Here is a 72,089-nt window from a genome sequence, read left to right as displayed (position 1 = left end):
CCTTTGCTGACTAAGACTGTATTACTGCACCAAGACTGTCCGCCTAATGCTGTCTTCCCTTAGACTGAGGTGTATTTTCTTATGCAAACCCTTACTATTATCTTGCCCACTCTAGGCATGCCTGGATGTCAGTGATGAATGTGGCTCAGAGTTCAGTTGGAGCCCCTGAAATCTTAGGTGGCAGTATTTTGTATTATCTCGTGTCCTTAGAGCCCAAATCATCTGAAATAGGCTTATCACACAGCGTCAATCCAGACAGAGGTTGGCTTAAGTGTTCCTCTGGGTGCTTGGGTATGCAGTTTCACTGTCCTCTTTCCTAAAGAAGAAATCCTCATGACTCAAAGGAGATTTGGGGTTTGGACTCCCGCACTGTGTGGGCTGAGTAAAAGGGCTACAGGGCCCCTGTTGCTGCTGTAGTAGGTGGGACCCCTTGTTCGAGCTGAGGTGACACAGAGGACGTGGACATGGAACCCAAGGACAGGGTCAGAGCGGGGCCTTAGGAGGGGACTGGGGCAGGAGACCCTCTCACTACCACCTTCCTCTGCAGGCTGGTTTCACCCTCTCTCTATCCACAGACAGTCATCATCCTCAGCTCACAGGAAGGAGTACTGCCATCCCAGAGCTCTCCCATTTACATGTAATAGTTCTAGAAATAAGCAAAACTTGTCATGTCTTTCCCAATCCCACTTTCAAATTTCCAGAGAGGAGAGCCTGACTCTTTCCACTTAGATCAGTGTTCATCTCTGATCTAACCAGCTCTGTTCAACCCATGTGTTTGTGTCTCTGTGTCAAAGGCAGTCCACCGAGAAGGTCAGTGTGAGCTGGACAGCTATAAACACATCCATTCTACTTGATCATATTTTTTCCATCTCTTACATTCACTTGTAGCTTCCTGGAATGGCATGAAGGAGGGGAGGGATGGTACTTAAGAGAAGCAGTGAGGTCTAGCAAATAATCTTGGTAGCTAGTAGTTACAGAACATTTCCTATACACCAGATACCATATTGAGTGTGTCAGAGGAATTATCTCACCTAATACATAAAATGAGATCTTATTGGTAGTTACTATCAGCCTCATTGTGTAATGAAGATACCAGGCTTAGGGAGCGAGCTGGACCAAGATCCCTGTGGAGAGCTGGGCTCATACCAAAACTTATGCTTCTAGTCATTTTATTTACTGTCAGGCACACCTTCGTTCAAATTTTGACGTTGCCACTAGCTATGTGATTTTGGACTAATTTCTCCGAGTCTTAGTTTCCTCATCTGTAAATGGACATAAAAATACCTTTCCAATTTAAAATATTTAAGCAACTAAAGACCATCATTCTTTTCCTCCATGTACCTGGGCTTCCCGGCCTCATCCAAGCACACCTGTTCTCTCTTATTCAACCTGATGTTAACCAAAACCTCCAGAGCTTTCCAGCCACCTCCCCGTTCTCCATGAAACCTCAGATAAAAAACAGTGACAAGACTATTTACAATAGCCAAGACATGGAAACAATGTAAATGTCCATTGACAGATGAATGGATAAAGAAGATGTGGTATATATACATATATTATATATATATATAAATTATATGTGTTATATACAATGGAATATTACTCAGCCATCAAAAAGAATGAGATAATGTCATTTTCAAGCAACATGGATGGACCTAGAGATTATCATACTAAGTGAAGTAAGTCAGAAAGAGAAAGACAAATACCATATGATATCACTTATATGTGGAATCCAAAATACAACACAAATCAACATATCTACAAAACAAAAACAGACTCATAGATATAGGGAACAGACTTGTGGTTGCCAAGGAGGAGGGGAGGTAGGAGAGGTAAGGACTGGAGTATGGGATTAGCAGAGGTAAACTATTATATATAGGATGGACAAACAATAAAGTCCTACTGTATAGCACAGGGAAATATATTTAATATCCTGTGACAAACCATAATGGAAAAAAATATGAAAATATATATATATAACTGAGTCACTTTGCTGTACAGAAGAAATTAACACAACACTGTAAATCAACTATACTTCAATAAAAGTAAAAAAAGAAAGTGACAAGAAAGCAGTATTTGGAGTCAGAAGATATGGATTTGAATCTTGTGTCAGCATTATACTAATTTCTTGACTTAAGGCAGGTCTTTTTACAGTGCTGAATCACAGTTTCCCCATCTGTTAAATTAGGAGAATAGAATTCTACACAGATATGGAAGTGGTGGCAGTGATGGTGTGTGTGTCTCTTCTAAGAATTAAATGAAGAAATGCATGTGAAATGTTCTGGAAACTCTAAGCACCACACACTTGGAAGAGATGATTATTAAGGCAGAAAAATCCTAGAATGACCTTTTGGCCTGTTGCCTGGTTGCTGGGATGTTTTAGGCAGGCCATTGTTTGCCCAATACTTTCATGCTCTTAATTTGTAGCTGGATGTGTTTGCACGTCTTACCTCTTAGGTAGCACAAGGCTTGAGTTTAGGGTATGTCTTTCAAGTTTCTTTACAGAACTTAGAAATGATGGATGCCTAATAAGTGCTAGCTATACAGATGGAATTCAGGCTTTCTATGCATCTGTCTTTCATGTTTTTGTTGCAGTGTTTTTCAATAGTCTGGAGACTTAACAATGAGGGTGAAAGCCTTTGAAAAATCTCAAAAAGCCCTGTTCAAATGCAAAGGTATTAAATTTGCAGGAGGTGCTATTATTACTAATACCATGCAAATTTATGAATAGTAATGGACATAATAACTCTACAAGCAAAAAATGCTTTTATTTCTGTTTTGTTCTTTGCATTTGGCAAAAACATCCTATATAGGTCAAATTTATACATTTTTATATCCCCTTAAAGCACACATTGAGACATCAAAAGAAGACAGAAATGTATAACAACACAGAATAGAGCTTAAAATCATTATGTTCAGCCCCAACAATTTACACATGAGAAGACTACATCTAAGAGACATGAAATGACTTACCTAAGGTCACACAGTGAAAGGTAACCTTGGTATGTCATTATTCTTCCTTGGATGTCCTTGGAAGACATCCTTTGGATGTCTCCAGTATATTGACATTTCCTTGGAAAGAAAACAATTTTTAAAGTGAAATCTTTTCTTCCAAGGGCCAATGCCATGTATCTTAGATTCACCAATGGAGATGGTAGAAATGAGGCAGTGGAGGGAACCCAGAAAAGCCTGTAGGCTCACCACTTGTTTCTCATTTCACCACAAATACACCATTCAAATAGCCAATCACATTCTAGCCAACAGGCATCTAACCAGGTAACTTTCTTCAAATTAAATATTGAGTCACTTCATTCAAATAATGATTTCTTGAGTATCTACTTCATGCCAACAGTGTGCTAGGCTCTTTAAGGAAATAAATTTCACAGACAAAAATTGGGAACATTTCTAGAACAGAGGCAATACAGCACAATGGCTGAGAGCATGGGCCATGGAGCTGAATGAGCTGCTTACTAGCTATGTGTCCCAGAGCAGGATCCTTAAGCTCTTTGCATCTCAGGTTCCTCATGTGCAAAGCGGGGCTTAGCTGCTATGAGGTCCCTGAGTTTAATACATAGTAAGTGCTTACAGTGCCTGACATACAGTTAGTGCTATATTAAGCGTTATTTCACATATACTATCTCATTGAGTCTCCTGGCAACTCTATGAAGTAGGTACCATCCACCTTTTACAGAGTAGTAAACTGAAGCTTAGAGGTCAAGTAACCCCTCCAAGGTCAAGTAACCCAGAAACTGGGGGCAGAGCCAGGATTCAAACCCAAGTCTGTCTAACAGCTGGGCCTAATCTCATACCCACTGTGCTGTGTGCTGCCCTGAGAAGCAAAGCTTGCTCTCAAGAAAGCTGTATTCAGCTCATACAACTCAACAACAAAAAAACCAAATAACCCAATTGAAAAATGGGCAGAGGGTCTAAATAGATATTTCTCCAAAGAAGACATACAGATGGCCAACAGACACATGAGAAGATGTTCAACATTGCTAATAATATATTAGAGAAATGCAAACCAAAACTACAATGAGGTACTACCTCACAGCAGGTACCATCATCAAAAAGTCTACAAATAACAGATGCTGAAGAGGGTGTGGAGAAAAGGGAACCCTCCTACACTGTTGGTAGAAATGTAAATTGGTGCAGCCACTATGGAAAACAGTATGGAGGCTCCTCAAAAAACTAAAAATAGAGTTGCCATATGATCCAGCAATCCCTCTCCTGGGCATATATCCAGGCAAAACTCTAATTCAAAAAGATACATGCACCCCTATGTTCATAGCAGCACCATTTACAATAGCCAAAACGTGGAAGCAACCTAAATGTTCATCAACAGATGAATGGATAAAGAAGATGGGCTATGTGTATATATATGTGGAATACTACTCAGCCATAAAAAAGAATGAAGTAATGCCATTTGTAGCAACATGGATGCAACTAGAGATTATCATACTAAGTGAAGTAAGTCAGACAAAGAAAGACAAATACCATATGATATCACTTATATGTGGAATTTAAAATATGACACAAATGAACTTATCTACAAAACAGAAATAGACTCACAATCATAGTGAACAAAACTGTGGTTTCCAAGGGGGAGGAGAGGTGGGGATAGGATGGAGTGGGAGTTTGGGATTAGCAGATGCAAACTATTATATATAGAATGGATAAACAATAAGGTCTTACTGTATAGCACAGGGAACTTTATTCAATATCCTGTAATAAACCATAATGGAAAAGAATATGGAAAAGGATGTATATATATATATATATATGTATGACTGTATCACTTTGTTGTACAGTAGGAATTAACATAACATTATAAATCAATTATATCTCAATAAAATAATTTTTTTAAAGAAGAAAGAAAGCTGTGTTCTAGGAGTATAATGGCATGACTGAAAACGCTAAGGGTCCATTGAGGGCTAGAATTAAAGTGGGATGGAGATTTCAGGACAGGGCCTGTGGGAGATGGTTTCTAGCTTGGGAAATCAGGAGCAGCGTCAAGGAGGACGTGGCATTGGAGTTGAGTCTTGAAGGATATATTTTTCCAGAGACAGGAGTGAGAAAGGACAAGCAAAGGGCCAGGGGTGGGAAGGGCAATATATTGATGGGAAACAGGCAGCGGGTGTTTCAGGAAAAGTGTATCCTGAGGGCTGTGCAGGAGAGCAGGGAGGCATGGGACCTGAAACCCCAGGTGAGGCCAGATCACCAGGAGCCTCAAGTGTGAAGCTAAAAAGTGTGCTTCTAAAATTGGAGGTCCCTAAAATGGCTCTTAAAAGGACCAAATGAAAAAAAGAACAAAAACAAAAAAATAAGACCCAAGACTTTGAGACACAGTTATTATTTATCAGTAAGAATTGGCAAAATATGGGCTTATTTATCTAGTTAGCTCTCTTCTGAAAAAAATCACATCAGTTTACAGGAAAAAAAAAGCTTTTTTTAACCACAGAGGGAGCTGATTTTGCTAACAAATACTTGTTCATGTGAAGAGCTTTCTGTCTGAAACGTGGTACAATTTCCATATTTAAATGAAGATGCTATCACTGGTATTTTCCCTTGACTGGATAAAATATAACTAGAACTTAAATTTTATTTGTGAATTCTTTCCCTTCCTCCTTTCCTCCTTTTCTCCCCCCCTTCCTTCTGCTTGCACTGGAGCTTGGCTCACTCCTTTGTCCTGGACAACTGGTATCTTCTCCATCTTTGATTTTGATCTCTCCTTCATGTTTTGAATGTTGTCTTATGTTTAAATTTCACATTCTTTGTGACATGAACTCTCAGCCACTAGCACACCCTGGCATGACCAAGCTGAAAGGGACAGTCAAGAGGATGTAGTCTAACATCAGATTACAGCTGAGAAGACTAAGGCCCAGAGACAGAGCATGTCTTTCTCAAGAACATGGTGCCAGTTCAAGGCGGAGCTGGTCCCTGAGCTTGTCCTCTGTTTCACATCCAGCGCTCATTTCAGTGCATCATGTGAGCACATGTGTAAGCAGGACTCAGGGGGAGAATTCAGTTTCCTAGAAGTGGTTATTTCACAGAGTTTCAACAGGTTTCTCATGTACCTTTTCAAGACTTAGAAGCCATGGAGTATTTAGAGCTGGAGGGAACTTTAAGATCATCAAATCCAGCATCCTCCTTTTGCAGAGGAAATGACCAAGGCTGAGAGAAGTGAAGGGGGGACTTGCCCAGATCATGCAGCTGGAGAGGGGCAGAGCAAGGTCAGGGATTCCAATCTGCTGACTCTCAGGCCCATGTTTTCTCTCTGTACATGCTCATCCTTATTTTTCAGAGTCTCCACTTCAAGAATCCATCTCTTTACACTCACATACACTGGAAGGAATTCTGCGGCACAAAGCCTGGAAGAGCTTCAAGTGGAATGTATCCAAACCAGGAGGAAGCCGTTCCTTTGGTTTTCCTCTGATGGTCAGTTCAGGTTGATGTGTGGTGGGGATGGAGGTGTGGAAAGCTGGCCAATTCTGCTTTAGCAAGTTCTTCATCCTTTCCTACCCGAAAATGTATCACAGTTATGGACGTCTTCGTGAAACCAGAACCCAAACAAGAGAAAGTGGAATTGGGAACTGGTGAATTAATGCCCAACCCAGTCAAAGCCAAGATTTCATATTTGCATAGCACATCTGCAGCCACCTGGTCCTCACACTCATGAAGGGAACATGTGGCGAAGGCTCAATGGCTAGACTGAGTTATGGGTATGGTATGCACATATGTTTCCACACGTGTGTGAAAGCACTGTGTAAACTATAAAACACATTGTATGAAAAAATGAAAAGAAATCCATAACTCTCCCTCATACCCCATTCTCACTCCTTTGTTATGGATTAGACCCAAAGAAGAATGTCAGTCCAAACCTCTAGCAACCACCCATCGTTTTCAACCTTGCCTGCCCAGTAAAATCACCTGGGAGCTTTGAAAACAATATAGATGCCTGAGCTCCACCCCCAAAGATTCTGATTCACTTGATCTGGGATGGTGTCTAGGCTTCATGGGTTTTTTTTTTTTTTTTTTTTTTTTTTTTTTTTTTTTTTGCGGTATGTGGGCCTCTCACTGTTGTGGCCTCTCCCGTTGCGGAGCACAGGCTCCGGATGCGCAGGCCCAGCGGCCATGGCTCACGGGCCCAGCCGCTCCGCGGCATATGGGATCCTCCCAGACCGGGGCACGAACCCGTATCCCCTGCATCGGCAGGCGGACTCTCAACCACTTGCGCCACCAGGGAGGCCCCTTCATGGGGTTTTTTTGTTTGTTTTTTTTAAAGATGTTGGGGTTAGGAGTTTATTAATTTATTTATTTTTGCTGTGCTGGGTCTTCGTTTCTGTGAGAGGGCTTTCTGTAGTTGTGGCAAGCGGGGGCCACTCTTCATCGCGGTGCGCAGGATTCTCACTATCGCGGCCTCTCTTGTTGCGGAGCACAGGCTCCAGATGCGCAGGCTCAGTAGTTGTGGCTCACGGGCCTAGTTGCTCCGCGGCATGTGGGATTCTCCCAGACCAGGGCTCGAACCCATGTCCCCTGCATTAGCAGGCAGATTCTCAACCACTGCGCCACCAGGGAAGCCCAAGACTTCATGGGTTTTTACAAAACTCCCTAGATGTCTAACCTTCAACCAGGATGGAGAATCACTCAGTTGAACTATCCAATAGCTTTCCCTGACTGCTGGGACCCACTCCTTGTTTTGCTGTTAATCTTTCTGTAGTCACTTGGGGCTAAATGCACTTAAAATGTGGTGTTATACTGCGTCATCCAATTTCATAGACACTTGTTGAGTGCTTGATGGCTATATGGACTGCAGTGGGTGCATAGATGAATGAAAATGCCCATGGCCCTAGAAGAGCATAGGGTAAAACAAGGTGCTCAGTCACCTAGACACATAACTACTGCCTGGGGAGGTAGCAATTACTTTTTTCTGGGAAAATCCCGAAGGCCTCATAAAATTGAACCTTGAAGATTCTGTAACATGTGGGAACAATTTTTATTTTCTTAGTAGATGATTCCTTTGTAGGAAGAGGCCTGATTAATGGAAAGGTTGTTTTGATAAGTCCACCATCATGTTCAAAAGTGCCTTGGGCCAGTGCCTGGGTTTGGAAGATGGAAGCTTCCCTGTGTAACAGAGAGTGGGAGCTGGGGAGCAGGGCTGAATGCCATGTAGGGAAGAGGTCAAAGGAACACTTGGCAACTTTTTCACCAAAAACAGAGGCTCAGGAGGCCATTTTTAATAAGATTTTTTAAAGATGAAATGATAGGTATTATGGAACGTAAACCCCACCTTTCACATTTACTAAGAAACATTCAGTAAAATACACATTGTTCACCAATAATTTGGTAAGAATGAGTTCTGTATGGAAAATACAAAGAAGTGCTGAATCCGACTTTGAGATGGGCTGAGTAAAATCAGAGTATGCATATGGGTAGAGCAACATCTTATGGGTAGGGCTGCTGGATTTAGCAAATGAAATTCCAAGACACACCGAGTTCAATTTGAATTTAAATAAACACAAATAATATTTTAAGTGTGTCCCATGCAGTATTTCTACATACTTATATTAAACATTATTCATTGTTTATTTGAAATTCAAATTTAACTGGGAATCCTGTATTTTTTCTGGCAGTGGGTTATGCTTGGGTGGGGTTTTTACAATCAGGGAATCAGGAAGTGAACAAAGCCATGGCGGAGAGAGAGTGTAAAGTGTACTCGGAGAATAGGGAGGGGTAGGTTGGGAGTGGTCTGAGAAATACAGCAGGAAAATAATCTACAACCACATCCTAGAAGGCTATGATGGCAGTCTGATTGATTTATGTTCTGTCAACAATGGAAATCCCTTCAATATGTCAAAGGAAGGAAAATCATATTGTCTGTTCATCCATCCATCCATCCATCCATCCATCCATCCATCATTCTACATCAATGTATCTGTATTAATAGCACGTTGGAAAGCACATGTCCTCTGAATTTATATAAGGTTCTGCTATGTGCTCACTGAGAGATGTTTGGCAAATCACCCAGCCTCTCTTAGCCTCCGTTCCTTGAGAAATGGGCATAATTAGGTCTTCATCCTGCACTTCTCATCAGGATTACACACTGTCATACAATTGCTGAGCGGACAAGGCCATCTTGAATGACTTCTTGAGAACTTTTTTAAAGGTGCCAATACTGAGTGTACCAACTGATACCCTTGTTACCCTAAAACATTCCACTCAGTCTGTCTGTTTCATCCTTTTGCAAAAGCACTGGACTTTATCCCTGTGTCCTTACCAGTGAGTAAGGACAGCATCCCTGTCTCCTGCCAAGTCAGTTGATGGGCGGTGCCATTTGTATACTGTGTTACAAAGCATTTTCACATGATTTCTATCGAATCTTCAGGGAGATCCTTCTGCTATCATGAGAGGATAGACTGTGGTGGGGGTAACAGATTGGAGGTAGAGAACCCACCAGAAGACTATCATGAGAGTCCAGGCAAGAAGTAACGAAGACCTGAACTAGAGTAGTGGAAAGAGTGAGCTGAAAATGGAAGGAATGGATGAGAAAAAATGCCACACAAATAAAAACAAAGGGATGTTCTGACACAGGTATTTGCTCTCTAACATTGCTTCCATTTCCTCTAGGGACATGTCCCGGATAAGGGTGAAACCGGATATTCTTTGGCAGTTTCAGATGACACCACCCCTAACTTTCCACTGGATGAGAGAAGGCTCAAAATAGCTTCTGGTCCCACAGGCTAGTGATTCCAGGGACTCAGATTCCTGTTCTCAAAAACACGGGGAAGAAGCCAGGCACTTGCCCACTTTTACCCTCTCATCAGCTGACCCTGCTGCCTGCTGACACACAGCATTCGCCAGTTCCAATGAGCCCTGTGGCCTGGCTAAGCTGGGCATCTCCTGCACTGCTGCTCAAAGAAGCCCTCCAGGAAGGGGTCAAGAGACATAGAGATATTTTTCCTACTAAGTGTCAATCCAACTGACTGCTTGGCAGTTTGAGGTAGGGGTGGGGGGAGACAGAAAAATTAGAAGGGGCAAAAGGCAAAGCCAAATGTTAACCTAATGGTCACTCTGAAAACAGAGAAGACATTCCAAACAATCAAATCTTCTTTTTGCTTGAACTTTATAAAGTCCTTTGGAGTCCAGCAGAATAAGACAAGCTTTAGTGAAATGACGTGTGCAGGTTTGTCTCTGGCTCAGAGCAGCCTGCTCAGAGGTGGGACAGATGATGACCTGCCTGCCTTCTGGCCGGTGGAGCTTTTTTCTCTGCACTGCTGCCACTTGACCCTCACCTACAGGCTCAGCCCTCCTGTAGAGTTTGTGCCTCTCCTGTTCTTGATCACAGTGAATCTGAAGGAGTTTGAGGACCCTAGTTCAGGATTCAGTGTTTAACTGAGCTATCAGGTCATCCCATCCTGACTCTGAATGTTGATTTTCATACCTAGAATTGTTTTTTTTCCATGGTAAATCTTCTACTCTATTTGATTTCCCCTAGGTCTAGGGTCTAGTTGGTTAATCCCCAGACATTAAACTACAATGCCCAAGTCCTAGCCACTGGGTTAGGACCAGAATTCTCTGATATTTCTGACTCATGCTTATCCAGAGGAAGAGGAGTCTAGGGTAGTGGTTCTACCCTGGATGGTCAACAGAACCACTGGTGAATTTTAATACAGATGCCTGGGTCCTGCTCCCAGAGATTCTGATTTAACTCATCTGGGGTGGGGCCTGGGCATATGTATTTTTAAAACATTCCCTAAGTGATTCAGATATATAGATCATGGTCAAGAGCCACTGGTCTGGTGATTAAGATTGGGGGCCTTGGCATTTGCAACAATGTGGATGGACCATGAGGGTATTATGCTAAGTGAAATAAGTCAGAGAAAGACAAATGCTGTATGATCTCATTTATATGTAGAATCTAAAAAAGCTGAACCTTAAGTTATACCAATGTTTTCTTACATCAGTCTCCCAAGGCAATAGAAACAAAAACAAAAATAAACAAATGGGACCTAATCAAACTTACAAGCTTTTGCACAGCAAAAGAAACCATAAACCAAACAAAAAGACAACCTATAGAATGGGAGAAAATATTTGCAAATGATGCAACCCACAAGGGCTTAATTTCCAAAATATACAAACAGCTTGTACAACTCAACAACAAAAAAACAAACAACAATGGAAAAATGGGCAGAAAACCTAAAGAGACATTTCTCCAAAGAAGACATACAGATGGCCAACAGGCACATGAAAAGTTGCTCAACAGCTCTAATTATTAGAGAAATGAAAACCAAAACTACAATGAGGTACCACCTCACACCAGTCAGAATGGCCTTCATTAAACAGTCTACAAATAACAAATGCTGGAGAGGGTGAGAAAAGAGAACCCTCCTACACTGTTGGTGGGAATGTAAGTTGATGCAGCCACTATGGAAACAGTATGGAGGTTCCTCAGAAAACTAAAAATAGAATTACCATATGATCCAGCAATCCCACTCCTCGGCATAAATCCAGACGAAATTATAATTCAAAAAGATACATGCATCCCTATGTTCACAGCAGCACCATTTACAATAGCCAAGACATGGAAGCAACCTAAATGTCCATCGACAGATGAATGGATAAAGAAGGTGTGGTACATATACACAATGGAATACTACTTAGCCATAAAAAAGAATGAAATAATGCCATTTGCAGCAACATGGATGCAGGTAGAGATTATCATACTAAGTGATGTAAGTCAGAAAGAGAAAGACAAATACCATATGATATCTCTTATATGTGGAATCCAAAATATGACAGAAATGAACCTATCTAGGAAACAGAAACAGACTCTGTTTCGGACATAGAGAACAGACTTGTGGTTGCCAAGGGGGAGGGGGTTGGGGGAGGGATGGAGTGGGAGGTTGGGATTAGCAGATGTAAGCCTTTATATATAGAATGGATAAAAAACAAGGTCCTACTGTATAGCACGGGGAACTATATTCAATATCCTATGATAAACCATAATAGAAAAGAATATTAAAAAAATATATATATATCTTTCTATATATATAACTGAATCACTTTTCTGTACAGCAGAAATTAGCACAACATTGTAAATCAACTATACTTCAATAAAAAAATAAAAATAAAAAAAGTGAACTTATAGAAATAGAGACTAGAATGATGGCTATCAGGGGCTGGGGGTGGGGCAAATGGGGAGATTTTGGTCAAAGGATACAAACTTCAGCTATAAGACGAATACGTTCTGGGAACTCTAATGTACAGCATGGTGCTTATAGTTAACAATACTGTATTGTACACTTGAAAGTTACTAAGAGAATAGATCTTTAATGGTCTCACCACAAAAAAGAACAGTAATTATGTGATGTGATGCAGGTGTTAGTTAGCATTATGGTGGTAATCATTTTGCAATATATAAGTGTATCAAATCAACACATTGTACTTAAACTTACACAACGTTATATGTCAATTATATCTTAATAAAGCTGCGGTGGGGGGGAGAAAATGCCAGGGTTATAGTGAGCATGCCAAGAGATTATTAACAGAGGCAACAGCAAACTTATGAAGAATTGTAGGTAACATATGAACAATGAAAGGAAATGAAACAATGCTGATTTGAAAACAGTTGGGGGTCTTGAGATTTTATAGATGTGGCTTCAAATCTGACTTTTTCATTTATTAACTGTGTGACCTTGGGGCAAGATATTTAGGCTGTCTGTTGTCAGTTTCCTTGTCTCTAAAGTTATATGTATCACAGAGTTGACATGTATTTTAAGTAGCACGCAAAGGATCTAGCATGGCATATGGTACGTGGCATCTGGTACAAAATAGGTACAATAGCGTGGCATCTGGTACTAATATTATTGCCTATGTCAAACTCTTCCCATGTTCAATCAGGTCCTAGGGTAATCATTCCTTACTGGGCTTCTCACAGTGGATCATCTGTCTGAAGCCCATGGAATTCACTCTCATGTTCACATGTCTGTAAAACATACTTTGCCCTTTCACACCCAAATTCTGCTCCAACCTGATGGGCATATCCAGTCCTCAGCACCTTGACTTTGCTGCCAGATCGATCCCATCACCTATAGGATCTGTTCTTGAGAAACTGGGGGAATCAGGACAGCAAACTGAGTTCGTCTCCTCGGTCAGTCCTATTCCACTGGCAGTTACTACACAGAGCACAGCCTTAAAGATGGTTCTGAGACTGCAACTAAGTTCAGCTAGGACTTGTTAGCAATGTCTGCCCTACATGGAAGAGTAGGGGAGAGATGGCACATGTGCTGCTGTGCTCCTGATGCCAACCCAGCAGGGCCAGGATCACTGCACTTTCTCTCTTCCACCAAGCCCAAACACAAAACAACTGTACGTTTTTGACCTAGGGAGGATTGGGCATTCCTGAGTTTAGCAAGTGGTTCCAGAACACTCTGCCTGTCTACCCAATCCTGGCTGCTCACAGGAAGCCCTTCCGAGCTGCTATGAGGTAGACTGGGTGACAGCTGCCTCCTTTCCAGGTGTTGGAGACAAAGCTCTAGAAACCCTGCCCTCAGATTGCCCAGCACAGAGCAGAGTTGCGTCCACTTTGGGAAGGGCCCACACACAAGATGAGCCTCTTGGCACGTTAACCCTTAAAAGAGCAAGCCAGCGTTCTCTCGAAAGCTAAAAACTATAAGCACCCCTAGTGCTCTACCTTCTTGATGGAGGCCCAACTCTTCTTAGATACGTAGCTCCCTTCATTTTTTTGTTTCCATATTTTCCCAATGCTCTTACACTGTTTCTATTTTGCAGGGGTTGAGTGGCCCCAGATCCAGGCTGCCTGGACTCCAGGTCGTGCTCTGCTACTCACTAGTGATCTTTGGCAACTTAATTGAACTCTCTGTGCCCTAGTGTCCTCATCTCTAAAATGGGAGTCCTAATCCTACCACCTAGTCTATGGACTCTTGTGAGAATTAAGTGAGCATGTCTGCACGATGTGCCTCGAACACTGCCTGCTCACAGTAAGCACTCGTCTTCTTACTGTGTGAAGGGCTGGATGGCATGCAGCTCGGTGGTGAGGTGGGATCTTCCTGACGGGCCACAGCTATTTTTAGAAGTATGGCTGTGGCGCCTTGTTTTTCTTTCTGACTCTGTGAGTTCATCCACTTCACCCTGGCTTCAGTCTTTTCCATTCAGCTGGGATGGACACTTAAAGGATAATGGGCTTCATTTGGATTGTACAATCTAGAAAGATGCCTTTGATTGTAGTGTATCTCCTTCTCCATTTGCCTAAGTGTGTGTATTGGCCAGAGTTTAACTGTCAAGGAGTATATTGCTAGGGGATACACAAGAGTTGACTCCCTGAGTCTTCCAGAAAAGACAAGTGGCCTTGGATGCTTAATGAAACCCAGATGAAATAGGATCCTCTCTAGGAGTCAAGAGAATATTAGAGAACAGTCTCTGATATCTGCTCTAGGTGAGCCCAGCTCATCCACAGTCAACAGAGTAAGAGTTTGACACTTCCATGGGACCATAGTTTTTCTAAGTGCTTTATGTGTATTGACCCATTTGCTTTTCACAAAATCCTATGAGGTAAGTGGTAGTATTTTTACCTGTCCTTTACAAGCGAGGAAATTGGAGCACAGAGAAGTTAAGTAACTTGCCCACAGACACATAGCTCTAGTGTCAGAGCTGAAATTCAGACCCCCAACCCTCAGGCTCCAAAATCTACGGTCCTGTACTCTGAGGGGTGAGAAGTTGGATCGCAGAATAAATAGTCTTGAGGTCGCCAGGAAGGGAAGATCAGCATGAACGAGAAGCAGACATAGATGGCACTAGAAAGAAAATATAGGTTTTCAGAGATTCAGGCCCAAAGGATTCTGGCCCAGGAATAAGCCAAAGTTGGGTAGCTGGAACAAGGGACTGCAGACTCTGCCTAACCAGTGAGGTTTGTCTCCTAAGCGAGCCAAAGTTCTACTCAGAATGACCTTCCCTGAAGGTTTGCTGTGAAGAAGTCTATTGGGTGTGGTGTTGCCATGATTCATCATGTGACACCATTGTCTTCAAGGCCACTGTCTCCAGAAAGAGGCTACACCTAGAGTGCTGGGGGTAGCAGAGAAGCAGGTTGAGAGCTGCATGACCCTGGTGAAGCTATAAACCCAAAGGAACTGAGAGGCAAGTCCCTTCTGTTTTGGAGGGTTCTATAAACAGTGACTTTACAGGATGCAAATCCTGCAGTTTGATCCAGGGTTTCCTGACCTCACCTCAGCAAAACATACCAGATCTCTCTTTGTTGGGCACCATTTCTGTCACGGAGTGACATAAAACATAGGCAAATATCATTGTCTGGCTTTGAAAGCAAGTGTAGAGCCAGGCAGAAAATGTTTGCACCTTGAAGAATATTTGGGCTCCTCTTCCAAGGCATTTTCTGCCTGATTGTCAAAGAGTTGGTAACATTTTCATTTTATATATGAAGTGAAAACCTTCCTTGGGGCATTTCCCCCCTTCCTCAACTCCCATTTTGACACAAGTACCTCCTGATTTCAATCTTGTGATAAGTGCCAAGCAGTAAGCGTGCAGGGACCCAGGAGATGGACAGTGAACTCTCATAATGTTCCCCAACCTTTAAGAGCTTCAGAAACCTCTTTAACCTTCACAGGCCTCTCACTGCCGTGGCCTCTCCCGTTGCAGAGCACAGGCTCCGGACGCGCAGGCTCAGCGGCCATGGCTCACGGGCCCAGCCGCTCCGCGGCATGTGGGATTTTCCCGGACCGGGGCATGAACCCGTGTCCCCTGCATCGGCAGGTGGACTCTCAACCACTGCGCCACCAGGGAAGCCCCTCTTTAACCTCTTTTACCACAAATGATGCAGTAGGAAAACTGGAATGATAGACTCTTAGGGCTGGAATTTACCTCCAAGACCATCCAGTTCAGTCTTTTCCTACAGTAGATGAGGGCTTGGAGGTCCAGAGACCAGAAATGGCTTTGGCCATCCTAGTTAAAGACTGAACTACCAGGACTCCTGGTTCCTAAGGTAGGCTTGTCAGAATTCAGGTTTCCATGTGGTCCAGTAGATGGGTAACATATTTGGACACCCTCCACCCCAGCTCCTAAACAGAGAATCTTCAAATGCAGTTTGCAGTGTCTAACATGTGCAGGAATATGCACACACAGATACACACACACTCACACAGATGCGGTGGAGGTGCAAATAGATTATTCTCCGGTCCTCCCTTCCAGAAATAGTTCCTATGATCAGGAAGAGGTTTGCCACCGAGGCTGGAGAAGCCCTTTGCATTTGCAATCTGGTCTTTCTGGAGGGGTGAACCTAGGACTCCTCAGCTGGACGTTAATAGCTGATTAATTCAGGAAGCTTATTTAATTTGTGACTAATATAGCTGTTTCACAAAGAGGGGGCCATGTTGGCAGATGCAGAGACCAGCTCCCCAGATGGAATAATCTTTTTCTCATTAATTTGCTGCATGTTGCTTCTCATTTCTTGCAGTCATTCCAAATGTGTTACAAACAACTACATGCTCTGGGTCCTGAATCCACTACTGCTATAGCTTTGAAAAAAAAAAAGAAAAAAAATATTGGCTATCAACTGCAGTGAGCTTTCCCAGCACACATTTTCATGGTTGCTTTTTAAATCATTGCAGTCTCCCGTCACTGAGCATTGCTCCACCTGGGAGTACCCATTGCTCTTGTGTTTTTTAGGAAATGAAAATCTGGATGGTTTGAATGATGTTTTCAGGGTCCTGGAAAGAGGTGGTGGCATGGCTGGGATTGGAACTCACAGATCCAATTTCTTGGGCTGTGCTGTCTTCCTACTGTCTAGAAGAATACGTGGCAGACTGTCTACTCCCCCTAGTCCAGGGATTCATGAGCATCACCTGGAGGGCTTGTTAAAAACACTGATTGAGGGCCCCTCCCCCAGAGCATCTGATTCAGTAGGTCTAGGGTGGGGCCTGAGGATGTACATTTCTAACAAGTTCCTGGAGACGCTGTTGCCGCTGACTGGAGAGCACACCTTGAGGACCACTGCTTAGTCCAATCAGAGGCGTGTACAGATAGTACAATCTCCAAGTAAACGCTATTGGTACCTTTTGGAGAAGGTCTCTGATGTTTGGAGCGTTTCTATTTTGTTTTGTGTCTTTTTCCTCTTCCCCCTTGATATGCACCAAATTCGAGTTTGGAAACTATTATGATTATTTTTTAATGTTAAGGCTCAATGGAGAATGTAGACTAAATTAATTTGAATGTGTACCTCAGTACTTGATATGGATTTTTCCAAAATGTGAGCACTTAAGCTAGACGAAAATATTTCCCCTGGGTTCAGCCATTCTACGCAGACCAGCTCCTGGTTTCTAAGGAACCATTTGAACAGCATACAGTACCAAAGTGCAGTGCTGCAGAAGCATCCTTGTGATGATTTCTAAATGCAGAACATACACCCCAAGCTCAGTCTTTCAACCAACACTTTTTCTTGTCACTTACAGGCTTATGATTATTAATACCCTGTCATTAACTACAGTGTTCTATGTCGGGTATTTTAGGGCAGAAGGGCTTATTTTTGCAAAGGAAAAGTACTTTTGTTTTGCCACATATAAAAAATTAGCAGCTCGCACTTAAATATACAATGAATGCACAGGTCCTATTTGTTTATTTTGCATGTGTGTTAGGGGTGGGATAAGATTTAATGAATTGGAAGACTAGCTTTTACGAGTCCATGCTACTGACATCACCAAGCATACAGGGTTGTTGTTTTTCAGAAAAGCGAATGTCAGGTCGGGGAGCTCCTGATCTAGTATTTTGTGCCTAGCAACTAATTCAAGGGATTGAGGTAAAGGCCTATGGAAATCCTGTAGAGTGCGACATAAATGGCTCTTTTTCTTAATGAGGAATATCATGGGTAAGGCCACAATATTTTTCTACTATTTAAATATATTCTTCAGGCAACTTACTGCATCTACTCATATATCAAAACGCAAGGAGGTTGCCTTTTTTTTCCCTACAAAGAATTAAAGGGTGGCTAGAATGAAAGGAATAGGGGATAGAGGTGTGGGCCGGGTACTTATTAGCTGGAATGTACATAAAGCCTGGCTGGTTTGGAGTGGCTGCACCTACTCTAGCCACTGAATTTGGCTCTTAGGTGGGGAGTTCACAGCACCAACCACCAGTTAGCTTATTGTAACCAACAACAGTCAGATTCCCAATTAATTTCTCCCCGCAAACCAACCACCCAACCTTTAAAACAAGTTAAAACAACCCGCAGCTAAAAAAAGGAAAAAAAAGCCCAGATTCCATCACTAATTTTGCTGTTCAACATTTTAAGGTTGGATCAAATCTGTGGGTCACTCTTTCCAAGCTTATAGAACAGGCTTAATGTGAGAACATGGAAGAGACATGTATGTTTTAATTAGGCCTAAGCCCTAATGCTGCTAGGGTGCTGGCTGAGCTGAGGCCAGGCATGAAGGTTTCTGTTGCAGTTCATAAGGTGTCTGACATTTTATCCAGAGTCTAGTAACCTCTTAAATGAATCAGGGAAAATTTAACACTGCTCCATTCTATGAATTAGTTTAGATTCTCACTCAGAACTGTGACCCTATTCACAGAATTAGTATAGCTAATAAAAAGACTTCATAGCCACTGCTAATGACCACAGAGGCTTATGAATAAGGTGAAAAACAATAGCAATGATCTGGCTTATTTCCAGGCATCTTCATAATGAAAGAGCTTTAACTGCTTACCCAATGACTAGAGTACAAATTGACTACTCCTGTTAAGTTCAAGTTGGTTAATTTAGGAGATGTCTCCACCTTTTGTTTGCTTGTTTCTCTGACCTCATCTTCTGATGAAAACTTCCTGTCATGTTTACCAAACTCCTTTAACTTTAAGGAGATTGAATGTCACATTGAATTCTCACTTCTTTTTACTCAAGATTCAAAAACGTTTTAGTCTTCCTCGACTGTGAAAATTGGTTAAGCCCGAAGTTTCCTGAAGTTCTAATTCATTGCCGGGCTCATTGTCTTCACTGGCCGTCGGGACTTCTCCTAGGATTTAGAGCACTTTGCAAACTCACTGGACAGATTAGGATGGAGGAATTCCTCTCATTCGATCTGCCTTTCCTTCCATACCCACACATCTATGTTTGTTATGACTTTCTTGATCCTTATTTATAAGACAATACAAGAGGAAACCATGTGTGTGTATGTTTGAAATAGAAATGATACATTGCACAGATATAGTTCACCACGCTCTGGGATGGGTTGTCAGTGTTCAAATGGGGAGTCTAAAGAGTAGGAACAGATGCTTTTTTTCCTTAATGGCCCTTTCTCTCATTTAAAATCCTTCCATTTATTTCCCTAAGATTTAGCGATAACTTCAAACACTTTAACTAAATTACCCAGCAGCTTGGCAGCCATGAAAGAGGCAAATCTTTTTAGAAATCCTAGCAATCTGTTAGTTCGTGGGTACTGTGATATAAAATCTGCGTGTTCCACGTACAAAAATTAGATCTGTGCAACGGATACGAGCACATAATGCAAATGGCACCATTTCCAAACGGAGGGTACATGACCTGCCTCTAAATATCGAATTTCTATGTTTTTTTTCAGTCATTGACTTTCTAAATTTGGGCCAATTTATCCTCATTATCCCTAAGTAAACCTACTTTGATTTTTTTTAACAGTTATTTTATAATCAAATAGAGCCAGCCAGCCCTAATTCATGGATCCTGATGTTGCTAGGATACATGGCTTGGTATTTGATGAAAGTATATCACTTCAAAGGGGAAAACTCTCAAGTGTCCTAGAAAATGACACTCCCGTTTTCCACTGTGGAAGACAGGCCCAATCCTAGAGCTTCTTGAAAGCTCACAGACTGCAGGATTGGTCTCCCATGCTCTGAAATAAGCATCTTCTCTGGAGGGCTGTGCAATTGCTAAAACTAGTCAGGTTGGTCTTAAAGCAAGGAACACACGTATTTATAACAAAACACGTTGTCATGTTTGTTTTACAGTGAAGAGAAAAAAACCCAGAACCCCCAGATTTTATGTACTTTGAAAATATATTTAAAAACATTAAAAATTCTATATTTAAAACATATATTATATGTTAATTAGTACACTTAAATAGAACTTGTATTTACAATAGGCTTCTGATGCGATTAAGTTTTAATGCCAATTTTTTCAAGAACATAATTATATAAATATACTAAAATACAATAAATATTTTTTGTTTGTTTGTTTTACATGGTGAATAATATCTTTACCATAGAGAGAACAAGGCCACGGACATTTACATTGTCAATGGGAATCACCATAAAAAAGCAACAGACCTGCTGCCATGCATGAAACACTTCTGCCACAAAGAGACCACAGCAAGACTTTAAAAAAACAAAACCAAACAAAACGGAACAAATATGAACAGCAACAGAGAAAGATTTTAACAAAATCAACCTTGAGTCAACGTAAACCACCAAGCATGTGACTGTGATGTAGCTTATTGAATAAGAGACTGCCACTGACCACATGATTGCTGAATGCCTCCTACTTGGCCACTTAAGAGATCCGGCCTTTGCAGTACACTTTGAGACTGTGATGGGGACCTTTTTGTTTTGTTTTAGAACTTTGTCCCTCGAAAGGAGGCTGTGAAAATTGATCAGACAGCAGATATTCTGAGTATTCATTACATGTTAAAGATAATTACAACGATAGTCGTTTCAAACAGCACAAAACAAACCTATACTACATAAGTTATTCCTTCTTTTAAAGACAGGTATTCAGGATGGTACCGTAAAAGATAGCCTCGTTCTAAATGAAAGACTGAACAAGTAGACATTATTTGCTGATGGTATCTTCATTCCCTGGGTCATGGTGGACAGCCTCTTTTGCTTATCCTTCACCCTACTAAGATGCAGCAAATTTCTTGAGGCTTTCTGATACTCAAGGACCCGGTCCAGGACATTTTCAGGTTTACACAATGGGCTAAATGGGCACTAATTTCCACTGGGATCCATTTTACCTAGGACCACTATTTCAGGCTCCCAACTTGACTTCTCCTAACCCAAGATGGCAGAGGTAAGGCAGGGACCCTCTCCATGAACAGACAGGATGGTCAGGAGGTGGCTGCCACCTTTACCGGGGAGCAAAACTTTGTCAGCTCTGTCCTGGCCTCTTCCAACGAGCAAGGCGCCTTCAAGCCTTTGGTGTCCTGGATGGGCAGACACCATCCCAAAGTCTTGTCTCTGGACAAGATTTTCTATTGGTAGCCATGGTCATCCAACCTGAGTTTTGGGGCCTCTTCCTGTTCCCTTCCCCTTTACCAAAAGTTCTCAAAAGACAAAACCCTGGTTTCCTCAAGTCTAATTTCAAAGCAATAAGTGCTCATGTAGCAAACATCTCCCATCTCATCGAATCCATTTAATGATCACAATGTCACCGTGTAGTTCCAAGCTAATCCAGCTTTATGCGAAATTACTCAGAGGTGGAGGGTGTAAATAGGCTTGAGTGTGGTCCTCCAGCGAGAACCTCTTAGCACGGTTAGATAATGTAGGCACTTAAAGCGTGAGGTCCAAGCAACTTGACACGTGTCATTCCAGAGCCACCCCTAAAGGGCCCTTCAGAGGCCTCCCTTCTGGAATGTCTCAAGTACCCTTCCCCACCCCACCTAGACCTCAGCGTGGCCACTCATCCTTCTGCACCACCTGGAAATGATAGGTCAGCTCCACACAGCCTCCAGATGGCTGTTCAGTCTCATTTCACTGGCAGTGTGGACTTCTGCTCTGATCTAGGTGTTTCTGGGTCTGTACAGAACTCTACCTTTTGCTTTCAAGACAGTTATATGCCTTACCATGATTTTTTTTTAAGCCTTACAATGATTGCCCCAAATGTTTACCCCTCATCTAAAAGAATTTTTATTTTTGAATTATATTTTGTTTTTCTCTCATCTAAGAAAAAAAGAAAGAAAGAAAGAAAGAAATCACTGTTCTCCATGCTTATATGAGTGCCACGATGTTACAAAACATGTCTACTCATTTGCAGCAGTTGTAAAGTATTTCAGAGCGCGCAACTGATTTTTCTCCCTTAGAGAAAACAAAACAAGGAGGGGACCAGAGGGGGTGGGGGGGAAAGAATGTGCTCAGAGTAAATGGAGATGTTTCCAACCAAAGAATCTTCCCCCGACCAAGGCCCAGAGGGTGAGCAGGTGCCTAAGAGGTGCGTCATGGGAAGTGGAGTGAGCACATCATTCGTTTGCCTTAATTTTTATTCACTTTCCAGTCATCTGATTGATACTGCCGACATCTCTGCAACATACAAATGAATCTTTTATCAACCAGACTCTAGATGGAAGGAATTCTTTCCCCATTCCTACACCCTGTGGAAACTAAAAAAACAAAACAAAACAAAACAAAACAAAAAAAAAACACAAAACAAACAAAAATATACCCCTCCCATCCCCCATCCCCTAAGCCAGTAAAGCGATGACAACAGCACCTTGACATTGTTTTAATTCCAACGCTATCAGAAGTTAAAAGCAGTAAAACAGATAGAGTACTAACAAGAACGAAGATACTTACTGTCTAAAATGTAAACGGAATGTTTTGGTTCAAATTTTTGTTAGGCTTTTTTTTTCTTTCTTTCTTTTTTTGTTTGTTTTCTGAAAGAGGACAGTTTGTTATCAATTCACAATTAAAGCAGCATGCAATTTATTAGTAGTATTTTTTAAACTTTTTTTTTTTTTAACGTTTTTCAATTCTTGGCAACGGCAACAAACCACAACATTATCGAGGAATGTAATGCAGACTTTTTTAAAGTTGTGCGCAAAAAATGACTGTTTCCCTTCTGGTCATGGAAATGTCCAATAAATAGATCATAGAACCACTGTACTGTATAAACTTCATTTATACATGCAGTTCATAAAATTATTTTTTTCTTAACTGAATAATTTACCCTGTTATGTATATATACAAATAGATCATTTTTGTCTCAATATAATCTATACAACATAAAGCCACTATCTTCCCCTCTTAATGGTCAATGTACATACACAGGAAGTGTCTATCCGTATGAACCGCCAGCCAATGCGCTTTTTGCTATCCATGGTGAGGGCCCGAACGTACGACTGGGTAGTTCGGCACTGGGAGTTCCAATGCCTCTTGTCTATGCCCCTGCAGCCCTCCTTTGTATAACCCATGGGATTGCACTTGGTCTCGTAGAAGTACTGCTTCAGTTGGCCTTTCGAGACGGGGACTTTTTCGAGGACCGTGACTGTCCCGCCTGACATGTCCACTGCAGTCTTTTTATCTGCCGCCGTCACCCACTCGCTGATGCTGTCGCACACGCTCAGCTCCCCGCGGCGGGCAGGGTCCGAGTGGCGCCGGACCCTCATGGACATGTTCGCAGCATCCAGGTAATTTTTGTATTCCTCGAGCAGGAAGAGGAGAGGAGGCTCCAAAGGCACTTGACTGCTGAGCATCACCCGGGACGTGTACATGTCCGCGTCCTTATTGTTTTCCTCACTGGGCCGAACTTTCTGGTCCTCGTCCAAGAGCTCTTCGATCACGTGTTCAACAGTGTCAGCCAACGACGACGTCAGGCCTCTTGAACCCGCCTTGGGCCCATTCACGCTCTCCAGAGTCCCATGGGTCCGCATACCTGGGTAGGCCAAGCTGCCTTGTCCTCGGATGTTGGCTTCTTTCATGGGTGCAGCCTTCATGCAACTGAAGTATGAAATAACCATAGTAAGGAAAAGGATGGTCATCACTCTTCTCACCTGGTGGAACTGTAGGGAGAAAGCAGAAACAGGACACAAGACTGTTTAGGGCTTTCTTCTGCTGGGATTCAAAGCAGCCATCTGATTGTAATTCCAGGCCATTCTGCAGGGTCAAGGTTTCTGCTGTATTGGTGATAAACTCCAGCTGCACCAGACACAGGTTAATGTCAGTAGTGTGCTCGATGGGCTTTAATATAAACCAGAGCTGTGCAGCCTTGGCCCCAAGGTTTAGCATGTAAACCCGAGATTAGATGGCTCCTGAGCAAGTGAAAAAAAACTGTGGCTTCGAGTTTGCCTCTTTCCTCCCACTTGAGCAGCTTTGTAAGTTTAATTTTTAATGATCTCTGCTCAGGCTGTCACAGGAAACACAACAGCAGAAATGTTACCAAGCAACAACTGTGAGGGTAATAGTAATCTTTTTTTCCCTCAAGTCAGCAACGTGGCCCTACGGCAGGAACGTGTGACAGGACCAGTAGTGGCTTGTGGGGTCTGAGGGGGCCTTTCTAGCTATGGGCTATCCAGGCATGAACAACAAAACAAGTCAGGGAGCTACAAGGAGGCTCCCCATTGACTCTCTTTCCTCCCATGTAGATAATCCATTAGAAGAAAGGAGGGAGTTCCTTGGTGGTCTAGCGGTTAGGATTCAGCACTTTCACCGCTCTGGCCTGTGTGTGATCCCTGGTCAGGGAACTGAGATCCAGCAAGCCATGCGGTGTGGCCAAAAACAAACAAAGAAAAACAAAGGAGAAAGATCATTTCATCAGATCATCCAGTTCTACCGATAAGAAAACCAAAGGCCATAGAGGACTTTCCTCCCGTCACGAAGAAAGTTTCTATTAGAACTCGGGGCTCCCAAGTCCAGCTTCAATGTTTTTCTACTACACCTTTGGTGATCGTAACAAAAGTAAGTTTTGCTCGTTCCCAAACAGAAATCATTTTCTACACGTTGATTTTAATGACGTGTCTCTGCCTGGGGCTGATATCATGAAAGCAACGTGTCTGCTTAAGAGAGAACTGAAGAAGGTGGCATCAAAATGCTCGAAGGCAATTTCAAGTGCCTGCCACATGCGCATCCACGTGTATCTCCACTAACTCCCTAAGCCCCTCACCCCTCGGCTTTTCTGGCACTTGTGCAGACCCATCTAAGAGAGCTCAGCCTCTCTTTTTTTTGGAATGTGACCTGTGTGCACATGTGTGCACGAGCTCTGAGTCGATCGTACCTTTAACAAGCCAGGTGGCATTGTGCACATTTTGGTACAGGCAGCTGAGCTGGCGCTTCTTTCTGGGCTTTTGAAGTTTTCTGGGAAGTCCCTTAACAGCACACTACAAAATTAATCTTTTCCTGTTTGCCAGAGAGTAGCTATACTCTAAGTTTGGCTCTCCATCTACAAGCATGCTCTGGGAAGCCAATTAGAATGAGTGAAGAGCGAGGTGAAAACATACCTACAGACACAAGGTTCCCGTCGGACGGTGAAGGACTTCAGGATCACTTACCTGAGGCATCACGTCCCTGAGTAGCAATGAGAAGCATTCCCCAGCCCGAGCCCAACACTCTAACTTTATCCCTATTTCTGAGTTCTGGAGCAAAGACTTACAAAAAGACACGCACGTGCCACAGCTGTTACGCTGTGCCAGTCGGTAGGAAAGGGGACTGCTTTTCTGTCCATGAAGTGTCACTTGCCAGGAAGGTGACCTACCTCCTCCAGTCAGTAGGTCATACTGCAGAAAGAGCTGAAACTCTGGGAGCGAGAACCCAATGTTTCCGTCCTCGACTTTTATCAGAGATCACATTTTCTAGTACTACAAGACGTCACTACCGTCCCCAAACACCAACCAACTTCCTTGCAGATTCACTCTTGCTTCTGCATGAGTAGCAAGCATGCTCAGAACTGCTTGGAGAACACAGCCTCAGATTAGGAGGACACACTGGTTTGAATAAAACACAGATATCCAGTCTGCTAATACCTGAACTTTTGTGAAGGTTCTGGATTCCACACCATCAAAGAAATGGATCCTCCAAGGAGATTTCTATTCCTGGCAGCTGTATTTACACCACTGAATGAAGATCCTTTCTCCTAGTGTTTCCGGTCCAAATTAAAACAACCCAAGGGGCACCTCAAATGCAGGCTGATGAAAAAAGGCAAATTTAGAATATTTTACTCCTCCCCTCTGTCACACTGGTAGACATTTGCTGTGATTAGCTATCTTTTAATACCATACTTCATGAAATCTAAGATACTATCCTTCTAAAGTACACCATTTTAGGTACCACTAGGATATTAAAATGCAGCCAGTTAAACTATTGCTTTCTTTATCACTTAGAATGGAAAAGAGCTCTTTTAGACTTATCTGGACATATTTTATCATAGATAACTTCTGTGCATATGTAAAAAAGAAAATTAAGCAAAATAAATTGGTTAAGGCAATGACAACTATGGTGCAACTGCTACACAGCCAATGACAATAAAATGACATCAACTGTAAGACACAACCCAATTTCAGAGATGTTAAAAAAATGAATAAGGGGCTTCCCTGGTGGCGCAGTGGTTGAGAGTCCGCCTGCCGATGCAGGGGACACAGGTTCGTGCCCTGGTCCGGGAAGATCCCACATGCCGTGGAGCGGCTGGGCCCATGAGCCATGGCCGCTGAGCCTGCGCGTCTGGAGCCTGTGCTCCGCAACGGGAGAGGCCACAACAGTGAGAGGCCCGCGTACCACAAAAAAAAAGTATAAGAAAATGTGCATCTTAGAATGAAAAAGTTTAGTAAGTATTTACTAAGTGCCCACACTCACTGCTTAAAATGGCCCAAGGTACTGAGGCATCTTAAACTACAGAGTTGGAAAATTATTTTATTATCACTATCATAGTAATGAGTCATTTAATGATCCTTTTTTCTATACTTGGCTTAAAGAAGTTGACCCTGTAAAGTTACTGCTTTTCACTTGTCGCATTTATCTTTTTATTAATAACTTTTCGGTTATAAAAGTAGTTAGCACTTTAAGTATCATTTTCTCATCAGTTCCACAAGCAAATTTTTCAAAGGAACAAATGGCATCTGAGTAAATATTACTTGGCTTTCATCCTGAAGCCCAAACATGGGCATCCCTCAAAGCAGGACATCTGCAGACATTCAGTAATTAAACTACCTGGTGATAAAGCCCAACCCCAAGCCACGGCCCCGCCCAGCTGAGTGACTTTCTACAGTGTTAACTGCCTACTGGCTTATAAGGCCAATACTTTTTGTTGGAACAATGTCACTTCCTAACTTTTCTGTTTCTGACAATGGTTTCTTGATACTTCGGACCACCCAGGCTGCAGGATAGAAATCTTGGAATCAATTCTGCCAATGTATTTCTTGTAGAGCTTTTAAATCCAGTCAGTGAAGAAGTCCTGCTCATTTTTCCTTTAAAATATTTCTCCTGTCCATCCTGTTTCTCCATTCCACTGCCAGTGTCTCAGCTCAGCCCTTGACATCTCATTTTGACTATAATGCCCCCAGCGATGCCCACCTCCCCGCGCCCCCCCCCCCCAATGTACATGACATCCTTTCTGCTCCATTTAACTCTGATGACCTGACTAACCTCTCATCTTAGGCGCCTATAAAAAGACTTGCAATGACTTTTTTATTCCACCAGATCAAATCTAACCTCTTTTACCCACTATTCAACACCCTCCAAAATCTGGCGTCACCTTACTTAGCTAACTTTCTCATGTTAACTCAGTCCTTCATCACCTCTCCTCTGATCAGGCCAGAGTCCTTGGAGCCCCATATATATCAGTGCCTGTAAGTGACATGTTCCTTTCTTCTGGAAAATTCTTTTTTCTCTATCTGACTAAATCTTGCTTATCCTTCATGACCCAGTTCAACCATCAAATCACACATGCCACCTTCTCTAAACTACTCCAGCACACACTGCCCTCCTTCACCTCTAAAATTCCACATGACATCTCATTTAGTACTTCATTCCCTACTCACTGGTTAATTGGTAACAGTGCTTACTAATTATGGTCAGTCTTCAACTGGATGATAAGCTCTCTGGATCATGGGTGATTCCCCCATAATGCTTAACACAGAATAATGTAGTAGTAGATAGACTCAGTCAAAACTTACTGATGGGTTTATTAAACCATCAGAAAACAGTGCTGATATCATTTTCACAGGAAGCCTTTCCATATGGCAAGCACCAGTGAACTCACTGAAATTATTAGGTCAACTACAGGCTGTACTAAACCCAAATTATAAGCTCTAAAGTATTTGATAGATGGTAATTATCAGCCATGAGGAATCTCTTGAGTTTCTCTAATAGGGTATAACTTACCTTGAGTAATAATTTTTTTAAAAGCAAATAACACTACAACACACTAACTGCCCCTACTACTTCCTTTGTTGCTCTGTTTCTAATAGAAGACTTGGAAAGGGGGCAGTAATAATAATTATAGCAAAATTTGGAACTTTTAGTCTTTTAATGTTCTTTGTCCTATTTACCTCTTCAATGAGTAATTTTATATACTGTATTAGGAAATCATAAAAGGTTAAGAACCTCCATGACAATTTTCTTATATGACAGTTTCTTCAGGTGAGTATTACAGGAGAGATAAAGAGGCTATGCAAAATTGCTAAGTAGCTTGTTAGTCTATATATCTATTTAGACATTACAAAATTCACTGCTGTTAATTCTGTTCCAAGCCTTACAACAATCAACTCAACCACATGTATAAAATGCTAGGAAGGTTGTTTTTAGCCCCATTCTCAAAAAATTAAATATAGTGCACAGAGCTAAAAAGAAAATCAACGAAATAGAAATAAGGTTTACTTTTAAGCATGACTCACAAGTCTTAAACATTCAACCAAATGAATATCCATGACAGCAGGCTGTAGTAATAACTTATATTTGTCTAAAAGACTACAGAACATTCACAAGCATCATCTAATTTGATTGCCACAAGGAGATAGGACAGGTATTATTATCCACATTATACAGATGAGACAATTACTGCTCAGATATCATAAAGCTAAAAGGTTCCCCGTCTCACTGTCCACATTTTTAGCATCAGGACATGTTCTAAATATATATTTTCTTAATTTAAAATATTTAACCACAGGAAGGAGAGAAGTGATGCTATGAACAGTGGTCAAAGAAGAAGCTTATAAAGTACGGACACAGTTTTCTGCAGTTGTGTGTATCTTAGAGCCCAACTTTCTAAAGGCAGCACCATTAAGATGATATTCTGACCTTCAAGACCCTTCAACTTTATGGCTTGATTGCTTCAGCAGATGGAATTTCAGACAATTCAGTCCTCCTCTAAAAGGAAGCTTTGCAAAAATTTAGGCATGTTAGAGCCAAGTTTCCATGTCCACAGCTAAGAAGGGGAACCAAACAATAATATGGATAATTTGGGCATACAGGGGGAAAAATACAAAGCTTTGTTTGTTCCCAGTCACTTTGGGTTTTGTCTATGAGCATGTAGTCAAAGGAAACACAGTTTAAAGACATAGTTGCTCATGTTAGACAGCCCTATAAGCAACAAGGATAATGGTAATGTTGGCAAAATTATCAATTAATACTTAATTCCTAACATACATGATGCAAAAATCTATTAAGAGCCCAATTTAATGAAATCCTGCGAGTCTAGGCTTATTTTTGTTTGTTCATTCATCAGACATGGATCTGTTTTCAAGCTTTACAGTCTAGGAGGGAGGTAGGACATATATGTAAAGTAACTAAAATATAAAGGTAGAAATGACCCAGAAAAGTATAGGTACAATTCTATAAAGAGAAAGAGGTTACTTCCACTTAGAGAAAGAAGAACGCTTTGTGAAGAAGATAGCAAGGATAGAAAGGATTTTAATGTATCTAGAAAGGACCCCAGTGGATGGATGGCAGCTTGGTTAAAGGCACGGAGTACATTTCTGGACAGAAGAGTTCTCGAGTAGTGAGGAATAAGAGTGAATGGTTGTTAGGTTTTGAAAGGCTCTGAGCGTGATGGTAAAGGGTCTGGACCCTGCTGTACAGGCACAGAAGAATCAACTGAGAGTTTCTGAGTGGGAGGAATGCTTCAAGAAGCCCAGTTTATCACAATGTGTAGGAGAACCTGAAAGAATGATACATTGGAAGAGACAAGTCAATTAATTGATTTTATTCTTAGCGGCTGTTGAGGTTTGAAAGTAAATACTAAGGAGTTAACGTAAGTGTGGAGTTGGGGTTAAGGGGGCTGGACATGATTTTTAACTTATTCTATGTATGTATGTATGTATGTGCGTATATATGTATTTTTAGGCTTAATTAAGTTGCCAAAAGCAAAGGGTTTAGAGAGAAGTGTGCAGAGCTGGATGGTAACCATGAGCCATGTCTGTCTGGGCCAAAGGAAGAGAATGGAGGGAGGTGGAGGGAAGGCGGGCATATAAACTCTCATTTCAATTATGATTACACTGAACTTGGATTATACTGCTCAGCACTTTTAATTCAAAGATCTCCAAACGCTTTGCAAATATTAAGTAATTAAGACTCATAGGACCCTAGAGGTTCAGGTAACTATAATTATCCCCATTTCATACAGGAGGAAAGAGGACCAAAGTTTTTAATCAACTCATCCACTTCCCCTGGTTCCCCTGAAAGAACAAGGTCAGAACCACAGATTCCAAAGGAAAACTATGCCTTCACCTACAGGGACTAGTTTCTTCCATCCCTCTGCATCATTTATGTATTGTTTTCCCATTAGGTATATATTGTTTAGCCAAGAAGACTTAAAAGAGAAACACCTCACATCCCTCAAGGAAAATAATGGGTAGTTGGAATCCACAAATACAACGGAGGGAAAAAAAGCTCATGATCATTACAGATACTCACCTACTTACTTGAATGACCAGTCAACTGAAACTAATAAATATTTTAGCAAATGATATCTGATAATGCATACGTTCCAAAGCTTTGAAGGAAGTTCCTTTAAAAATGTTGTTTTTAACGAAGAACCTAGGGTTAAGACGGGAATAAAGACACAGACCTACTAGAGAATGGACTTGAGGATACGGGGAGAGGGAAGGGTAAGCTGGGACAAAGTGAGAGAGTGGCATGGACTTACATACACTACCAAATGTAAAATAGATAGCTAGTGGGAAGCAGCTGCATAGCACAGGGAGATCAGCTCGGTGCTTTGTGACCACCTGGAGGGGTGGGATAGGGAGGTTGGGAGGGAGGGAGACGCAAGAGGGAAGAGATATGGGAACATATGTATATGTATAGCTGACTCACTTTGTTATACAGTGGAAACTAACACACCATTGTAAAGCAATTATACTCCAATAAAGATGTAAAAAAAAATGTAGTTTTAAACCATAACATAGTTTATGTCCAAGAGTACCTGATTACACTTCTTATAAAACACAGTCCTTCACACTACTCTCTGACCCGAGTACACTCATGGTGTCGAATGAGATCTGGAGACATTACTTAGCCTCACTAAGAACGCCAGAGGAATTGCTGGTTCTTAGTTCAAACCTGGAGTGACACATACGTGTGAGTACCATGAGAAAAAGGTGTATTTCCCTGAATCATAAATTTGATATACAAAATTACATACATCTTTGATAGAAAGCCCTATAGCTCTGGCCCTCTATTCACTCCTTCTATTCCCCACCGCATTTCTGAAAAAGGATTTTTTCTACTGGTTGGAGACTTACCTTATCCAGGAGTAAAACCAGACCGTAATCTCCATTAGGAGAGGGATTGGGCATTCTCTGAATTACCACAATTTGTACGGTACCTTGCACAAACTGAGTTCCCACACACATTAAATGACTCAGTTCCCCTCTGTACTGGTAATATTTGCCTAGTATTTAGGGAGGTGCAATTAAAGTAAGAGCAGTAAAGTCTTAAAGTGAGCTATAATGATGGAATGAATTTCGGAATAAGAGATAGGAAATGCCTGGCACAAGGACGAGGCCTGGGCAAAGAATACACTCCACCTGGATTCCAACCCCAGGCACAGCTGCCACCATGCAAAGGTCGACAAGTGCTTCCATCATTACTGCTCTGGGAAACCTGCTGTGCTACCGGAACCAAGGCAGCATCCCAGAAAGCCAGAGGCACCCAGAGCTGGCAGTCTTATCCATTTATCCATGCTCTGCCCCCTTCCTCCACCTCCTCTACCCAGAGAAATGCTGCCCCAACAGTGTACATCTCTAGTCCCTCTTAAAGAAGTCTCAAGCATACACAGGTCACTTGTCCATCAAAGAAGGAGACTGTCTAAAAATGCTTTTTAAAGTATTGTTTTCAACTGCCAGTTGTTAGATTACAAGAACGAAATGGCAGTTAACATTCAATTAAAAAGCCTAACCTCTTGGGCTTCCCTGGTGGCGAAGAGGTTGAGAGTCCGCCTCCCCCCGATGCGGGGGACACGGGTTCGTGCCCCGGTCCGGGAAGATCCCACGTGCCGCGGAGCGGCTGGGCCCGTGAGCCATGGCCGCTGAGCCTGCGTGTCCGGAGCCTGTGCTCCGCAACGGGAGAGGCCTCAACAGTGAGAGGCCCACGTACCGCACACACACACACACACACACAAAAGCCTAACCTCTTTAATTAGGATTCTGTTTTCTTTAGAATTTCGGGTGGAATTTGTCATACTGAGCTAAAGTTCATATTTAACAATACACTGACTATTAAAATGCCAAAAGGCAAGGTATTATTTATTAAATTTCCACACAGGGTAGACAGTAACATTAATTAAGAAGACACTGTCTACCTGGTTCTGTGAAGTTTCAGTGACCCACTGTGTAAGGAAGGGCCTGAAAAAAGTATCAAGGATCCATCACATTTAATGCTAGGTGTTGATCTCTACAAGTCCTGTGAAATCATGGGGAAAATTTTCCTGTAAAGGGAAAATGACTCTGGAAATAGTAAATAAGGAGATATAAACATCATTGTAACACAGGCATTTAAGTTTCATTTAAACATATGGACTTTGAACTTATAGAAAAAATTTAAGTACAAAATTCATTTCATGCAACCTAAATCCCCGACTTCAGATAATTTTTTGAGTGTTACATCTATAAATTAAGTGTATTAATGCAATTCCAATTTGTTACTAAGAATACTACAACAGAAGGAGAAACTTGTGGAGACTGAAATAAGTTTTAGGAAATGTAGGTATGGTATAAATGTCCATGGGTGGAAATTAAATGAAGCCTTGCTTCTCAAAGTGGGATCCATGGGCCAGTAGCATTAGCAAAACCTGGGAGCTAATAAGAAAAGCAGAATCTCAGCTTCCCCTCCTCCAAACCATCACAGCATCCACTCAGTCAGAATCTGCATTTCAACAAGACTCATAAACTTCAAGGTGATTCATATACTTATTAAAGTTGAGAAGCACTGGACTAAGTGAAAACCAAATGGCGGTTAACATTCAATTAAAAAGTGGTGTCTACTTAAGACACGGAAACGGCAGGGTTAACATCAACTTAAGTAACCTCCTTGGTTCAACTTGTTTTATTGGGACATTTATTATGTGGCAAAATAGTTCTGCTTTTGTAATGTTAAGTAAAATCTGGGTTCCCTTTATGTCAGCTGGCTTTTCCACTGTTGTGTTCATACCATAAAGTGCAGGATACCTATAAACGTGACAGGCTGAATGAGAATTTATAGAGTACTACTGATCTAAATCTGGACTTCCACTCAATCACTAAATTTTATCTCAGTGCTACAAGGCAAGTACAAGCATAACTGGCCTCCCTGATCATTAGAACCCTAACATCACTCACTTGATCAGAATGATACTGGAAATGATGTGATCAGTTAGAGCAGCTAGTAGATTTCCAGGCACATTAATATTACTTTCAGCCGGATGTCTCTGATCCTCCCGAGTTCTTTCTGTTGTGAAATGGTGAAACAGAGGCAGAAAGAACTGACTCACCCGCTCAATGGAGATTTCTTATTTCTACACTTGTCCTAAAACTAACAGATCCAGCTACCTCCTACCAAGTACTATGAAATTAAAACAGAAAACAAAAAACTCACAAAATAAAACAACAATGGGGAATTCCCTGGTGGTCCAGCGGTTAGGACTCCACACTTTCACTGCCGAGGACCCGGATTCAGTCCCTGGTCGGGGAACTAAGATCCTGTAAGCCCCACGGCACGGCCAAAAGAAACAAGAACAAAAACAAGACAAAACAAACAAAAAACAACAGCAGCAAACAACCAAACCCTAAAGTATATTAGCGTACGTATCGAGCATAAAAATCCCCTCTCCAACCCAAATCTGTCTCTATTTCAATAAGGTACCCAGCAGCAACCCGATTTCTCAGTTGAGTTCCAACATGTGGGATCATTTGCTTCAAGACTGAAGCACCCAAAATGGTTTTTAAAAAATGTTAGATTTCCAAAGAAAAGTAAAAACTTTGAGTTGAACAGCATTATCAGGGAGTCGATAGGGGTAGGGTAATTTCATAAACAGAACTGCTAGAGACTGGTCCACTCTTTAGGCTTTTTACAAAGGACTAAAAAAGATGGCTAGTTTCCAAACCCCAAGAAGTCACCAAGTTCACCAGTACAAATGCAAGTGACTCAGACTGGGAACCCTGATATCGTGGCCGTTACCTCATTGGCAGATGGGTGGGTGAGATGAGGCTGAGATGCCACAAAACCCTATTTTCCCAGGCAGTATCCACCTTGAGCCCCACACAGTACAGATGTGAACAAAGCTAAGGGACTGCCTCTCCAAATCACAAACAAGGTGCACCTACTAACAGAGGCTGTTGTGAAAACACAGGAGAACGTGGTCTTCCAAGTTCCTGGATCCAGGAAGGAGCGTGCTCTGTCTAAAAAAAATGCAAGGGTGACACAACTGCAGTCTTTGTCCCTAAGGGGAGAACATGCACTAATTCAAACCAGAGGATAAAGAAAATCCACCTTTAAAAAGTCTGCCACAATGTGAAGACTGGGAATATGCCAGAACAATTACAATCGGGAAAAAAAAAAAAAAAGGCAAAGGAAGAAAGTTAAGACCCGTCTGTCCTATTTCAGTCTCTTTTTTCAGAACCGGCAATGTCAAATCGACAGGTTGCTTTCAGAGTGTTGCTGGACACTCTTCAGTTCCTGCCAGGAGGTGCCGTGGGGATTCTGACAGCTGTGAGCCGACACCCACCAGACACCGTCCCCATACAAACACACTCTTAATGGACCCCAGAGCTGTGGTAGATGCATGCCTTTCTCAGTGTTTCCACAGATGGTGCTCCTGAAAATTTCCATAGCCAATGTATGCCTGTGGTTAATTAGTTATCTGAGCAATTTCCATAAAGAAAGAATATCTGTACATAAGTAGACCCATCTTAGGTCCAAACTGGAAGACTTCAATGTCATTAAGTCAGAAGGGGTAAAGAGAGAATGGGATGGATAATTCTCAACTGGTGAAGAGACCTCTCTCTAGATTAGACCCTATCCTCGGAAGGAACACAGAACTTTATAATTTTTTAAAAAGCAAGAGGTGAAAACAGGTGGGGGAAGAACCTGAACGGAAGATAACTTGCCTCTAGAATCAAAAGAGTAACATTCCTTTAAAAGCTACTACCAAGAAATCCTAGGGGAAAGATAAAATTAGCAAGATAAGGCTAGCAGCTCTGTTGCTCACCTTTATGAGACCATTTTCAGGAATCGGTTTGTTAAATTCCACTGAAGCACAAATGCACACACCACAGCCCTTCTTCTGGGATGCACAGTCATACCATACAGAAGCGTGTGGGTAGAGGCCAAACATGTGTGGACACGCAACCCTTTCTGTAGCAACGCAGTGTTCTGTGCGTTCTCTAGGATTAACCTTCTCCACACATGGAGAAAACTGGTGGTTCCACACATCGAGTTGTCCTTCAGGTTATTTTTGCATCCAACTCTATAATTTCTTTTAATTGCTTATTGTAAAACACAGGAAAGTGCTCATTATTTGTAGCTTAATGCAGGAGCAAAACTAATTGCATTCCCCCGCCCACTGCCCTACCCCAGCCCCCAACTCATGTGTGTCACCATTCATCTGAACAGCACAAGGAAGCCAGTTCCTGGGTCCTGTACATAATGAGCCAGGCGGACCCTATTCCAGAAACTGGCTGTGCTCCAGAGCTACTATAAAATACAAGGAAAATATTAACATCTCAGATGACAAAAGATCCATATGGCTGGTCAGAAAATATCCACATCATAGAATGTAACTATATGAAAATATTCAATTCTGTGGTTTCGTGAGTATCAGGACTGTGAGAACGTCTGTTTGTCTCCAACCCTTTTCACTCAACATTGATTCCTACAGAAGTCATGCAAACTCTAACATCAATACATTTAATCGAAACAAGGGGATGAGGGCTGTGTTTCTACATAGTATCATAAATAAATACAGTATTGGTAGTGGTGTATATGGGGGGGTTTGGAAGATGCTCTAGGGAGCTGGTTAAATAAGTAATATCAAACTTCTCTTCATATTAAGAAGTGATTTAAAATAACAGCTAACATTTACTAGCTATGAGGTAAATAATCTAATTATTGACTGTTTACAGCTGAGAAAACTGGGGCTCAGAGAGATTTTGTAAATTGCCTGAGACCATATGACTGGCATGTGGTGGAAATGGAATTTGAACCTGGGCTAGCTTGCATGCTTCTTTCCATATGGGGTCAGATGTGAATGTGGTGTCATATTTTGAGGGAGGTCTATTCCACCAACTTCTTATTTATTTAAGCAAAGCCCCATGTGATCATTCCTGATAAGTAGTTTGTTTACACGCTAATTCCACAGAGGCTGAACATAATCTTAATGTTTCTTCTTCACTACCCTCTTCCCAATATTGAATTATTCCCTCAAGGTACCAACCATACATGCATACTTAATAGGGCAGAGTGTCAAAACTTTGCAGGGAGGTAATTTGTTTGAAATGGCAGGACATTTTCCCCTGAGAAGATTTCTTTGGGCACTGGAACAAAGCCACATGCTTTTCAGACCAGGAACTACAACTGCCAAATATATGTGTCAACTCCACTTGAGTAAGAATACAGTAAGTCCCCTACATATGAACCTTCAAGTTGTGAACTTTCAAAGATGCAAACGTGCATTCACATGTCCAATCACATAAGTTAGTTGATGTGTCTGGTGTACATTGTCACGTGCATGCACCCTCTACAAGTGGTTGTGCTTTTGTGTACTTTACAGGACTGTTGCTGTGCAACACGAGGCACTTACTAATGAAGACCTGATGGAATTGGAGGCCCAGAGAAAGGACGAAGAGAGACTAGAGGAAGAAGTAACTGAAGAACCGAAGAGATTCATGCCTCGGGAAATGGCAAGGGGGTTTTCTTTATCTGAGGAGGCACTGTTAGTTTTTGAGGCACAGGACCCGAACGCAGAACAGTACACGGAGATTGCAGCAACCATTCAGAATGCAATCCAGTGCTACCGTGTCGTCTATGATGAGAAAAAAAGGGCTACTACCCAGACATCACTGGATCGTTTTTTCAAGAGGGTCGATAGAATTGAATCCAGCGAGGAACCAGAACCTGTGCCATCAACGTCAGGCGTGAGTGAAACTGCAGCTTGCCCTCTGTCTCCTATTGCTGACGACCCCTCAGCTCTACCATCTCCCACCTCCTCTCCCTCCCCCAGTCAGTAACTCTCTTCTTGCCTGTTCACTCGATGCCAGCCCCTGTATGCCAGCTGTTGTACTGGACTACTGTACTTTTCAAGGTACTGTGCTGTAAGATTAAAAATGTTTTCTATATTTTTTGTGTTTGTTTTCTATGTATTATTTGTGTAAAAATTATTAAAACCTATTACAGTACAGTACTAGATAGCCGATTGTGTTTGTTGGGTACCTAGGCTAAATTTGTTAGACTTACGAACAAATTGGACTTATGAATGTGCTCTCAGAACAGAACTCTTCAGTACGTAGGGGACTTACTGTAATTTCAATCAAGACCCAAGTGCCCATGTGTCTTAAAAAACAAACAAACAAACAAACAAACAAACAAAAAACTTCTGACATAAAAACCTTTCTTTTCAGTTATCTCAACCTAATCCCCTCCAAGTCTGGTAGCCTAGGTTACCCCACTTCTGACCCATGAGGTTTGTCCTGTTACTCAAGAAAAGAGCTGAGGGGGTGAGATGGGAGTGAAAGTATGGCAAGACAGTGTCAAATATATTCCTGGGGAGTGGTTCAGACACCTAGTTAGGACCACAAAGACAGGAGGACAGCTGGCCCAGCACAGACAGAGCAGCGGACTCAGACTGTGCAAATAGAAGCTACTGAGTCAAAAAAGCCAAAGGAACAAGGGTGATGGAGCGCAGGTCTCACGCACGTTCTCTGCCACCAAACTGATACCCAGAGGCCCTCCGCGTGAATGACTAAGGCAAAACGGACCCCACAGCTACATGGAGTGGATGCAGAACATATCCCTGGGATGACATCCTGAATGTGTGTGGTGGGTTAGATGATAGCGTAAAAGAACACCACGCTTCTGGCCTTGGTCAGCCCTCGGCAGAGAGCAGCCTTCAAGAAGCAGCTGCGAGGAGACTGAGAACAAAACTGGAAATGCCTGTTGTGAAGCCTTGACAGGTGTTAACAAAAGAAAATGTGTATCTGCATTTGTCAGTGGTGTGTCAGCTAGCTTCTGGCAGTCCACCCTTATGCCCAGGAATTGTTTTGTGTTTCTTGTGTAGGGCAGACACAGTCATCAGTTAACTCCCCAAGTGCAACTAGTCCACATAGGAGAGAGGAGTGGCTTTCCCTTTTTAAGTGGCCCCTTCAAAAATTCTGTGAAAGAGAAGAATGTTCGTTTGGATTGAATGACCATTCTGCCAGGCTCATTTAGCACATTTCTCTGTGCAGTGGAATTAAAGTGAATTTTTTCTGAACGGAGCACACTGTCCTCAGAGAAGAATAAGATGGAGAATCAATCTTACCAGTGGGAATGGCAGAGTCGTGCAAGGATGATGTGTAATATATGGTCTTCAACATGTGGAGATGTTATCTAGGCTATAAATCTTATGTTCTCACAGGATGCCCTATTTGTAACATGCAGGAAACTACCGGACAACTTTAATGGGGAAGTCTAGCAATACTGCAACATTGTATCCCATAGTTTTACTTTACCTTATAAAGCACTAATTATTTAATTACAAATCTTAGGGTAAGTGCAAAATTATTTCTCAAAAGAGCACCCCCTTGGGTATGAAAGCTCCAAATGTAGCAAGACTTCCTCTGTGATTTGGGATCTCTCTCTGGAATTCAATCCCTAGAAATAAGGTTAGCAGCTGGGAAACAAGCATTGAAAGCCTGGTACGCAGGGCATTGCAGTGGAACAATTTCCTTTTCTATTCCAGTAAACACTGTTGTGCTCTTTAGACCCAGTATTGCTAGCTGAGTGAATAATGAATGCATGCTCAACTTTCCACTGCAGGAAATTCTGCAAGTGGCAATGTGGGTCCATTCCATGTGTGTCACTAGAGCTGGCGTAAGCCCACGCCATGGTGAGGCATTATTTCCATTGGAACTGATGCCTGCACCAGCTCTCGGAACTGGGCAGTATTCCCACTGCAAACCAGGGGACACGGAAGAGACTGAGACCTCACTTAGAAGGTCGCCTCCCGTTTCTCATCTTTCAGACTGACATGCACTCTGTTGGTGAGGCTGTAGTGAAACAGACATTCTCATTTACTGATGGTGGGTGTACAAACAGTTCAAGACCTTTTTGCAGGACAATAAGGCAATACCTATCAAAATTTTAAATGAATTTTCCTGCTAATCCAGCAATTCCGCTTCTGAGAATAAATGTACAGTAATAGGTAGGTGCATACGTACAAAATGATGCATACACAAGGTTATTAATTGCAACAAGGCATAGAATAGCAAAAATACTAGAAGGAGTCCCATTTCTAGCTAAAGGAAAGTATATAAACTATAGTGCATATTTACAATGAATTCGTGCAACTGTAAACAAGTTAGCTCCCATATACTGAAATGGAAAGCTCTCTGAAATATATTGGTAAGTGATAAAAGCAAGATACAAATCAGCAGATGTATACATATACATACTATCTTTTGTTTTAAAACTGGGGGAATATAATAATATTCATATTTACCTGTATTTCCATAAAACACACTGTATTCACATGAGACGAATACAAACGACCACCCACAGATGGTATGTGTCAGGTGGGGATACAGGTGGGCATGGCACAGGTGGGGCAGGAATTCTCAATGTAGCCTTTTTTTTTTTTAATATATATCTTTGTTGGAGTATAATTGCTTTACAATGGTGTGTTAGTTTCTGCTGTACAACAAAGTGAATCAGCTATATGTATGCATGTATCCCCATATCTCCTCCCTCTTGCATCTCCCTCCCTCCCACCCTCCCTATCCCACCCCTCTAGGTGGTCACAAAGCATAAAGCTGATCTCCCTGTGCTATGCGGTTGCTTCCCACTAGCTATCTATTTTACATTTGCTAGTGTATATATGTCAATGCTACTCTCTCACTTCGTCCCAGCTTTCCCTTCCCCCTGTGTCCTCAAGTCTGTTCTCTATGCCTGCATCTTTATTCCTGCCCTGCCACTAGGTTCATCAGTACCATTTTTTTTTTAGATTCCATATATGTGCATTAGCATATGGTATTAGTTTTTCTCTTTCTGACTTACTTCACTCTGTATGACAGACCCTAGGTCTATCCACCTCATTACAAATAACTCAATTTTGTTCCTTTTTATGGCTGAGTAATATTCCATTGTATATATGTGCCACATCTTCTTTACCTATTCATCTGTCGATGGACATTTAGGTTGCTTCCATGTCCTGGCTATTGTAAATAGAGCTGCAATGAACACTGTGGTACATGTCTCTTTTTGAATTATGGTTTTCTCAGGGTATATGCCCTGTAGTGGGATTTCTGGGTCATATGGAAGTTCTATTTTTAGTTTTTTAAGGAACCTCCATACTGTTCTCCATAGTGGCTGTATCAATTTACATTCCCACCAACAGTGCAGGAGGGTCCCAGTTTCTCCACACCCTCTCCAGCATTTATTGTTTGTAGATTTTTTGATGATGGCCATTCTGACTGGTGTGAGGTGATACCTAATTGTGGTTTTGATTTGCATTTCTCTAATGATTAGTGGTGTTGAGCTCAACGTAGACTTTCTAATACTATTTTGATTTTTGAATCATGTAAATAAATTATCAAAAACTTAAATTAAAAATAACCAATTAAAAAAATGTTTAACCTAGTGGCTTTGCTTTTGGCACCAAAGAATCTCCCACAGTGCTCTGATGCAACAGACACTCAAGAGATTTAACCAGTTCTAGGTCCTGGTGGTGACTAAAACCAAAAGTCTTTGGGGGAACCATCTCAATTTCTGGGACATCTCTGGAAACCAATCTAATGTGGGATACTTGGATATAAAGGACTGTCTCTGGGGCTGGGGACTGAAGACCCGAGTTCTGGTCCGCCTTTCCCACCTGCTATTAAGTTGACCCTATAAAATGGCTGAGAACTGGCCATTTTTTACCAACAAATTGGGCAAATTCATGGGTGAACATTCATGGGTGAGCCAATTCAAGGACTCTGCTGCCTCAGCTCTGTGACAGAAGGAGGATTAGAGTTCTCACCCTGCCTGTCACAGCATCATGCCAAGCGTCATCAACACATAGAAAAGGGCTCTATAAACTCTAAAGGGCAACCCTACAAACAACCTTTGTAAAGCACAACACCAAGCTGAGGAGTGACCATGGCCAAACACAGAAGGAGAATGAGACCCATTCCCAAAAGTCTCTGAGACACTTAGATGGTGGGGAGGAAAGAAAACTTCCAAAAGATGGAATCTAAATGTAAACAGAAAAAAAGAGCAGGCTGACAAAGAAAGACTTTGAAGATTAAGACATATGGTTAAATGACTCCATATGTGGTCATCTGCAATTGAATATACTGCAAATTCTAGAAGCCTTAACAGGGAAATTAGGGAAACATATATGGAGCAAACTTAAAGGGCACAGACCTGAATACAGATGCAAGATCAATGTCAAATGAATGATTCAAAAGGATGGCCCTTATCCTTGCGATCAGTGTAGTTGTTGGAGCCATGTGCCTGTCATATATAGGTAGGCCTCCAACCTTCCTCCAAAATAAAATGCAAACTTCAAACACTTTTGAAAATGCTCCCTAGGGGACCACCTTTTACCCCAAATTTTGAAATGGTACGAAAAGCACTCTCTAAAAAGGCAAAAAAGAAAAAAAACTTCTCAAAAAACAAAAAAAAAAAAAAGAAAGAAAGAAGAAAACCTTCTCTTCTCCATATTTATGGTCATCTGGAAAGCAGATCTCCCTTTAAACGGATGGTCAAGCTGGACCACAATGTTAAACTCATCATGAAAACCCAAAGGTTGCTTCTCTCACCTTCTTGAAGTGAAACATTCCATTCCAAGAGGTAGGAAATAACCACAGGAGGAAGTTCACTGTTGGTGCCCTAACTTGGTACTGCTATCTAGACACCTGGTCTGGAAACCAGAAGTCTCTTTGGAACTCAGAAGAAAGCGAAGAACTCCTTTCTACTTTGGTTAAGGAAGGTCCTTGTGCAAGATGCCTGGTTCCAATTGGGTCTAAGTGGTCTAAACCGTACAATGCATTGAGACCACCACTTAATAACTTTGATGGACCTTGCTAAGAATTTCCCAGGCCACTTTGGGTCAAATGCAATGTCGTCTCACTTTCAGCTTCATGTTTCAGTTGACCATGCTTCCTTACAGAAATTTCCCTAGGAGGCTTACTATCCTATATTATTTCCAGTCAGAGTCTCCTCTTGCACAAGAGGCTTAAACTAACTCTGATTAAGAATCAGAATGTGCTCTGTTTCAGTTAAGGATTCATTTATTCATTCAGCACAGGTTATTAAGAACTGATCAAGTTTAGATGTGCTTTGCTTTAAGAAAATCATTTTCAAGGAAGCTTCATGTAAAGGAGGAATAATTAACCTGGAAACTGTTTTTTTTAAAAAATGTGTAGCTTTGAGGCACTTTATTATAAAAAAGCTGGTACTCATATACATAAATGAATAGGAACTTAAAAATCATCATACATTTACTTCATTTTTTAGCTTGACCTTCTAGTAAATCTTTAGCTTCATTGATTTTGGCTGCTATATAAGGAGATCCTCCCTTGTCTGGGTGATTTAAAAGCATAATTCGTCGATGAGCATCTCTTATTTTTCCCTTATTCGCAGTAGGCTTAGACCTAGTATTAATGCTGCTTCCCATTTTGTCATTTTGGGTTCAAACCCACCTCTGTAATAGCCACCACTGAAGGCAGATTTTGGTAGACTTTGAAAAACTTGTTTTAGTCGAGGCTCCATGTGCTTCATGGCTTGCAAAGCGTAACGGCCTGCAAATCCTGCAGCAGCAATGGTCAGTCCAACTGCTACCACTGTACTGGCCATGGTTCCCACTCGGCTCCTCTGCCTCCACCGGGAGCGCGGTACATCCCACCTCACCAACTCTACAAAGTGGTAACTCTTAATAGATTCTTCAAGTGGCTGAATCCTGAGTTTAAATCCTCACTGACTTTCAAATACAACAAGAAAATCAATTATGGAGGTGGGCACACTCCCAGCTAACTGTCAACAGCTTTCAAGGGAGGTGTTTCAATGTCGCTCCAAATGGTCAGTATCACACGGTTAATCATTTAGTTAGAGATTCACAAGATCAGAAACAATTCTTAAAAAAATGTTTACAGGAACACAGGGACAATGAGTTAACACCTCCAAGGTGTATGTCAGTGTCAGGGATACAAGCTCATGTTTCATAAGCAGAGCTCTGGTCACTTGATTGAAGTTGAAGGTCATAACCGGCTATGTTTCTGTCATTTCCTCATGTGAAGAAAAGTAAGTTGTAGCCCATGTTTATTCCACAAGGAAAAAAAAAATCCACAAATGTTTTTAAAGCTACATTTTGGCCTCTTCTCTCACCAGAGCTACAAAGGTTGCCCATCTTTCCATGGCTGGGTTATCTGTGAAGGCCTTGTTTGGATATCAACTTGTCAAACTTATTGCTTAGAATGACTATGACTTAGTGTTCTCCTAAAATTGACTTTTTAACTTTTTGTTCACTTAATAGACATACTATGAGCACAGATACTGGGGACACCAAAATGAATGAGAGAATCCCTGCCTTTGGAACTTCACTGTTAAAGGGGGTGGGGGATGCAGAACAGTTTAGACATGTGAGCAAACAATTACAGTTCAATGTAGAACATGCTGTAAGCATCCTAAGCAGGATACTCTAGAATGTTTTTCTCAACTAAGACATCACATCCACAGCTCCTAGCAGAGAACCTGATACAGAGAAGACACCCAATAATGTTTTAATAGTTGTGCAATTATTGCTTATATAGTTAACTATTGAATTGTAAGATAGAGACCATGGATGACCCAGGAATTCAGATAGAACAGGTTTCTCTTGGGCAGGAGTCTTTCTAGAGGAAGTCAAATTCGAGCTGGGTCTTAAAGGATGAGTAGGACTCAGATGGATGAAAGGAAGAGAAAGTCAACGAGTAAACAAATTAGCCTCCAAAGATTACAACAAAAGAGTTCTGGTCTTGTCACCGTTGGTACAAAGTGAAGCAGATTTAGGCATGGAGCATGCTGATACAGTTTTTAATTGTCTTGACAATAAGCCATAAAAGGTACTCTTTTAGGGCTGGAAAGTGCCAGTAATAACAACAGTGGCTGAAATTCATTAAGCATTTACTATGCCAAGCACTGCTCTGAGGACTTTACATGTATTAACACACTTAATCCCTACCACGACCCTGTTAGGAGGTTGAGGCACAGAGATTGGAAGTAGTTTGTACAAGGGCCTAGACCTTGTAAGTAAGTGGTGGCCTTGGAATCCAAGTCGACACTTGGGCCCAGGAATGTTGTCCCAGGCCTTCTGCTCTCACATGGAAGTCTGCAGTTATGCAGTAGCTTTCAAGTCAGAAGAATATCTTCAACAGGCCTCCCACCTCAAAGCTTCTGAATTTCTGATTATTTACAAGACTGCAAACCACTTCTAACCATGCTCAAATCCAAGTATTTGGACGATGAAGTAAATGATGTCTTTTTAAATTTATTTGGTTTCTAGTTCAGCAATTCTTAAACCTCCTGCACGTCTGAACCACCTGTGGAAGTTTCTAAACATAACATATGGCCAGGCTCTGGACCAAACACACGAATCTCAGGGCTTAGGACCTGATAGCTGTATTTTTTTTTTAAGTTTCGAAGGTAATTCTGATGATCACCATCTTTAAGAACCACTGCTCCATGGTATGCTTTCCAACAGTTCACTTACAGGACCCTCAGCTTTAAGCAAAATTATAACTAAGAAGCTCAAGGAACAAGACATATCCTTTTTCTCTTTTTTCAAGAGTTTTTTGTTTTCTTTAAAAAAAAAGGAAACTAAATTTAAAAACTCCTTAGAGTAAACATTTTTTATCTTCCCATCATCATCTTCTTCCTTGGCACACAGAAGGGTGCCAATCTCTTCTCTAGAGTGGACACTAGGCCAGGGTGACGACACTGGTCTCCATTTGTGCCAGGCACCCACATTAACGCATCAAGGGTGAAATACGGTTTCTAACCTGAATTCTGCAGTTCACGGTTGTAGACAGCCAGCATGATGGTCAGAGGGCTGGATTAGGAGAAGTCATGGAGCTGTAATCCTTGCTCTGGTTCCATAGCTGTACATTTTGGATCAAGTTATTTAACTACTCTAAGCTTCAGTTTCCTCAACTGTTATATAGGAATAATGTCTGCCCAAATTTTTTCAAAGTTATTTATAGGATCAAGTGGAATGAGACATGTGAATGCATTTTCTTAATGTATGGAGCACTATACCTTTGGACAAGGTTATTACCGAGGTGTACAATCTTACCTATATATGACAATAAAATCATGTAGGAATGTTAGTGATGACAAACCAACTGATTTTTGGTCCCAGTACCAATTTCTACTGGGGCACTGCACTAGGGCAAGTCTTCAAAACCTCTGATACTGGGGCTTCCCTGGTGGCGCAGTGGTTAAGAATACACCTGCCAATGCAGGGGACACGGGTTCAAGCCCTGGCCCGGGAAGATCCCACATGCCGCGGAGCAACTAAGCCCGTGCGCCACAACTACTGAGCCTGCACTCAAGAGCCCACAAGCCACAACTACTGAAGCCTGCGTGCCTAAAGCCCATGCTCCACAACAAGAGAAGCCACTGCAATGAGAAGCCCACGCCACGCAATGAAGCGTAGCTCCCGATCTCCACAACTAGAGAAAGCCCGTGCACAGCAATGACGACCCAACACAGCCAAAAATAAAAACAAACAAATAAATAAATTTATATATATATATATATATATATATATATATATATATATAAAATCTCTGATACTGCTTGGAACAGTGATGGCGAGGGTTCCCCTAAATTCTTAGATGAGACTAACTCTGAAGAACAATCAGATGCTCTGGAATAATAGACACTTCAAAGATTTAAGAAAATCATTGCCAGGGATGTGAAAACTAGAAAAATATACTGGTATTTTAGGAAGAACATTTTAAAATAAATTTTATTAAGGGTGATAAATTTCAATGATTAATAAAATATTTAAGGTAAGGTCACCTTATGTTGCTTCTCAGCCGTTACACGTCTATGATTATTTCTAATAATTATGCAGTGGGGAAAATTTCACATACCTGTATCTATGTTACCAAGTTACCATCCATGAATAATTTAAACAAGCGGATGAACACAACTCTCAATGCAAGAGAAATGGCCACAGGAATGGGCAGGAGGACAGTCATTTTCATGAAGAAGGAAGGAAGATTTAAGACTTTGGGATTTCTACTTATTGGTTTTTCTCTAGAACAACAGTTTTCCAACTGGGTTTTGCAGACAAGAGTGTCAAGAGCCTTCTTGCAAGGGGCTAAATTGAGGTCAAGGAGACAGGACACTGATGTTCCCACCTGCAGTTCAACTAACTCAGCCCTGCTTATTTTTGTTTTACACATTGGGATTTTAAGTAAGATTGTATTACAGGAAAAAAAAAAATCCTGCAATGTACTTATTTACATTTATACCACTAATTTGGAGGTTAGAGGACCTGTGTCTAACCCTCTGATTTTGTCTCAAAGAACAAAGAATGAATGGAATAGTCCTGGCACTATTTATTTATGGCTTATTCTTTTTTTATTTATGGATTTATGGTTTATTCTGATTGCCCTGCTCAGGAGTGAAGGAGAAGGTTAGAAACGTGGCTATAGGTTTGGTATTAGAAGGAAAATGGGATCTATTACTACTTCCTGATCCTGTGATTTTTTTTTTTTGAGATTCACAAGAGAATATGTGAAAATTTGCTTCTTTGTTCAGTATATCAAGAAGCTAAACATTTCTGAGTTGACGGTACCAAACTGTGCTCTAGTTCCATTGACATATTTACATGATCCACAAACACTACATACGGATCCTTACTTATTCCATGTATTTGAGCAAAAACACCTCCTGACTTCACAGTGAAAGGAGACCACCCAATGGATTGAAAAGTGGTTTTAGGAAACTCTTTAAAAAATTACAATTTAAGCATGCTATTGACTAACGTTTAAAGGCAATATAGTATTTACTACACTGATTTTTCCTTCTTTTTCTTACTCAGCATAATCATGAAACCAGCTTCTAGTAAATGGAAGCATTTTCACATTTTTAGTTTCTTTAGGGAGGAAACACACAGGGCTTATAAACACTGCAAAATAAAAGACACATTCCTGAATACTAAAAGGCCCAAACATGTCCTTGTAAGTACGGAAAAAATCCATCATAACATCAGTGGAAATGAACAGCATCTTTAGTCCAGAAGTTCTCCTTCTACTATGGCTTCTACCAGCATCATTACAAGAGTTCCTCTTGAGGGCTTCCCTGGTGGCGCAGTGGTTAAGAATCTACCTGCCAATGCAGGGCACATGGGTTCAAACCCTGGTCGGGGAAGATCCCACGTGCCACGGAGCAACTAAGCCCATGTGCCACAACTACTGAGCCTGCACTCTAGAGCCCGCAAGCCACAATAACTGAAGCCCGCGCGCCTAGAGCCCGTGCTCTGCAACAAGAGAAGCCGCCTCAATGAGAAGCCTGCACACTGCAACAAAGAGTAGGCCCCGCTCGCCACAACTAGAGAAAGCCCGCGTGCAGCAACGAAGACACAACACAGCCAATAAACAAACAAACAAACAAACAAACAAATAAATAAATAAAAGAATTCCTCTTGAAATATCCTCAAATAATAGCAAAATGTTTAAGACACTAACAAGCATTTTTGTTGCCTTAATTTGAACATGAAATGATACCTGATTGTTATATATAAAAAAAGATTAATCTCTTAAAAGTGACATAAATTCTTCCAAAATATTACAATCCATAACTGAAAATACAGGATGGGCAGGAAGTTCTGAAATGACTCAGAGAATTCATTCAATAGATTTTTAAAATACTCTTTTGAAGTGAGTATATGAAGAGGTAATGGAAGACTTAACTGGCAGAATCACTGGAGTTCCTTATCAAGGGGCACCTGAAGATGGATGGATCCATCTAGCCCAGTGCCTGGCACCCACTGGGCACTCAATTAACACTTGATGAATTAATAAATAAAAGAATCATTCCCTGCATGTAATACTTTTACTTTTTCTTTAAAGAAAAGCTTTGAAACAGGAGAAAACATACATGTAGCAACATGAACTATATATAAAATATGTGATGCTCTAAAGGGGATGTAAACAGTAAACTGCTTGCTTTGATGACTGACAATATGAATATTTGAAAGCAGTATTAGAGACCATGAGGAATAAATATTCATGAGTACTAGGAGTGGTCCATGCAACCTAGGGTCTAAACTTGCATTTTAATGACATCTCCATGTTGGTTAATCTCCAACTGATCTACAGAAGAGCAAAATAAGTTATAAAAAAAAAAAGTTAACTCCATCCATGTTGAAGCCTGAAGGGGTTGGGGGGAGGGGTCCACTGATTTGACAGTTTACATTTAAAAAAAGAAACTCTTTGGAAAGCTGAGGATTCTGCAGTTCCCAGAAGGGGACAGTGAATGTTGAGGGGTTTTTTCAGTTCAGTTGCTGAACTCTCTAAAAAATCTAATGTCAAAGGCTAATTTCTTAAGCAATTTGGGCATCTGAATCTGATCAGGATTCTCTTTTTAAACATTCCATTCTGTCTGATTCAAAGGAAAAATAATTACTTTTGTAAGCATGAAAAAAGTAAAAGCCCGCACTTTGCAAAGAAATGGGAAGGATTTCTGATGCTCAATTTATGATACGGCCCCTATCTCAGGTAGAGGATCCAAAGACAGAAATATATGATCGTCATTAGGATTGTATATGAACTCAAAATAAGGAGCATACTTATGATATGATCAATATATTTGAAAAACTTAGGAGTACAAAGGTACTTCAGAATGTACCTAACTCTGACCTCTCATGTTAATAGCTGTCCTTTCTGAATGGGTTTCAGCCTCTGCTTAAATATCTATAACAGGAAACTGATCATATTCCAAAGAAGCTTCTTTTTTTCTTTGTTAGATCATAATTCCCTCAACACAGTGCTTTGTATGCAGTGAGCCTGCAATATTTGCTTAATTAAATGGAACTGAAAGTTCTTCTAGATACTACGTACAGTGCCTAAATTCTATCACTGGTCCTAGACCTGCTCTCTGGGGCAACATAAAAAAAACTCTCTCCCTCCTCCATGTGCCAGTTCTTTACACTCGTGAAGACTGTCCTCTAAATTAGGACGTCAAAAACATGTCACACATGTTGCCACTCTAATCCCCCAGCCGTGGCAGGCAGAAACAGTCAGAACATTCTTTCTCATTGAGGCTGGACAGCTCCAGAATTCTTCTTAACCCAGCCTTCCAGGTACCTACCATCATGTGATTTAGATTACCTAAGGTAGAAAGAATACATTCACCATTCCAGACTAAGTTTTCTTGTCCCCAAGCCACCCATTCCAAGTTCTCTCAGCCATTCCTCACTTGCCAATGGTTTCCAACTTCCTATGCATCATGATCACAGTGATCACAATATACACCAATTTGTCAATGCTGTACCGAAAGCAACCTATTTCAGTTCCTTAAACGGAAGATATTCCATACATAGTCTACTTTAGAAATGGGGGGAAATTATTAGTTTCTCCATTTGCGTGTTAGGCTTCTACTAGTACAGACCAAAACACAATAACTTCGTCCAAAGCCCCCCACCACACACCAACACACACACACACCACTGGCTCCCACTGAACCTGCAGTTTCCTTTGTACAGTCCAAGTCAGCCCCCAAAACCTTGTCTCAACTCCATATTCTCTCTATTTATACAGTTGACTTTTAACCTAACCACAGTATTTTACATTTAAGTAAATGTAAATGATCCAGGTTCTATCATCCAACAGAATGTCTGCTGGCTTTATGTTTCAAAATGATAAGCCCATCATCTGTGACTTCAGATACATTATCAGCCAGTGTGTGAATGTTGGATGTGCTTTCCCCATGTTTTGTAAGAGAGAACACCTTCACCAGTCTGGTCTAGGAATGTGGCCTGGGACTCCACCAAGCATCTCTGCCCGCAGCATGAAGCAAATTTCTTGGCCTTCAGATTCTGCATGATGTAAAAGAAATTTATCTGTGTTTAAAAACACTCCCCATGATTCAAGAAACAGATGAATATGTGAAAAGACAGAAAAACTTGTTTCGATTTGAGCACAGGTTCCATTTTCAAAAGCAGAAAGCAAGTATCAGAAAAGGCAGCAAATGCTGATGGTAACAGCTCCAAACCAAGGGCGATTAGACTAAATCCCATGTGGCAAAAATTTTATTCAAGGAGTTTCCTTCTATCTCTCTCTCCCTCTCCCACCGCACCCCCATCTCTCTCTATATATACATAAGCTATAGATATATAGCTATTTTTTTAGTAATGTTTTTCCTGAAAAGTAAAGTTTTCTGCACCTGATTGCTTCTATGCATGACGCAGACAATATAATGACTTTCTTTGGTTAACTGCTTACCAGAAATTGGAACAAACTTAACATATACCATCTTCCATTCCCTGAAGCACAATGACTGGCATCGCCCACCAGTACCCCAAAACTGAAAACATTTAAACGAAAATCCACCAGTAGCTTTATAGTTGCTACTGTCTAAATCAGCTTTAACATTTCATATGTTCCAAACATGACAACTTTACGAGTGAGCCAAATTGTACATAAGAAATTTTAGAATTAAGTCAACTAAAGGGCAGTTATAATACATACTAGAAAAACAAAAATATTATTACATTTATTTCTTCCAATTTCTGCCTCTCTGCCAGCAAAACAAATACACATTTTTCTATAATTATAAAGTTTCTTCATTGCCCACATTGCTAGTCAGAAGCTTAGGCAACTATTAGTCAATCTATTTGTTCATTCAACAATATTTGCCTAAGTGCCTCTTCTGCTACCAGAATCATTTTGGATACTATTGTGGAAGCATGCAAAAATGAATGAAATGCAGATTTTGTCATCAAAGAATTTTAAGCTAATTTGTAATTATTGGCTCCTGGCTCCATTACCGGTTTTGGTGCTGGTTCAGATGTACATCTTTATTTATTCTAAGGTTGAGGCAACTCTTAAAATTGCCTTCTCCTTGTCCTTTCCCCGCCCCTTACTTTTTTGGTGTTTAAAGTCTTGCCACATACATGACCTTTTATTTTACTCTTAATTCTTCTCAAATCATTAAAGTTAAAATAAGATCACAGATCAAAGACATTCTTAAGGTCTCTCTACTCTACTTATTTGGTGTTATTATATCTCAGAAAGGGCTATGGATTGCCTGTAGCAAGTAAATAAAATCAGAGCCTTTGTATTCAATGCTTCAACATATATCCTTGAAAATAATAAATGTTAAAAAGGAGGCCAGCCCTTATTCCCGGCAGGTTATTCTACATTTGGCTAATATTAAAATGTTAAAAGGACTTAGTGTAGGTATTGAGGTATGGGTATGGATCTGCCTGTTTTAAAATCTCATCTACAATCCCAAGTGCACCCTAAGCCATACCCTCCCTGCCCTCCCCCGCACATACACTCACCAAATCCGAATAGGGTGGCAAGGCAATCCTAGTAACTGTAGCCTTAGAAAATGGCTCATATGGCAAATAAGCTGTTTGGCTGGTAAAGCTGGTGATTTTGTTCTCTAGGTGGCGCTATTACTTCAACTTTTGATGAGTTGCTTAAATTCCTTCCAACTGTCCGTTTATCTTCTTTCCATTTCCATCACATAAATCTTAATTTTATACATACTAGTTGTAATTAAATGAAAGATTGCCTTCTAGTTTGATTTTAATAAGCCACTTGAGGTTAAGTGATTTTTCTACCATATGATTTTACACATTTCCTGGTTATGCTGTCTTAGATTTAAAGAATCTTCCTTTGCCCTGCCTTATCCCTTTAAAATGCAGGGGCATGTCAAAAACACAGAGGGTCGTCATAAAGCTTCAGTCAGACCAAAGGAACCAAGATGAAAGCACATTTAAGAGCTACTAGGTTCTGTGAACTTTCAAAATCAAGACATTACTACCGTGACAACCAATGAAAAGTTCTTTCAAGTGAACCTCTGGGGAAAACTGCATAACATTCGTTATTCTCTGGGCTCTTCGGAAATAAACTTTTATTTTATTATGGCTGTCACTGAAGCTTGTGAATTGACTTTGCTTCCCCTCCAGTCACTCTCCTGTTCTACACCCAGCCCCCAATTCATCTAATGGAACCATGCTCAAACTTTAGGCAACGTATAGATGAGATATCAAGGCAATGAGTCACTTCTTAGCATCCAGTATTATTGGGTCAGATTTGTTTCACCAAGAGTATAAGTGTCCCAGAGTTTGCACTTGAATTTGAGTACTTTCATTTAAATACTTCTTATTCATGTTTTTCTTACAGAAATAAGAATACCTTCCAGTTCACTTAGAAAACATGCGCATTTACCACTCCCTCACCCCAGAAAAGGTTTTCCAAAGTCCATATATCAGTGAGCTCCATTGTTTCGTGTCTATCATCAATAATGATTCCATATATTTAATAAATGGGTCCATGACTTTTCTAAGGCTTTAGTATAAGTATTCTGGAAAGTCAGAGATGCATTTAAAGTATAAAATGATTTAGGATTAAGTAATTCTATGCCTTAAGTGGAAGTTTAAGGAGACTTTGAGGACACTTGTCTAAGCTTAAAAATACCAATGCCTTCCTCTGTTTCCTAGGGTTAAACCCCACATACAAATGACATACGGATTTCATTTGCCAACATCAATTACTGTTTGACATTACTCCATACTAAACAGAGTAAATGGATGAAGAGTGTAACCAAGAAGTTCACTCATTCACTTTTTGAATGCCCATCTGGGCATGTTATTCATCCTAACAAAGAAAATTTATCACAATGTAATTTAACGTTCAAATGATTTCTTCCTCCATTGAACAACAGCCAGCTGTTTTAAACCTAGAATTCCCCGGAATTCTCTCCTCCTTTCCTCTATTAAAATGCAATTCACAGCTTGAGATTACAGAGCCTGCCAGTGGCTGAAAGGCTGCACTAGATGGTTGAGAGTACTTCAATTAAGCAGCAATTTTGCAATTAGTGGAAACCGAGTGCTCCATAACAATTGTTTGACAACAAGTTGAGACAAGTTAGCAATTACCCTATTGAAGGGATATAGTCACATGCTTTGGGCTAGGCTAGGCTAGCCCCCTCACACAAACAAATCTTCTACACAGGGAAATGAAAGTTGAAAATTATGTTTCAACCATTAAAATAAATTCAGTATTATGGACATCTGAAATAGCAGTGCTTCTCATTTTAAAAGGTATTCAGAGTTGAGCTTTCATATATTTAATACTTCTCCATGCTGTTTTCATTCAAGCAGTCTAAAATCGTTCTTCTGTCTACTCTGGGACTAACCTACAAAACCTAAAATGTTAATCAACTACTAGTATATGACCTTTCCATTGTGTACATCTTCAATATTCTTGAAGCTCAGTAGAAGATAAAGTCTATGGTTGAGACCCAAAGCTGCTGGCTGTTACATTCCACAAATTCACTACCTGCATGTAGGGGCTGTGGATGGATGTGTGTGACCCAGGTTGGGTGGTGGCGGAGGTGTTGGATACTTACAGAAGATTCTGAAGACAAATGTACAAAAACATAAACAAGCTCTTTGCTGTACTATCAGGTGGGTGTGCTCAGCTTGCTGTGTGTGTTTAAGTTACAAACCAGAGCTATTTATGTTGAAAAGAAATGAGATTATCAATCATATGCCTTTTGACTATTGAAAAGCTGGGACTCTTAACCATTCCAGGAAGAAGAGAATAACTTACATTCTAATGGTGCCCTTATTAAACAGGAAACTCAAGGACTTTGAGCCAGGATTTTAGAAATTTGCATTATTTACAGGACTTTCCTCTCTCCTAGTGAATCAAAATGAACCAGCAATATTCCAGCACCTTCTCACCCCTCTGTGGCCATTTTGAGATTTAGGCAATTAACTCACATAGTATAAATGAATCATTTGAGGAGATCATTGCATTTTAGGCAAATGATCACTTTCTTAGTTCCTTCTGTTTGCAAGTAAAAGTTACACTTATTGAAAAGACATCCTAAAACAGAGCTCCTAAATGCTTTATTTTCTGGATATTCAAATGTTGACCTGCTATAAATCTCAAAAGACCTTAAATATCATCTTAAAATAAACAAGATTTCCAGTTACTAATTCAGCTCTGAATAGGCAATGAAAGGCTCCAAAGGTATGTGAAAAATTACTCTGTTATTTTCCTTTTTAAAAAAATGTGATGTCTAAGTGTGTCTGCAATGTTCTAATGCTTCAAAACATGTACGTAAGTCTTGTTTATCTGGAAATCATTTCTTTCTGCTTATATCATTCATAAATAGAAAACGTTCTGTAATGACTTAAAATAGCTCTACATACACAGTGCTTCTCCTGTCATAATACTTAGTACCGGTCTATATTTACCAACATTTATCACATTTTGCAAAATAAAGTGGAAGAAAAAAAAGACAACGACTTTATGGCCCTGGAATTCCAGTAAGGGTAACCAATGTGTTTTAAATTCCAGTAAAGGTATGGTTACATTTCAACAAGTGTCTCTTTCCTTTCTCTTACCTCCGCTGCAAGTCCAGTAGTAAACTTACAAAAGAAGAATCTTAAGCAAGGTATTTGCAAAATCAAGGAACAGGAGTTAGAGACTGTTTTAAAGGGGTGTGGTTCCCAGGGTCAAAACTTTGTGATCTATTACTTATAATAATAATAATTTGAAGTGCTACATGCCATAATCTCAGAAACCTTCAACCTAAAAATAATGTAAACATCGAGGGGTCCCATGTTTAGATGAATTAAATCTGTAACTATACCTCAATAAATTAAAATGCAAAAAATGTAAGTATATACAAATATACTTTTAAGCCTCTGACTTTATAACAAACATATAAAAAAAATTTTTTTTGGATAAAATTAAAGGAGAAGGGGTATTTTCCCAAAAGTCAAGCCAATTTGAAGGTCTCATTTAATAACATTATATCCTATTAAAAATCAATATGCAGTCTTATATGCAGTGAAAAATCAACGTTCCCAATTACATATGGCTTTGCTTTAAAAGATAACTGTACTAGAATTAATAAACACTCAGAAATATGCTTTCCTTTGCTTCTGGCCAAGAACATTCCTGCATTCTTGTCAGAAAACGTTCGCTGTTTACTGCTGACGTAGAGAAGTAAGCGTTGAGATCCCTGAAGGACACTAAAATGAGATCCAGGAATCCCCAACACACCACTAACCGTAGCCTGTCAAAGCTCCCCCAGCTCAAGGAAAACTTTTTGCATTGGAGCCAAAGAGGCGCAACGAGTCGAAATTCATCCGAGTCGGGAGTCAGAAGCGTCATTCAACAAGTCCCTCCTACCAGCTACTGAAGGGATTCCGCAAAGCCGTCTCTTACCACTTCCCCACCCCCAGCAGCTGCTCGGGGCAGCTTGGCCGGCAGAGGGCACCCTCTACCTTCCCTAGCGCCTTTCTCCCCACCCCCCACCCCCCACCTCCTTCGGGCCCCTCCAACCGAGTCCCTCCACCCCGCTCCACCCGCAACACACAAACACAGCATCCTCCGACAGTCACTCTAGCTCACCCCAGCAGCCCCAAGGCTTTTCTTCCCTAGAGGTGCCACCGGTCTGCAATTCCCCTTCTCTGCCCGTCGAGCAAAAATCCTCCAACCCTCAGCTATTTCTTTCCAGGCACGGCTCACTCACCCATTTCCTCTTCCCGGCTCTGCATCCCCAGAGACCTACCCCAGTCACAACCTGTCCCCCTCAATACACACACACATCCCTCCCAGCCCCCGAAAGTCAAAACCTTTTACTTTCCTGGAAGGTGCCTCAAGGGAGGGGCACGGGATGGAGAGAGGTGTGGGCACAACTAGCCCCGGAGTCCCGCAGCCCCTTTCACGTCCGAGCTGCAGCGGTGTCTCAAGTTTCCCGAGATAAACTGGTACTGGACCAGGATAAGTCCGCTTTGATCTCAACTCTTGGGGAGCAGGTGACAGTGTGCAGCTTGGCTGGAGCCCCGGACGGGGATGCGGGCTGAGGGAGCAAGGGGCCCCCCGAAATCTGCGCGGGGACATCCCAGCCCATGGGAAAGATTCCTATCTCAGCCCCAAGCCCGTCACCTCAGTCGGGGCCCCCGACAGCTGGCTCCCTGGCCGCTCTCACAGCCTCTCCTCTGCTGGAGAAGGGTTTCGGGGGACCGCGGAGCGCCGTCTTCCCCCATCGCGCAGCTCTGCGTCTCCTCTTGGCTTTCTCTCCCCCACTTCGGGGCTTCCAGGCGTTCCTCTCCCTCGGGGGTCCTGGCTGCCCCTCTGGATCGTGGGGTGGGAGGAGAAAGCTCCAAAGGAGCAACTCAAAGTCCCCCCTTCTCGGGACTCGTGCAAGGGAGGAAAGGAGGAGTTCTGGCCTCTTCCCATAACTTCGGGACCCCCCCCACCAGCCAACTTTCGCCGGCGGATCGGCGGCTCCCGCGCCAAGACCCACGCCCGATGCTCGCCTACCTCGGGGTTCACACAAAGCTCACGGGTCCCCGGCGGCGGAGTCACATCGTTGGCCCTCTCCTGGCCCCTGCGCCCAGCCCCGGTCCCCGTCGCGGAGCCGCTCGCCGCTGGCCCCACAGAAGCGGGTGGCAGCTGCAGTTGAAGCGTCTCATCAAAGCTTCTCTAGGAGGAGGTGGGGGGCGCGCCGGGCCGGTTCCTCGGCCCCGCCCCGGAGCCCGTGGCGCGACGGGGTGCGCGGGACGGCGAGCGGGCGGGTGCGCCCCGGCGCGGCGGCGACGGGGACCCAGAGCTCCAGCCTGCGCCTCGAGCTCGGGTCAGACATTATTTAGCTCTTCGGTTGAGCTTCGATTGGTCAAACGGCGCCGCCCCCCGCCCCCCACCCCCGAGCTCGCCCGCGCCACCGAGACCCGTGCGGGGCGTCAGCTTAAAGGGGACGCCTCGCCTTTCCCTTGCCCCTGCTCGGCTTCAGGGACTCCCCGGGCTTCCGAAGCTCCCCGGACCCGCGCGCCCCGTTCCGCCAGTCGCTGGGGGCCCGCGACGTGGCCCCGCAAGCCCCGCGCCCGTCCCTGGGGCGACCCAACTGGACGCGCGCGCCACGCCCGCGGCTCTGAGAGGCGACCTAGCCCCCGCCCCGGGGAACCCCTCGTCCCGCGCCCTCCGCGTAAACCCAGGCTGTGCGCGCCGGGGCGGGAGCTAGCGAGCGCGAATCCAGAGCCCCCAGGGTCTTGCTCCCCTCCTCGGCAACTCCCTCCGCCCCATCCCGGCACCCAAGTTCTGTGGGAGAGGGCGTGCGTTTCCCGGGCCATGGACACACCTTCCCGCACCTTCCCGCACGACGGAGCTTGAAAACGCGAGCACACAATGAAATCGCATGGAGCATGGGGGCTACTGGTTTACTCCGCTACCTTAAACACGCCGCGGCTTAAACAGAGTTCGTGCACTGACCTCTCCGGAGTTTGCCTAATAGGAATTCAATCAAGATAATAACGGCATTTTTTATTAATGAACGCCCCCAGATAACGTTACACCAAGTTACTTGCTCCAGCCAGGAAGCCGAGGCAACGACAGACCTCACTCAAGCCATACGCTTTCTAGCCGACCAGAGAAAAACGGCAAGAGAAAGAAAGAAAAGAAACCCACCTTATTAGTCACTACTTGTCAAAGTAAACATCAAGGCAGCTGCTCTGGGGAAGACTTCGGCACCGAAACTCCCAGACTCTATTCTTTTTTCACGTTCCCTTTGGTTAAAAAGAAGTGGTAGGGGGGAGTCTTTGGTGCCTGGTATGTACTCCTTCTGTTCTGCAGCAAAGAAGTTAAATTATTGATAGTGGAAATTGCATGGCGGAGGTAATACTCGCACCCCCTGAGCGAAGAGCTCCATTTGATCTCGGCAGCAGGGAGATTTCATGCTAGCTCGCCTGGGGGAGCGGCTGCGCGAGCAGCACTCTCCGGGTGAATGGGAAAGTGGGTGGGAGTCCACGAGAGGGCTCCACGGTGCCTTGACGTGCGCTGTCATATGATACCTCCGCTGCCTCGAAATAGACACTCTAGTGCACGAATTACCAGAATCAAAATTCAGCGCATTTAAAATGATACATCTTTTATTAGAAGAGTTCCGTTAAAGGGCATTGCATGGTTCTGCAGATGTTTTCAGTTCCCTCCCTAGCAAACTTACACACATAAAACAACCCTTTTAATAAAGAACCTGGGCAGCAAAGATAAATAAAAAGCCTCTGTTTAAACGTGTGTGTGTGTGTGTGTGTGTGTGTGTGTAGGGGGTGGGCAGTTGGCTCAATTAATCCTCACCTCGCGCCCCTCCCCCCGCAGCAGAAGAGCAGTCTTTCGGATTCTTAGTTGCAGGTAGCCGAGACCCTTGGAGAGAATTTAAGTGGCTAGGGTCCAGAGGACCATTTTCATTTTGCCATTGGACGAACGTTTTCAAACGTCTACCTAGGTTCCTGCTTTAAAGCTGAATTTTCTTCCCATTAGTTCGACCGATCCGTAAGCACTAGGACAGACCTTAAAATTTAGAATAAGGAACGGAACAAGACCCCAGCATTTAACTTGGAGTCCTTGGACCTCCTCCGAGCATAAAAAAACACCTGGGTTGCCTATTAAAATGCAGAGTTCTCCTCCTGAAATTGTGATTTAGTAAGGGTGGGGCAGCGTCCATAAATTAGCATTTTAACAAGCACCTCTAGTGATTGGGAAGCAGAAAATCTGAGGTTACACTTTGAGAAACATTCTTTCTTAAGAGATGCATAAATGAGTGTCACAGCAATCTCCCCCCAAATTTGGTAGGCAGTTTTATGTGTATGTGCATTTTTTTCTGTAATCTCAAAGGGGTTTGACCTAATAATTGCTAAGACTCACTGCTTTAAAAATTTCTCTAAACAGTCCAACATTAATTTGGGGAAAGGGAAAGATTTATAAACAGTTTCCTTTCCTGGACCCTCCTGTGGTTATCAAAAATGTGCTGTTGAACTGAGTATATAATATCATTATATACTCAGTTCAGTTTACCTAAGGGTTTACAGTTTAAAAAATGAGTGCACTTATATTAGCTGTTTTAGAGCTCCTAAAGACCAGTCACAGAAATTATTATTCCTATTTTATAAATGAAAACCTGAGGCTCGGTGCCACAAAATAATTTGCCCAAGTTCACACAGTTAAATGCCAGAGATAAGACTTTAATAAATCAGAAACTCTAGCTAGAAATATCCCTGCCTCTCTCCACCCCTAATAAAGGGAAGCTGTCTGTTTCTTGGAAGTGTTATCAGGATGTGTGATCTTTCAGAGCCTCTTTGCAAACTGTTGGACTGAATAGTCAAATTATTCAAATACATGCATATTCTTAGAGTGTCACACATTTAGCTTTGCACCTCTATCAACTTGAGGGTATACATCACCAATACAAACTACCGTACAGCACAGATGGTGAAGTATATTGTGGAATATTTAATGTAAGTGAAATAGACTGGCTAGTGGGAAGCAATGAAGGACAGAGGCCAAGAAGCCCAGCCTGGCCACCTCAAAGAACCTCTGAATTGATTGCCAGGGGTGTAGGCTGAATGCAGACACAATTTCTTTTAATATGGCAAAACAACTTGAGAGGCTAGATTATAAATTTAAAAAAACAAAACTTGTACTGATTTATAAAGTACTGGAGGAGCCCTACCCTAAGATTTTTTTTAATAATTTTATGCTAACTTCAAACCAATGCTTACTTTCCAACTTTAAATTTGCTTGAAAATGAATTATTTCCACAGTTTTTTAAGCTCATTTGTAATTTAGTTCCTTCCTGAAAAATACCTAGCCAGTGCATATCAAGAATCTTAGCATTCTCAGTGCTGCTGAGTGAGAAGTTATGGCAAATCTATATGCTAAATTCATGTCACCACGTCAGCATTTCTGAAGGAAGGAGTGTCCTTAATTCTGAGACTCTGATTGTATCTATGGCCAGTCTTCTTACTCCTACTCTCCCTTGATGTTATACAGATGGATATATCTTTACTTTCCAGTGTGTGGTGCAGTTTTACTGAGGAAAAGACAGATGAATCAGAAATGTCAGGAATATTTAGAAATAAAAGAAGATCAAATGCCAATTCAGATAAACTCTCTAATGAATCAGACCTCTGGACACTTCTGAGCATTTCCAAACTTTCTGATTTGTGATTATGGTGTTACCAAAACAATAAAAGACCATACTTAAACGCTTGCCTATTTGCCTTAAAAATACATCTTACATTTAAAAAAGACACCAAGGTAAACTAAAGTTGTACCAGTGTCTTGAATGGAATTCTGAATAATTTTTTTATTTGTTTAATTCTGGTAGCATATAGAGATAGTGTTAGAGGTCTAAGATCAAATTTTTACAAAATAATTTTCCTATTGTGATCACGGGTGATGCTGAAAGTATAGAGCACGTATTTCTGACTCTTCTTAAAGATTGGTCTCTGACATGATTGCTGTGTTAGGAGCAAAGATTCCAAGTTTGTGATCTGAATATTTCCTCGATCACCAAAAGGAGGGAAAACTTCACTGCTTGAAAAGAAAATGCTTCCTATTTCACTTACAAAATTAATTTTGAATTAGTCAAAATCCCTATTTATTTTTGGTTATGGTCTAATACTATCCTAACACAATGTTCTAGAAGGACAAAGGTCAGGGAGAAATTCCCATCTATTCTTGTCAGGAAATGTGAACTAATCCTCATTACCCAAGTGGGAACAGAGGCAGTAAGCTCAGATTTGACATTGACATATTTTTTCTATTAATAATTTTAATTGGCTGAGGTCAATTCTACTATCACTATAAGCATTTTATGTTTAATTATGTTTACTTAAGTTTCCTAGTTACTCCTGCCTTCAGTCTTCCTTGCAAAAAAAAAAAAAAAAAAGGCGTTCAGAATCAAATGAATTGACCTCAAAAACTGCTGAAAATTGGAGTAATTAGCATAGGGAAAATAATAAGTAAACAGAAAACTCTCCTGCTGAGCAGAGTGACAAAGATGTCAAAGTCATGATTTCAAAGCCCCAATCTAATGCCAAACTGTCACTCACAATCCTCCAAATTATTGAGTAAGGCCCGTCCTGAGAAAAATCTTAAAGGAGGAATAATATCCCTATTAATTAGATGGTACCTTATTATGAGGTGTACTTCTTGTATGTAAGCTTTTCATAAACCATAAGAATAGCTGTGTGCCATATTCAAATGTGTCCAAATTGGTTAACACCTGTTACAGGAATTATGTAACCAGGCATGGCCATTAGTGGCAAACAAAAGAAAGGAAGCATAGTAAGAAAATGTTAGAAGGTCCAAGATTAAGAGAGTAGCACAGGGCTTCCCTGGTGGCTCAGTGGTTGAGAGTCCGCCTGCCGATGCAGGGGACACGGGTTCGTGCCCCGGTCCGGGAGGATCCCACATGCCGCGGAGCGGCTGGGCCCGTGAGCCATGGCCGCTGAGCCTGCACGTCCGGAGCCTGTGCTCCGCAATGGGAGAGGCCACGACAGTGAGGCCCGCATACTGCAAAAAAAAAAAAAAAAGAGTAGCACAAGAAGGTCAAAAACTGATCCCATCTGGGAATAATATTTAGTTGGATCAAAAAAAAAGCATAAAAACCATTATGAAACAACTAACTCACAGACATATAAGAGTCATCAACTTGTAGCCCTCCAAGTTACCAGATTTTCCCTGAGAACATTTAAAAAATAATAGTGAGGAATAAATTGGTTTACTTGTTATAATGTTTCTGTAAGCATAGTCAGAAGGGATGTGATTGAGGGCTTAGGACAAAAGTTAGAACTGACAATGGTAGCTGACTCTTTGCTGGTTTTGCTGGGAGAAGAGCCAGGAGATTTAGCAAGTTTAAACCAAAGGGTTTCAGGACATTGAATCAGATTGTAAGGAGCGGATTATATTTTTGAGACCCAACTATTTAGGCTGTGTGATGATTGGGATGAGAGCTTTCCTACTGCTAAATTTTATATTCTTCATGGAGAAAGTTAGCAACATATGCAAAAAAATTTAGAAAAAAATAATTACTGAACTTCCTAAAGTCATGTTTTAAAAATCACACTAAGAATTTGTCCTATTTTTCCATGATTCTGAATCTACACAGTGCCTATGGTGAATTTTTTTTGGAGGAAGGACCCAAGCAGCTTGTGATGCCTTGTCCAAGTCCTCTGGATAGCTCAGGGCTGGTGGGAATAAAGTCCTCAATGGCACACATGTGGCAGCAAGGATTAGGCTTTAGATTTGTCTCACATGTGGAATCATTTGGAAACCTCTAACGCTCTTGACCTTTCTCAACTTCAGTTAACTACCTTCACTTCTTAGTTTCGTTCATTCAATTGATAAAAACTTGCTGAGCACCTACTGCCAGCCAATGCTCTATGGACTAGAATCCAGGCAGATGAGTAAAACACATTTCAGCCCTTTAGCTGCTCAAATTCTAGACATAATGTTTGTCTTTTAATCCATTGGGCCACTTGTGAGTTAGTTAAAATTAGGAAATTATGCTTTGTTTGGTTTTGTTTTCCCTTGTCATGGGTTTAGTGTATAGAAGAATGACCATCAGCATGACCCTAGTGGCCAAGGGGTAGCAGTGATGGACAAGAAACTTGTTCCCAAAGCTGGAGGGACAGGGACTTCCCTGCTGGTCCAGTGGTAAAGAATCTGCCTTCCAATGCAGGGGACATGGGTTCGATCCCTGGTCAGGGAACTAAGATCCCACATGCCATGGGACAACTAAGCCCCTGTGCCACAACTACTGAGCTCGCGCACCTCAGCTAGAGAGCCCATGTGCCGCAAACTAGAGAGACCATGAGCTCTGGAACCCGCACGTCACAACTACAGAGCCCATGCACCCTGAAGCTCACATGTCATGACTAGAGAGAGAAAACCTGCAAGAGAAGCCAGCACACCACAATGAAAGATCCCGCGTGCCTCAACGTAGATCCCGTGTGCCTCAATTAAGACTCAACGCAGACAAAAATAAAATAAATAAATAAATAACTGATTAAAAAAAAAAAAGCTGGAGGGGCAGCTAGCAGCTGGGGAGGGCCCCCCATGGTTGATCAGTGCCCTAGCCATCTTTTGTTAGCAGTGTTTTACAGAAGGTGGACAAAGGATAAGGGATCAGGGGTGGAGGTAGTGGTAGGGAGAAAATGAGACATAGTTCAGGAAAATAATTTTTCTAAATATGATTAGGTAGACTTATAAAAAGATAGATCCAGAGGGATCTTATGAGATTATCTCATCCACCTCACTACTCATAGGCCTATCACCGCAGACCAAGGAAATAGACTACACATCCTTCTTCTGAGGACCTAAGAATCCAGCCATTCTAGGGCTTGGAAGTTCTCACTTGTAACACATTTTTGTTCTTGTTGCAATTTATATTTTATTTCATTTCATCCAACCTTAGTGAAGATGGAGAACAGCTGCTTCCTAACCTTCTTGTGCTATTAAGTCACCCCTCAGCCTTTTCTCGTAGCGAGAAATCAGATCTCACAAACTCTCTTCATAAACTCCAACTTCCAATCCATTAATCATGGCCCTTGGTCTACCCTGGATCTCCTCCAAGATCTCCATATTCTTCTGAAAATATGGAGGCCTGTATTAGACATGTCTGTGAAATTATCCAGGGCTCAGGAAACACTGGAGTCATGAATTATCTGAACACAGCTGTTGGGAAAAACTAGAGAGAAGATTCAATCAGAATGACAAATCCTTCCCTTGCAACTTGGAGACAGAAGTGATTGTTTCATAAATGATGAGCCCTTATGTCAAAGCTATATATTCTATCCTTAGTTTTCAGATGAAGCATTTTTCAAAAGAAACAGATCTTTAATAAGACATTTTATTTTTACTTCTCAACAAAATTGTTTAAGAACAAGTAATTTTTCTGTTCTCCACTTAATGTCCCAAGTTGTGCACCTTTACCTGATAAATTAGGATAGTGCTTTCATCTTCTCAAGTAATTTCTCTCAGAAGGTAAGGTCTACACTACATGAATTTTGAAGTTTGAACTTTCTCCTAAATTAGACCATTTCTTTTCATTTTGTCTGCATTAAAAACCTAATTAGAGGGCTTGCCTGGTGGTGCAGTAGTTGAGAGTCCGCCTGCCAATGCAGGGAACACGGGTTCGTGCCCCGGTCCGGGAAGATCCCACATGCCGCGGAGCAGCTAGGCCTGTGAGTCATGGCCGCTGAGCCTGCACGTCCGGAGCCTGTGCTCCACAATGGAAGAGGCCACAACAGTGAGAGGCCCGTGAATCCCCCCTCCCCCAAAAAAACTAATTAGAATACAGTATAACTAAGTTGAAGTCCATAAAAGAGAATCATGTTAACCTACGTGATTCCAAGAATCAAGTTTAACTGATGATTTCACTTGTCAGGTATATCTCAATTATGATTTCACAATCCAATGTGACCAAATATTTGGGGTCTTCTAATTCTTGATAGCCCGGCTGAAAAGCATGGGATCAGCTGAAATATCATTCTTACTACTCACAGTTGTCTGTTTAGGGCAAGTTGAAGGAATTCAATGGTAACTGTAAAATCAATCCAGCAATCCCAAGAAGAAATTAAGCCAGACATGGAATGAAATCAACACTCTAAAAAGAAACTGAGTAGAAAAAGGGAACATTTACTTCCCCTTCATAATATCATTTTGAGAAACTGTCAAGGGACTCTGTGATCAAAAGATTACTAAGAGTGTTTGCTGTTAAGTAGGAACTTCTAAAACCTTAGTCTACCAAGAAGGGTAACAAGAAGTGCAGAATCTAGTTGAACCTAAGGAAGGGTGATGTTGATACAGATGGATAGGACAAATATAATAGTTCGTAAAACGTGAGGGCAGAGAGATGTGGTAGAATGGGAAATGAATGGGGGAAAGCAGAGCCACACATTTAAATCCCAAGACCCATTAATTAATTAATTATCATTTTAGTTATTGTTACATATGTACTCAGGAAAATTCATTTTTCTCTGCTTGGACAGTAGTCATGACCTGGGAGAGAGGCTGACGTGTGTGAGGTGGGGGAAAATAAGGCTAGATATCCAATTTTGGAAGTCAGATTTGAGTCCGTGATACAAATTAAATATATTTCTGGGATGCGAATTCAGCCCACGGTCAGCTTTCCTTAAGACAGGCTCCATACTAATTTAGAAAAATGAAGACCCAACACTTCCTTTCTTACCAAATTTTATGCTTCTCCCAAATGCAGTAAAATGTTTAGCATTGAGGAACTTATATTTCATAGACATGTTTTCCAAGAGGCTTTGGGAAGAATGAGCCAATGCTATCATATATTCTGGCCTTTTTAGCAAAAAAAAAAAAAAAAAAAAAAAAAAAATTCCCAGGATAAATAACTGAAGTTAACTTGCATTGCTCATTGCTTTATGTCTATACTGAATGCTAACTTGAATTACCATTCTCACATAATAAACATATTTTTATGATATTACAACCAGATTGTGGATGTAGATCATCTTAGAACTACTTTGCAAGCCAAATCTCCATTGCCTTCCATTTTATCTGCACACAAAAACTAATTAAAGTGAGTAAAAATAAGTTGAATTCCATAAAAAAGGATCATGCTAACCTACGTGATGCCCATTTATCTCAAAAAAATATGTCAAAGTTTGACATATTCTTGACTATTTGCTTGACTAATTAACATTTTTTCTAATTTTACTTTTTGTTACTGTGTTTTTGATAAGTCAGATTGTTATTTATTGATATGATTTTGCCCTCCATTCCTAGGAAGAATTTATAAAATTCTAATTTACCCTTCAATGAATTGATAAGAGCACAACTTCAGAATAGTATTTAATAATAGAAATTAATTTCAAAAGCAGAATTATATGTATAGATGTCATATGAAGAACAAAGGAACAGTCTTAAAGCGTATTCCTTTGGAAAATGTCATGAGTTAAGAAATCTAAAGTTTAAATTAGTAAACATTTCCTAACATTTTTAAGACAAGGGATTTTAAGAAATTTTAGAATTTCTTCCTTATTTCTTGATTGTTTTAAGAAAAATAAATCAATTTTTTGTTTTCCTAGGGTGAGAGGGGAGGAAGCTACAAGAATAATAAATAAAGCTGTTGTCAAATCTCAGATAAAAATCTAGAACCAACTGAAAACACTGGGAATAATATAGGAATGAATGAAAACTTGAGGTTTCAATTCATCTTGTCTTAGCGTCTCAATAATCGTAAATTAACTGTGGAGTTTGAAGAAATTTAAAATACTATAATTAGTTTTGTGCTACCAATTTGGAATTAATAATGTCATATTGGAATGGTATTAACATTTTGTTAAGTATGTTTATATTTAAGAAATTAATCTAAGCTATATACAAAAAAGCTTTACTTTGAAAATCAAGATAATTAAAATCTTGCACAGACTATTCATTGTTTTCTTTTTTTTAAATTTTCATTTATTATTTTTTGGCTGTGTTGGGTCTTTGTTGCTGCGTGCGGGCTTTCTCTAGTTGCTGTGAGCTGGTGTTACTCTTCCTTGCAGTGCGCGGGCTTCTCATTGTGGTGGCTTCTCTTGTTGCAGAGCATGGGCTCTAGAGTGCATGGGCTTCAGTAGATGCAGCATATGGGCTCAGTATTGTGGGTCCTGGGCTCTAGAGCCCAGGCTCAGTAGTTGTGGCGCATGGGCTTAGTTGCTCTGCGGTATGTGGGATCTTCCTGGACCAGGGCTCGAACCCACGTCCCCTGCACTGGCAGGCGGATTCTTAACCACTGCACCAGAAGGGAAGCCCCGTTGTTTTCTTATGTTTTGATTATTGGGAAATAGAAGAAATATCATTGTCACATGATATGATTGTAAGGCCCTCAATAGTCAAGAGAATTGGGGTTCTAGTTTAAACTATCACTCTGGCTGTGTGACCTGTACAAATCACTTCACTAGCCCAAGATTGTTCACATCAATACTATCAGTTTCACAGAAATATTTGTTGAATAAGTGGAGCAATCTTAACTACTGTACACCTCAGTTGCCTGATCAATGAAACCAGGGCAGTGTGCTATAAGCTGTGGTTGTCAAGCCTGGCAGCACATTCAGACCTTAGCTCAAAGGAACGAATGATTCAGGTGATTTCAGTGTACTGGGGAAACCTGTGAACTAGATCATCTTTAAGGCTTTTTTCTATCTAAATTTGGACTGCTTGCAGGAACTGTGTATCATTTGGTAAACTAAACTTGGAACTCATGAAAATATTTCCCCTAAAGTTAAGAGCCTTGAGCCAAGGTAAGGATTCATACTCTTCTATATAATACATAGTTATCTCTGATGAGGTTTTAGGTAGACTTTTTCATACACCAAAATGTCCTTTAAGATCATCCTTTCCCCCCTGGGCTGGTTTCTGAGCTCTGGGACATATCAAATGCATTATGAGTTCAGGTCATCCTTCCTTGCATAGATCAGAATGGCGGCCGGATGGATTCTTCCCATTGACCTCCACATCCTTGATTCCTTATATGACTTTAGCACCTCTGCAGAGACCACTGACTTGTACTATCTTCGACTACCAGTATGCAGCCAATCTCTCATTTAAAACCACATCTTTCTAAGAGTTGTTTTCCAGGAGGAAGATGGAAGAAATTTATTAGGAAGATGTGCAAATAGATGTATTACTCCCTTACCCAGGCTATCCCCCGCCTTAGTTTCTAGAGCTGCTATTCTGAGTTCTGAGTTGGTGCAAAGACGCAAAGGACCCAGACACAAATACCTGGCATTCTCCCAAATGAGATGCTATTTCCAGAGAAGTTCCAAGTTTGGAGTAGGGCTTTGGGAGGAAGAACATTAAATTGCAGAAGGAAAGCCAATAAACATTTTAGTCCCCAGCAGGGACTGTAAGCCTTGCAATTACGTTTAGGATTGTGCTTGGCCATCCTCTTCTTTTCCATCTCTGTAAACAACATGTTAGCTTTGGAGGTTTGTCATCCACTGTGTTTTGGGAGAGGGAGTTCCTCATCACAGCATCGGCAGTGCTATAGCCAGTAACAGTTTGAAAAGGTAAATTTATGAAAAGGCTTCTAAACACACTAACTCCTAATCTAAACAATTTATAACGTTTCTTACTCAGAAACTCTCAGAAGTCAACTAACTTGGAACTGCCCTAAACAAGTTAAGAAAGGAGTCACACATCATCCATGGGGTTAATAAACTAAAGTAAGTGGAAGGAAGAACGTGCAGGTGAAGAGTTCCAGATAGTAATCTTTTTTTTTTTTTTTTTTTTTTTTTTTTTCGATACGCGGGCCTCTCACCGTTGCTGCCTCTCCCGTTGCGGAGCACAGGCTCCAGACACGCAGGCTCAGCGGCCATGGCTCACAGGCCCAGCCGCTCCACGGCATGTGGGATCTTCCCGGACCGGGGCACGAACCCGTGTCCCCTGCATCGGCACGCGGACTCTCAACCACTGCGCCACCAGGGAAGGGAAGCCCTCACATAGTAATCTTTGTCTTCAGTGACTATGTACTTATTTCTGGACAATTTTCTCTCTTGCTGGTGTTTTAAACATGACAACAATTATAATAAGAACAGCTAAGATTGCATAGGGACTTACAGATTAGTTTACTGATTAAAAGAAAGGGCCCGGACCTGGGTTTAGTCAAGCTTTGCCACTTATTGGCTCTGCTAATTTAGGATAGTTAATTAATTGATGCCTCAGTTTCCTTATCTTTCAAATAGGAATACTAATAATCTCTGCCTAGAAAGATCGTTGTGGGGATTCGATTAACTATGGAAATGTAGAATGCTCACCACAGTGAACTCAGTAAAGTTTGATTTGATTATTAATTTATCTGATCCTCCCCAAACACTTTAAGTAACATCACTCTCTCCATATTATGATTGTGAAAATGGCACTTCAAAACTGATAGGTGACACTTAGTGGTCTGAAAGTTTTTCATTAGTTAGAAAAGATTCAATATAATTCTAAATCAGCATTTGTGGCCGCTGATTTTGAAATTCTCAGCCATCTCAAAGGGTTGTGTTGAAGATCTCTTAACAAAATGTATGTGCAAACCTGATAATGGGGAACCCAAATCAAATCTGGGTGGTAGCTATTAGATAGGGAAGTGTGGTTTTATAATGGACTTTGGAACCAGAGAAAATTAGGTTTGAATTTTAGCTTTTCCATTTAAGATTCGCTGTATAATTTGGGGTAAATAAACTCTCTGAACTCCAGTTTCCTTATTTATACAATTAGAATATAATCTATCTCAGAGAATTGCTTTGAGGGTGAAATAATAAATGTCAATACAAAGCAAACAACTTAGCCCTGGATAAATGCAAAATGAATGTTATCCCATCCCATCATAATTTGCATATACTTTCCCATAGTATAGTAATGACAGAAATGAAGTCTTTTAACTTGTTGAGGTTAGTGAAGTCACACCAGGAATCTGAGGCCATGCTCACTGAGTTAGTGAACAGAGTCTGGACTTTTTCTCTTTTTCAATGGAACAATGGATTCTAGGGTAGTGGGGTAGCCCGTGTGGTACTGAGGATAAACTTCGGAGTAACAGCAAGCTCAGCCAATAGAAACATGTCTACTACACCTTAGCCATCTCATCAGTTGGTTCTTTATCCACTTGGCAACTTGTCAAATGGCAAAAGTGAATTTTAAAATTTTCTCCAAATGCCAGGATGGAAAACTCAATGGCTCACACTGAAAGGCAGAGAGAGACTAAACTAACATTTCTGAATCTATGCCATGTTAATCAGCACCCCCTTCTCCAAGCGTTCTATGGTCAGATATGTTTGGGAAAGGCTACACAGTAGTATTTGCAGACTTTGTCACTGATAGAAATCACAGTCACCTTCATATCACATGTCAGTTGTTACAGATATCTTGAAATACATTGATGCTTATCACTACTGCAAAATTATAGTATTCACCTTGCTGCTAGATCTTATTTAGTGCCTTAAGAAAGCACATGTTACTATATCACACAATCTACTTTTTAAATATTTTTAAAACTATATTTCAAGGTAATTGGCTTCCTTTGTAATCATATGTTTTTAAGTCTTATTCATTTAGAAACATTATTCTGAGAAGGGTTTATAGGCTTGACCAGACTGCCAAAAGAGTGGAGTCCACAGCACAGAAGTGGTTACCAAGCCCATGTTTATCCAACATATGCCAAGGAGAGACAATAACAAGGCCATTCTTAAACATTGGTTGTGGAAGTTGCCGGGGGAGACAGAAGCCCTTACTGGAGGAGGAAGGTAAAAGCAGAAGAAATCATTGTTTCCTACCAATGTAACCGGAACAATAATGAGCATGGGTGGTAGAGATCAGGCTCAGTAGACAAATGGCCTTGAAGAATACTCTCGGAGTGGACACGTCTATTCAAGAGCCCCCATATGATACTAACCCTATTTTGTTTTCCCTTTTTATTTCTCTGCTCAATTTTTTTCACGTTCCCTCTCTTTTTTCTATTCACTTGCCCTGTAATGTCCTATCCCAAAGGCTTTTTACAATCACCCAACTTAGCTATTTTTTCCCCACAGTCACCTTTTTACCTAGGGATAGTAGGTCGTTGCTATTTTCCTTGAAGATGGAGGTAAGACAAATCAGTTCCAACTCCTTCTGGTGCTGATGGGTATGGGAATTAGCATATTCTGAAGGAATCCTGGATTCCATTACATCATAGCATGCACTCTGGGCACAAAGATCTCAGAGCATTTTCTTCTGCTGTTTCGGGCTATTGATTGGGTTTCCCTCTCCCAGTGTGAGAAGGTTTTTGAGTGCATTTAACATTCACTCAGAGGTTGAAAACATTGGCAAAGTACTTTGTACCTCCTGGGGTGATCCAGAAAATGTTCATAAATGGTCAAAATGCCTCACACAGGCCAGAGATTTCTCCTAGCTTCAGACTGAACTGTTAAATTCGGAGGTCACACACTGCTAAACTGCTGATTTTTAGAAACTCGACTTTAAATTTTTTATTTTTAAATTAATACTTTGAAATATATTTTGCCATTTGTCTAAAATAGAATTCAAGAATGATGTATGTCGGGCCTCCCTGGTGGCGCAGTGGTTGAGAGTCCGCCTGCCGATGCAGGGGATACGGGTTCGTGCCCCCGTCTGGGAGGATCCCATATGCCGCGGAGTGGCTGGGCCCGTGAGCCATGGCCGCTGAGCCTGTGCATCCGGAGCCTGTGCTCCGCGACGGGAGAGGCCACAACAGTGAGAGGCCCGCGTACCGCAAAAAAAAAAAAAAAAAAAAAAAAAAAGAATGATGTATGTCATCCCGAGTGCATCCGAAGTTATCTTAAATATGGCATCTCTATAAAAGTCAATAGTGGGCTTCCCTGGTGCGGAGTGGTTGCGAGTCCGCCTGCCGATGCAGGGGACATGGGTTCGTGCCCCGGTCCGGTAAGATCCCACATGCCGCGGAGTGGCTGGGCCCGTGAGCCATGGCCGCTGAGCCTGCGCGTCCGGAGCCTGTGCTCCGCAAGGGGAGAGGCCACAACAGTGAGAGGCCCGTGTACCGCCAAAAAAAAAAAAAAAAGTCAATAACTGCCTTCTCAAAGGGCAATCATGTCCAGTGTGGGCAGCTGTGCCAATTGTTTTTGAAATACTACAGCAATCTAGCCAATCCCAAGGAGTGTAGCCTTTCTACACCCACATTTTTCTTAATTATCTCCACCAGTC

The 72,089-nt window shown here is 41.5% G+C and overlaps 1 protein-coding gene and 1 pseudogene across 3 annotated transcripts; both read right to left on the bottom strand.

The window, feature by feature from the left end:
• Positions 1 to 20,131: 20,131 nt before the first annotated feature.
• On the bottom strand, positions 20,132 to 58,342 carry BDNF (brain derived neurotrophic factor). Of its 2 annotated transcripts, none has more exons than XM_082629207.1 (2): positions 58,044 to 58,342; positions 20,132 to 23,759 (listed from the first exon to the last, which is right to left on the bottom strand). In XM_082629207.1, the coding sequence occupies exon 2, from the start codon at positions 23,736 to 23,738 to the stop codon at positions 22,992 to 22,994; it is 747 nt and encodes a 248-aa protein (XP_082485333.1). In that variant the 5' UTR covers positions 23,739 to 23,759; positions 58,044 to 58,342; the 3' UTR covers positions 20,132 to 22,991. The 2 variants fall into 2 exon arrangements, with proteins under 2 accessions (XP_082485333.1, XP_082485332.1); XM_082629206.1 differs by lacking the exon at positions 58,044 to 58,342 and adding an exon at positions 56,904 to 57,160.
• Positions 42,819 to 43,192, bottom strand: LOC309807626 (mitochondrial import inner membrane translocase subunit TIM14-like; annotated as a pseudogene). Its single transcript has one exon. The product of its transcript is annotated as a mitochondrial import inner membrane translocase subunit TIM14-like (transcript).
• Positions 58,343 to 72,089: the final 13,747 nt, after the last annotated feature.

The sequence above is a fragment of the Mesoplodon mirus genome (genome assembly GCF_964341445.2).
Source record: "Mesoplodon mirus genome assembly, chromosome: 7".
NCBI lineage: Eukaryota > Metazoa > Chordata > Mammalia > Artiodactyla > Ziphiidae > Mesoplodon > Mesoplodon mirus.
Note: the sequence above shows the minus strand (reverse complement) of the source record. Positions and strands in the feature narration are given on the sequence as shown.

Excerpts from the sequence above, each read along its gene's own strand:
- BDNF (XM_082629207.1), bottom strand. The coding sequence starts at position 23,738 with ATGACCATCCTTTTCCTTACTATGGTTATTTCATACTTCAGTTGCATG.